The 72,089-nt window shown below is 37.6% G+C and overlaps 2 protein-coding genes across 5 annotated transcripts; both read right to left on the reverse strand.

The window, feature by feature from the left end:
* Nucleotides 1-3,125: 3,125 nt before the first annotated feature.
* On the reverse strand, nucleotides 3,126-10,486 carry ARL14EP (ARF like GTPase 14 effector protein). Of its 4 annotated transcripts, none has more exons than XM_088058258.1 (4): nucleotides 10,383-10,486; nucleotides 6,408-6,914; nucleotides 5,418-5,548; nucleotides 3,126-4,626 (listed from the first exon to the last, which is right to left on the reverse strand). In XM_088058258.1, the coding sequence occupies exons 2-4, from the start codon at nucleotides 6,828-6,830 to the stop codon at nucleotides 4,398-4,400; spliced, it is 783 nt and encodes a 260-aa protein (XP_087914384.1). In that variant the 5' UTR covers nucleotides 6,831-6,914; nucleotides 10,383-10,486; the 3' UTR covers nucleotides 3,126-4,397. The 4 variants fall into 4 exon arrangements, with proteins under 4 accessions (XP_087914384.1, XP_005530334.1, XP_014114494.1 ...); XM_005530277.3 differs by having other exon boundaries at nucleotides 10,192-10,486; XM_014259019.2 differs by having other exon boundaries at nucleotides 10,166-10,486.
* Nucleotides 10,487-35,075: 24,589 nt separating this feature from the next.
* FSHB (follicle stimulating hormone subunit beta) lies at nucleotides 35,076-36,042 on the reverse strand. Its single transcript, XM_005530278.2, has 2 exons — nucleotides 35,884-36,042; nucleotides 35,076-35,312 (listed from the first exon to the last, which is right to left on the reverse strand). Exons 1-2 carry the CDS (start codon nucleotides 36,040-36,042, stop codon nucleotides 35,076-35,078), a joined length of 396 nt encoding a protein of 131 aa, XP_005530335.1.
* Between the last annotated feature and the right edge of the window lie 36,047 nt (nucleotides 36,043-72,089).

The following is a 72,089-nucleotide window of genomic DNA, read 5'->3' on the forward strand; positions in this document are numbered from 1 at the left end:
TGTAAAATGCAAATGTATCTATAAAAATGTGTTGCTCTCCTCTTAAACAACTAGCAATCATTGAGGTGTTGGGGATTGGGTGCAAAGCTCTTATAAAGCCAAAAAGAAAATTGATTTCTCTTAACTCTTGTACCTGAGTCAGCTGTATTGCAACCTCATGGCTGTGGGTAACACTTCTCTTGTCCTGTGCTCCATTTCTGCATGTGTCAATGAATCCCTCATCGAGGAATCCCCCAGGTCTGGGGATGAATCTCTTGGAGCTGCAGCATGGAACTCGTGGACAGGTTTGCAGTAAGCTGATGCCCTCTGCTGGGTATGAGGGACTCGAGACACGTAAATTCCCTGTTTCAGAGCAGGATAATGGCACAAAACTCCTCCAGAGAGTGAACTGGACAGTTTAATGGCAAGGGCTTACACACACTTCCCTACAGTATTTTTTAATGCATGTTGGAGGACAGCTGATGATTTGAAATCTAATTGCAGTGAATGAGAAACAGTGGTTCTGGTTCTGGCTTCCACATTGGTGAATATTAGATTTATATTATTATTTATATTTATAGTAACAATAACAACAACAATAACAATAATAATAATAATAATAATAAAAATATACCTAAATAAATTAATAAATGTATTTATATTATATATATTTATATATATTTAAATATATATTTATATATTTAAATATATATTTATATATTTAATATATATTTATATTTATATATTTGTATATTTATATTATATAAAATATATTTGTATTATATAATAAATATATAAATAAATATATTTATAGTAATATTAAAATATTATTTCTATTTAAATAATATTATTTATATTATTTATATTGGATTTTATTAATTGTAATTAATGATCTTTGAACATGTTAATTTCAATAAACTGTTCCTCTACTATCAGCTGGATTTAAAACAATGTATAATTTGAAGCCGGAGAGAAGTGTCTGAAATTTAAATATAAAGGGGCCTTGAAATAAAGTCGGATTAGTGTGGTTAGAAACCAGTATAAAGAGGAACAAATCTTTCAGAATGTTTGCTGAAGAGTTACTGGGGAAAAAGACCTGGATCATGAGGGACAAGCTACCTTATGTCAGCACATCCTAAATTCCACTGAGAGATCAGTCGAGAAATGCTGCATTTATTGAGACACAAATATGACAAAAGTAATTCTGATTTTAGGGGAAAACTGGAAATTGTGTGTTTGTGTTTTGTGGAGACTGAGAACTCTTAAGGCCTTGATGCTGACTGCAGCTCACTGTAGCTGTTTCTGTCACACACCAAGTGACAAATGTCCACTTAACCTCTCTGGAGCTCTGTCACTCCATGAGAGCGTTTGTGCAGTGTCTATTGCTCCATTCTGGCTAATATGAGTAATGCCTATGAGAAAAAGGCTAAAAGGAACATTAAAACAGAACTAAAATAGGTACAAATTTGTCACCTTAACTGTTTTTCTTTTCCCTTAGAAGTTCTAATTCTGACTTCTGGGTTTACAAAACTACAATTTTTGTGTAGGTCTGCCCACCTCCAGTTCTTTCGGATGTCTTGAATGGTAAGAGATTCAGAAGTTAGAAGTTGTCTTATGATATTTACTGAAGTAATGAATGCAATTTATCAAAAAATCCCAAATTCATACTATGTCTAAAGATAAGGTCATAACATATTTCCAAAGATAAATGTCTTTTTGTAACTTAATGCTGAAAAAAATAATGCAAACCTTCTCTGAGTTAATTACCTGACTGCACTATCCTGTTATTTGAGTATTTAACACAAATAATCCCAAGGGATACTTAAATAGTTTTAAACTTTCAGCTTCAGAAAAGGGCATATCCTGTCTCTGGTTTGACCACAGGGTTGTGTGGCAGTATCCACAGGGTAAACAGAAGAACCCTCACTGACTTTTGAAAATGTTAAATTTGACCATGTTCTAAACTTGAAGTGAAGTCTGCTCTGTGTGAGAAAGAGTGTAAAGGACTGGCTTGGTTTCTTACAAGACCAAGGAGCTTCTGTTCAATAAACTCAACATGATTCATGGGATATGTATTCTTCATAAACCAGAGTCTTTTATTGCCATTGATTTTTGTCTCTTGAATATGTAAACTTTGCCAAGGCATAAATTTTTGCAATTAATGCCAAAAGGGAAGTTTTAATACAGCCACTGAGGTACACCTGCAGTTGGCTTCAATGCATGCAGAGCTTAAAAGTGGTTATGAATTTAATTATGTATTTTGGATTTAATGGGAAGTAGTTGTTTCCTTTGGCTCTAAAATAATGTCCTGTTTAACAGGCTTAGCTGGAAGTACCTGTGTGGCTGGGAGTCACATGCACTCAGTTTAGATGACAGCAAAATAGATAGTGTGGTGTTTATAAAAACAGAGAAATTCATGCTGTAAGGGTAAAGTTTGACTGGTAGCAATGTCTTCTAAGAGAAAAATTATTGTGGAACAAATGGAACTGTATAAAAACGTGCTACTGAACTTAGCAACACACTACAGCCTAGGCATGTTAAGGAAATGCAGCTAAATGGAAATGTCCTAAATATGTTAGGAGGACATTGTGAACAGCCAACACCAAAACATATTTTACCAGAGAAAAACCTACACCCTAAGAGTCCTTAGGGACAGTACCCACTACTTGATGCAGGATTTTAGTCAAACAGCAGTCCTGTGCATTGTTAGGAAACAAATGTTTTATTTGGGAAAGTAATCACCTGCTAATGCATCTGTAAAATGAGAGGCTGAATGTACTAAATTTGCAAAGATTTAATGGAGATAGACAAATACAGTTCTAATAATGAGATGCTCCAGGCAACTTAAGTTACTGGTAGTTACTGAATACAAAATCTGGCTGTGGACCTGAAGTGGTTACACTCATCACACACATGGAAGCCTGTTAAGTTTATTAACAGTGGGTACTACCAACTCTGGTCTAATTAAAACAAATAATAAACACACATAAATGGTTACTCAACCAGATTTTCCCCTCTCACTCTCATGGAAGTTACCTGCTTGTATTTTCACCTAACTCAAAAGACTGCTTAAGAGATGAAACAGTGAGACACATCCACTGCAACTGCCAATGCTCTGACCAAAAAACACAAGAGTCTCATTATTTTTTATAACAGATTTAATAAAAATGTAGCATCTCCGTGCTTATACTCCAGGAGGACCAGCAGATGTCAGCATAAACTCAAAGCATAACTTTGGATTTTGGCAATGCAACATTCATGACACTTACCAGAACAGAAAAAAAGCACAAAGAAAGATTATACAACTTTACCAAGTAAGTCTGCAAGAAGTTAACAGAATTATTGAAAAAGTGTGATCCAACAAACATGCAGATCTTCCGAGTCATCAAACAGGAAATTTATACAAAACACAACAAAAACACAAAGACTAAAAATGTTACTAAGACTTTGTTTATAAAATACTTTCAATAAGCTTTGTTATAGTGTAGAAGTTTAGTATTATGAGGAAAGATAATGTACCAACCAAAGAAACCCCATTCATCTGGGGTTTTTGGTAACAGTCTAGACAACCTTGGTTTGGAAACAGACACACAAGTTCATTTTAGCTGCATATAAACCTTTAAAATCAGTAAAAAGAGGAAAAAGCAGGGAAAGGGCTGCTGAAGTACTGGTTCAGCCCAATTACAGACTGGTAACAGAGCAAAATTATTTTAATTTTGTTCTACAGAAACCAACAAAGTAATGAACAATACTTTAACCTGTCAATGCCTTGACAGGTTAATTTCAGTATTTTAATATGAATTAATATTAAATTAATTAATATGAATTAATATAAATTCATATCCTTAAGAAGTTATAAGGATAACTTGATCTCAAATCCCAGCAACTGGGATGCGATCTCAACAACTAAATGCTTTTGACTCCCTTTTAAGTGAATAGGATTGGATTTGTCAGATGTAGCTTCAATACTCTATAGAAGATGCAGTATTCACTATTAATATTAAAAAGAGAACTTCATTAATACTGCATGTAAATTCCTTGAGAACTTTCACAGCATTTCACACAAATGGTGTGAAATGGTACATTCTATAAATGGTACATTCTATGAAATAATGTATGAAAGAATAGTGAGTGACTCAGGATAGATCACATTAGAATTTAGCACCTTATGTTACTGAATATTGTGTGTTGAATTCAACACACCTGAATACAAGTGAGATCTTACCTGGATGACTAAGAAGCCTGAGTACAATGCAGACTCAAGTGATCATAATCACACTGAAAATCACTGTGAAAGTGAGCGCATTCATCACGTGGATCGTGACAAATCCCAACAGCTTCCATTAAACAGCTAAAAGCTGAATGTGCTGTGTTTAACCAACACAGGGGCAGTCAGGATTCAACAATTCACACACACACTACCCAACGTGCTTGTTTCTAATGATCTCTCCTCCCTCGATCTCGATCTGCTCGTAGAGCCACTTGCGGTCACAGCGACATTCCGTGCCGCACTTGTTGGAGCCGCACTTGGGGCAGGCGTAGAAGCAGCCCAGGCAATCCTCATCCAGGCAGTCACACAGGTCCATCCCACTGTACAGCAGCAGGCCCTGGCTGTCGTACACTTTACTCTTGGCTGGTATAACTTGCCTGTGCAATGAAAAACAATTAAGTTATTTCCTGTGTTAAAATCCGTTTGGTATTTTGCTGTCAAGTTGCTGATATTTGTGGGGGGAGGTTTGCTTTCTTCAGGTGTTCACGTTAACACTGTTAATTTCCAAGATAAACATATCTCACTGTATTTGATAACATTTTTCAGTCCTAATTGTATCTCCACTCTGTGCCCAAACTAAGCAAAAGAAACGGAGGGAGAGGGAAGGATGTGTAGCTGGTGAGCAGTACATTCAGTTTCTGTCTCTGTCTGATACAGTTTAGGTGGAGAGCAGAGGCAATGCATTAATGCGACATCAGTCACATTAGAAGGTTGTAACTTGTTATCCAGTAATATCCAGTTTGGATATTAACTTTATCAAAAGGAAGGGAAGGTTCTAACTTGCACACTTTTGTTTACCAAGTGTAAAACTACTTAGTTTACAGAAAGATGATAAGCAATATTTGAAGTGTAGCCTACTAGATCTTACTGTATTAAAATTTGTCTTATTATCAGAATTTTAGTTTATGCATGTATTCATAGCTACATCTATGGTCTGTGTAGCATTGTGCCCCACAAATACCTTTTTCTGTTTGCCTGAAATATGAACTGTAAGCTAATGTATTATCTTCTCTTTTATTTATCTCAGTTATAAGAGTGATCTTCAACATCCCTAAAAACCAGGAACCGAATCCATACACACACAAACGTCCACACAGATAATGTTACAGGCTGACCATCAAGGCTATTTTATTTTCAAATTAAAGTTTATGTAAATACAACAAATTACCTGTCTGAATTAAACAGTGAGATTTTTGTTTGCAGCCTTCTTTTTTCCCTTTTACTGGTCTCTGGAGTGAATTCTGTCTGTCGTCCTGGGTTAGCAAACTGGAGAGACTTTAAAGCCTTAGCTGTACGCCCCTGAAAAAAGAGAAAATGTCAATTATAAATACAACTCTTAATTCTTTAATTTCCCAGGAGAAACAAGTCTTAAAATCTTTATGCTGGAGAACTATACCTGTCTCTGACCCCAGCAACACAATGTTTGTGGTAGCAGTTTAACCAATGCTTTCAAATCATCCTGCTATCAGCCTGCTAATCATACTGACATAGAACTGAAAAATACAGATGGGGAGCAGCCCCTAGAACGCAACTCCTCTTTGCACAGGGTGCATACAGACAAGCTCTTGCACAGATTCCCTTGTTCACAGCCTGAACAATGCACCCAACAAAGCACCAGCCACATTCCAAGCTCAGCACGTGGAAAACTGTCCTCCCACACCAGTTCATCACTGCCCCTGACCAAATGCCACGGCCTTCACAGCCCAGACACCACAACAAGAGTACACTTAATTCACCTCAGTGAAGGCTCATTTCATAATGAACTGCAAGAACTCTTTTTTTTCTTTTTGTTTTTAACTGAAGAGACATCTTTAGAAGCAACTTCTGCAGTGTTAAGTTTCGAGCACAGGAGTTTGCTGTTTTCAAGGCTTGAATAACATCTTAAAATACCAACAGCAGTCTGGTATTTACATGAATTTGTGAGTCAGTCACCCTAGTAGACACAACTTTCAAAACTTAGAGGTCATATTACTTGAGAAGAATATTTTTAAGGTTCTCCAAATAAAGGTTTAAATACAGTAAACTCTTGCCCATCTAAAAGACTACATCCTTTCTTGTTTCTAGGAGAGAAAAATTTAATTTATTTATTTGGTAGTTATAGGAACTCCAATAGCTTGCAGAGTACAGTGGGGATGAGAAAACTGATCTATATACATACATCTGGATCCAGTTTTCTTCTTTGTCGCTCCTCAGGTTCCACATCCACACTTCCATTTATTATCTGCATGCATTTGGGACAAAGCTTCCAACCAGGAACAAACTGTCTTCCAAACTTGGCACTCAGAAAAGCTGCATCATCTAAGTCAATTGCTCGCAAGTTTTTCTTTGATAGTTTCCTGTGTATGTTAAAGGGATCACAACAGGATTTTTGTAAGTCTTCAAATCTTTCAATGTAAATTTTTGCATGGTGGAAGCAGATTGTGTTGTTCTCTGAGAGGGTTATTCCAGTCCTAAGCTGAAGCAGCAGGAGGTCTGATGAAGATACATCTTGTTTAGTCTTGAAGCCAGTGTGACGGGTGTAATAGGTCTTGTGGCATTCATTGGTAGCTTGAAGCTGGACTCCAACTGAACAAGGATCCATTTCACTTTATCAGAACAATTTTTTTCATTTATTTTGCCTAGTATGAATTCTTTGAAGCCTTTAGGAGCTTCTGTAAAGATCACTCTAGAGAAAGCATTAAAATCAATCAGATTTGCAGTGCAAACTTTTATCCGTAAGACATATTGGACTTAAGTAAATAAATTATAGCCTTCTAGTCCAGGTAAAACTAAAAAGATACTAAATTTATTCTGGAATAAACCATGCATCTTTGATTCCTTTCAGAGGCTTTGTTTTTTCCCTAAAGCAAGTATCTATTCAAAATATTTAATAGCATTACTTTCCCAAAAGCAATCTGGGAGCAAGGTAGGAGGTGGATGAATTGTTCACAAAGCAGCCTGCTCTGGTCATTGGTTTTCCTGGGAACCTCTCTTGGGACAATCCCTTCTAGTCAAGACCCAACTGCCCACAGCAATGGAGTGCTGATGCCTAAACAATTCACCTGTCCTGCTTCCAAGGAGATTCTAAGGGGGAAAAAAAAGCTGCAGAAGGCAGGCTGCACAGGCTGGCTGATGTCAGTCTGCAACTCTCATCCAGCAGCACTCTTTGCACATTTCTCCCATGTACATCAGGTGCAGGTCAACACCCTGGATCAACCTGAGCCTTTCCAAGAACCAGTCTGGTGTATGCAGGAAGGCTGGCAGTTCCAGATAGGTGCAGTTTTGGGGTCACACGCCCTTTGTGTGCAGCCCCCTGTTGGGCAGATATCAAAGTTATATACTAATGCCAAATTAAATTACCAAATGCCAAGTGAGCCACTGCACACTGGTCTCACACCCTGGCTGAAGTTTGTTGCTAGCCCAGTGCTGGTCCAAACACACCAGAGCCTGAGCCCATCTTGTTCTACTTTCCACTGCAACATAAAAAACAAACTTCTACCAAAAGAAAGGAATCACTTCCTCTCAAATCCTCCAAGAACCTTAATTACAATGACTGTAGCTTAACTGGGATGTTTATGTTCACCTACACCCTGTTCTGCAAGGGCAAACCCCAGAAAACTGGAAAAGGAGTGTATGGTTGTGTCTGGGATAGAGTTAAACTCTGCACAGTAGCTGGTGTGGGGCTGTGTTTTGGGTTTGTGACCAAAACAGTGATGCTGATGTTTCAGTAGGGCTCACACAGCATCCCAGCCTGTTCTGCCTCTCACCCTGCCAGAGTGGGGCTGGGAGTACACAAGAAGTTGGGAAGGGAAGGAGCCAGGACAGCTGACCCCAAGGGACCCAAAAGATATTCTAGAGCACAGGGCCTCATGCTGGGCAGTGAAGTGGAGGCTGGTGGGGAGGGGTTGCTGGGAATGGCTGAGCATTGATCAGCTGGTGCTGAGCGATTGTTTTCACTTGCACTGCTTGGTTTTTTCTTGGCTTTTACTTTCTGCTCTTTTTTTTTTTCTTTTTAATTTTCCTTACAATATTTTTAAAAACATTTTTTCATTATTAAGCTGTTTCAGCCCCAGCTTTCTCACCTTTCTCTTTCTGATCCTCCCTGCAGTGAGGGGGATGAGTGAATGACTGTGTGGTGCTTTGCTGCCAGCTGGGGTTAAATTACAACACACATTTATTTGTTCTAACCACTGAACAGGGTAATACAGCCTTTTAATCAATAAAAGTATCTACCACCTGTCCAGTGCTAAAGAGTCTGGGATTCTACTTTCAATAAAATCAAACCAAACAGCACCATACACAATCTAATGACATGAAATGTGTAAGTTTAGCCAATATATAGAAATATGAACATGGCAGTGCAAGAGCTTAAAAGAGAATAATAAGGCAACAGGATTTTTAGAATTAATCTGAAAAGCCACTGATTGGAGCATTTTTGCAGCAGAAATGCTCTGGAGTGCAATACTTCAGTTTTTCCGAAGCAGATGTTTATACCTGAAGCAACTACACATTTCCATACGTTAAACTGTATGCACAGAAAGGTCTTGCATCGGACATGATATTTTCTAGCGATTTAACTGATGCAAATATAAATAACCTGAGAGGGCCAGTAAACTTGTCTGAAAATGTAATTTTGTATCTGATTCCAGACACAACTGGTTCTAACTGAAGGACCATTTTAAACCAAGTTTTCTCAGCCTATTGTTAGGAATGCTACAACCTTCACATTTAAATTAATGTAAGAAAAACAGAAGCACAAAGAGTCCTGAATGTAGAGGCACTACATAAAATGCTTTAAAGCTTCAGTTTGCAGAAAAGAATGTGCGAGTTTCGCTCTGAAAACCATGCAAACTCAGTTCTGTCTTTTTGCAAGTGATCTGAAAATACAAAGACTTAAATATTCTAATACTTAACACTGATTTCTCAGATCAAAACCTAAATCCTGTATTTTTAGGGCTAGACCTAGTTGCTAGGCCAACTGAACTCTTCACTCAAATTTCTGTAGGCTAAGTTAACTCCTGAAGTTTTGTGCTTTTCAGATCTGCACTGAATAATAATAAACATAAGAAGGGTAGATGTCAATGAAATTTAAAAAAATTCTTATTTTCAGTGTCTGCTGAGCACTGACTGTGCTAAGTTCTACTACACAAAAGTTCCACTGCCTTTGCCTATTTTTGCACTTTTACTTCAGTACTGACTTTGAATGATTTTTTAATTTTTTTTAAAAGACCACCTATCAAACTTCACCATCCTAGTGAACCAGCTCTAAATGACAATCTTTTTTTATTAGCTGCACAAAGTTTGTGTTTCAAGCCAAGGTAACTGGAACTGTTAATGATCGAAGTTCACTGCAGCTGAGTTAACATTTTAACAGCAATTTAGGCAATACCAAATAACTTTACCCAAAGAAGTCTGTTACAGGCTCTGCATCAAGCCTGCTTCAGGTGCTAACACGCATTTTTGACCGATTCTTGCTGTGGAAAGTGGGATTTGTGTATGGCTGAAAAACACTAGGGCAATATACAAGTGATGGTCGAAATTTTCAAAATTTGCAGATTGATTTTAAGTCAGGACTCTTCGAAGATGTGCTTATTGAGAAACCAAATTTGTTTTGTATGGAAAAAAACAAAAACAAATAGTTATTACAATGCTATCCCTGTCAGGCATCTGTTTTGACCGCTGACTATGCTATGTGATATTCCCTGTATTAAACTGCAGAAGAGCACAACAGCTCTGTCACCTCAATTTGTTCAATGACACAACTCCTGACGCAACTTAGGGATCTCATCCACTTAATTCGCAGGAATTATTGGTGGAAGCTTCAAGGCGTTTCTTTTCTCCTCTTAGGACGAGCACACGGCTGCTTTTCCTGTGAACTCTCCTTGGTGGAAAGAGGAAAGCGCTTGAAACCCCAAACCCCAAGGTTTGTACGTGCACCTGAGCAATGGTTAAGCAGCGCTCACCGTCCCACACGCCAGAGTCCGGAGGAAAGCCTCGATGAGGGGAGCCCTGGCAGGGAGGAACGCGCCTCACACGGGCAGCGCTGGCCTGAAACGGCCCCGAGAAAGAAAGGCCCGGCTCCTCCGCTGCCGGACGTGGGCCCTCAGGGCCGCCCCGGTACCTCCCCGCGGGCTGTGTCCCGCCGTGCCGGTACCTCCCCGCGGTGTCTGTCCCGCCGTGTGGGCTGTGTCCCGCCGTGCCGAACCCTGGCCCTGAGCTCCGTCCCTGCGCGCTGCCCGGCGGGCGGCGGCCATGAACGGCCCCTCACCACAGAGCCGCGGGGAGCGGGGCGGCGCTTCCGCCCGGCGGCCTGGACAGCGACACCTGGCGGCGCGGAGGCCGCGGCCCGGGCCCGTGGTGCCCGGCGCCTCACAGGGTTTACCGGCGCTTCACAGGGTTTACCGGCGCTTCACAGGGTTTACCGGCGCTTCCCGGTGTTTATCGACACGGGCGGCGGGGCCGGGGCCGGAGCTGAGTGAACACGCCCGGCGGCGGCCGGTGAGCTGAGGGCCGCGGCCCGCTGCAGCCTCCGCCGGGCCGCAGTGCGGCGGGGACGCGGCTGAGGGAGGTGGGCACTGAACGGGCCGGGGCCGCAGCTGGGGCTCGGGAATGCCCTGTGCTATCCCGGGAGTGCCCGGTGGTGTCCTGGGAATGCCCTGTGTTGTCCCGGAAATTCCCTGTGCTGTCCCGGGAGTCACCTGTGATTCCCCCAGGTCCCTCAGACACACGCGCCTCACCCCGGCCCTGTTCCTTGTTTTAAATAAAACCAAGCCCTCCCAAATCTGTCTCTTCATTTAGGGGAAAAACCCAGCACGGCCTTTTGAATGCCTGTCAAAAGTCTGTTACTCTTTTTGGTTGGTTGGGTTTGGGTTTTTTGGTTGGTTGGCTTTTTAAAATAAATTCTGCTATGTCTTCAAGAGGCGCCTGGTGTGGGATGATCTTGAAGGTCTCTTCCAGCTTTGATGCTTCTATGAAAACTTCATGACCTCCTCAGGGAGGAGATAGGAAATTTTGACCAGCCTTTATTTGGTCCACATCTAGGCAGTGACAGCACACCCTAATTATTCTTGGAGTTTTTAGAACAAAGATGGTAATAAACAGAACACAGTTGCCCTAATAAGTACCTTAAATTTAGAATACCGATCCTAGTTTCAAATTATGATGGTGTTTGTGATATCTAAAAGAAAGCCTTAAATTACATCTTAATGTCCATACAAAGTTTTTGTTGGTTTAAATAAATAATTTCTATCTGGCTTTCCAACAGATCTCCAGTGGATGTTAATAGTAAGAAAACTGAATCTTAGGGCAAATATAGAAAGGCATGGCAAGAACCTAGAAAAAGAGTTTTAGTGAGCCACAGAAACTGGTGTAAGTAACAGAACATTGAGTTCCTTGGGGTTTCACACAGCTTTGCTGACACCTAGTTATAAGCAAATCATTTGGGACTGAGATGAGGCAGCAATTTGGGTAATAGAAGCCCAGCTTGATTAGTTATAAATATTTGGGTACAGAGCGAAGTGCTCTCTTGAGATCTAGTGGTAGTTTTTTATGACTTTGGTATATTTTTGCTATGCTTTTATGTATTTGAAAATGAAGTACTGAGTCCAACAGGGCACATGGAGCAGGAGCATCACAAAAGACCCAAAGCAGCAAAGTGGTTTTTATTTGATTTTTTTTGAAGTCTCTTATTTACAGTAGCCTTCATCAGTACTAGGAAAGAGATTAGGGAGAGGATATTTTCATGTAGAAATATGACACTGAAATTGCCTTTAGAATGCAAGACTAAAAATCAAGATATCTTTTCACCTAACTTTTTGAACAGTGCTGAAGAATTGGTGGGATTGTGGTCTGAAAAGAATTAAAAGCCTGTGCAGACATTATTTTATCCTTGCCTCAGGAGATATCCAGGGTTCTAAAGCATGGAAATGTAAAGCTTTAATATGTGGGAGTAACAGCATGTAGCTTGTGCTGTTTGTTGTTTCTCCATCTGACCATTAAAGAAAACCATTATAAATTTCATATATATAGCTTAAGTGATGCAGTGGCTGAGTGATGACAGAGAGACTGGGAAGTGCTATCATTCAATAAAGCTTCAGTAAGGCTGCTTCTGCTGACTTGTGTGGCTTAGGATGAAATATATGGAGTTAATGAAGGGGAATAATTCATGAGAGGAGATATCTGAGATACAGGTTGTGACATCAATTTGTATAACATAAATATAGGAAGAGCAGTGAGGTGTATTCACTTTTTCAGCATTAGTGTCGATATGTGAGGCTGACTGTATAGGGCTGGTTTCAGGTTAGCTGGGAATTAACTTGTAACAAATCTGCCAGCCATGGATTTAGATTGGTTTTGGTTGATCACATTAGCTTTCCTCTGTGGAAATGGAATGGTGCCTTAATGAGGGAGAACTATCTCATTGTTTTGGTTTTTTTTTAAACATTTGTGTCAAATAGAAATAAAATATCCATATTATTATATTTGACATATTTGATAAAGAGAATGAAATCTAATTGTGGTTATATATTTTTGCTACCATGAGGGATCCTATTACTTTTCTTCAAGGCAAACATCTCTCTGTCTAGCTCAAAATGTGCTGGAACATCAAGTAGGCATAGATGTTGTCTGCTTTCAGTTCCTCTATGATTTTCTTATAAAATATTGTCATCTACTCTTTCAAAAACATGAATTCACAGATATAGAGAGCAATTGTTGCAAGGAAAAAGGCAGGAAAAAGCTGATAGTTTTGGTAAGGAGCATTTAGACATAACATGGAAAAAGGAAAATAAGTAGCCTACATGAGCTTTTCCTTGTAGAAAATATGATGCCAAGTGCTGCATTTTATCTAAAAGTCATGAACTAATGTCACAAACAGAATTTACACTTTGGTGTGTGTAAGCCTGGATAACACCATAAAATTCATTTAAAAATTCTTAACAATTACCTTTGCATGTTTTGTAGCATACTAATAAGTTTTATTTTGTTAGATATGGATATAATAGCATGCATGTACTGGCTTAAATTGCTCTCTGGCCTGGTTGTTCTGTTTTTAAATTTTAATTTGGCAATGATATGAAGATTTCTGACTATTTTAAGAGTTTGCATTTAAATTTTGGCACATAACTGTTAGATATTTGGCTTCATATAAAGCTTAAGTTTTTAAGGTATCTGGAAATAATAGAAATTCTGTCATGCTAAAAAAGAATTAAAATCCCCCTCAACACTTTGACTGTTGTGTCATGAAGAGAATCCTCTGCTTTACTGGCATCTGACCTTGGGATGCCTCTTTGGGAATCTTCTGCCCTTTCCAGGCTGATTTCGTGACAGTCCTTATAAATTTATTGCCTGGAACATTCTGTCTCTCTGCTCAGTGAGATCTTTGTGTTGAGGAGGATTTTGGCTGCTGCTTCCAGTCTGCTCCTCTTGCCTGAGCAACTTCACAGATGATATAGCATCACCCTGTTGCTATTCTGTGTTCTTTGCTTTGGGGCTGAAGAGAACGTGCTCAGAAACTTGGATATCTGTCCTTTGGAATTAGTGCAGCGACTCTGCCAGTCTGGATCTCATTTGGGATACAAACCCAATGTTTGGGAATTTCCTTTACCCATCTCTAAAGGTATTGAATTTATTTCTGATTCAAAAAGCAGGGACATTACTAACAGAAATCTCATTCAGTCTCTTTCTAGTCACTTCCAGAGCAACTAATCCTTGCACAGACCTAAGGCAGTCACTGCTTACTGACTGGTAACACGTTGGGGTGTTCAAGGAATTTAGGGTTTGTCCTTTCCTAAGAAAAACGTCCTCTCCGTGCTTGGCTTGATGGAAAATGAAGGTTGTTAATCTGACAACTGGTGAAGAATCAAATAGGGAAAACTACTTTTTTTTTGAATTGGTGCATGCTGAATCATTTGTCTGGGTGCTACTTCTCTCCCCAGCGCACCCTGATGTCCCAGAGCAAAGAGAACAGATCATGAATAAATGTTGTGAGTGGGCTTTGTGTCAGAGTGTAACTGTGGATTTATGGATCATACACCAGGAAGCCTTCCACGATTTTTGCCTATTTAATAGTAGGGTTTGATTCATGGTTACTCTGCATTTCTTTGATGCTGTTTGCCACAGAGAACAAGCTCTAAGGCTGCCTTAACTGAACACAAAGCTGAGGAGAAGAAACTAACAGGTCGGCATTTAGGTCACGAATTGTTGGTTCTGTAGCTGCCACCAGCCAGTGAAAAGCACTCTAGTTAAAGTCCTAATTTTGGGAAACCTATCCAGAAAAATAGCTAGCAGTGATTATTAGCCATTTTATGGAATCCCTTGTGTATGATATTGTCTGTAAAGGGAGAAATTTTCCTGTGATATTTTTATTCAAGGAAAACATTTACTCTGTTGACATGGCTATACAGGCATAACACTGCTACTATGTATGGGGAACTGATGCATACTATATTTAAAAAGGATATTTTCCAGGGCAAATCACATCTATCTTAACGATCACCAGTTTGTTACCTCATTGAGAAAGTCCTTAGCAATATTACTTAGAGAAGTTGGCTTGCTGAAATCCTCAATGGCTTGCTGAAATCCCGAAGCACACCGGTAGCAAAGTAAGAACAGCACCTCACAAGCCTCAGTGTAGACTACGGTTTGAGATTTCCTGTGCAAGGTACTGTTGTTGCAAGTGTGCTGGTGTAATTCACATGGGACACATGTTTTAGAATAGCTTGTGGTTTAGTGAGGCCCTACTGCAAGAGGATCTTTGCTTGATAAGTTTTCTATTCCTAACGCATCGGTCCTTCCATGCTTCCCCAGTTCCACTCATGGAACAGCGAGTCCTGAAGTGTTTGTGACAGGGAATGTCAGGAACTTCCATTTGACTATGAACTGAGTTGCACATATTCTTGTCAAACATAAAGTCTTGGTATTAAAATGGTCACTGCAGCTGGGTGTATGCACAAACCAAAAAAGAAATGTTTCTGTGAACTTACGTTTTTTTTTCAGTCGGCTTCTGCTGCAGGGGTTGGGCTCTGCACGAAATTGAGTAACTATTCTTCAGTTGTGCAGTGCTCTGCTCCATGACTCACTGTACATCAAAATTTTCTGTCAGCTGTAGCTATGGGAATTACCATGGTTCCTTGAAATCCTTTAAGAAATAAGACAGTTATCCCATGAAACCTCTACTGAAATCAAGATTATTTATATCTTTTCTATTTTTACATTCAAGAGTGATTTTTTTTTTTTTCTTGAAGCATTGGAGAGTTACATTGTCCATCAGTTTTATGGTCTTCTGACAAATCACTGACCTAAAACCACACTGTTTGCCCCCTGATTTCATGCCTCATTATGTATTTGGAGAGAAAATGGTCCATTTGTCTCCAATTGATAGGCCTGTTAGCAGGTACCAGCAACTACTGTGAATAGCCCAGTCTAAACATAGCAGTTTTTGACTTGCAGAAACAAATGTAAACCCATTACATATTGCATTAGGCTTTTTAAAAGTGCTCAAACAATCAGATTTGTGGATGCTTTAGCCTCTGTCTGTCTTTGGGACAGACTGACAAATGATGGAAGGAAAGTCAAGTGTTTCCCATCCCCCCATAAAAACCACAGTAAAACGTGTTCAACAACATTTTGTGGATGTACTTTGAAATATCAAAGCCAAAGCTAGGTTAGTTCTTATTATGCTTGCAATGTATGAGCCAGTCTATCCTTTGTTTAGTGTTGTACAGTATAGTAGAAGTTACAGCAACAGTTTCCTTTATAGATTTTATTGAATCCAAGTAACATAAGAGGACACCTCAGCTCCCAGAGGAAATGAATGTAAGTTATTACTAGCAGGTGTGCAGACAAAAGAAAATGTAACTAATCCTAAAGACAACCTAGAAGAAGTTTCTTAGTTTTGACAGTAATTATAAGCTTTGGTTTTTCAAATTAAAAATTTTCATTTTATGCTTTTGTTGAAAGCGAAAAGCCAGGAAAGGTGATACCATGCAACACGCAATTAAAATTTCTTTGTGGAGGCAGTGACATTGTATACTTCACTGAGACTTTCTCTGGTGTCATTCCAGTGCCAACATGGTAGCTGAGGAGAAGGAGAATGTCCTGTGTGTCCTCTGAGTGTGTCCCCATGTGCTCACAAAGGATTGAGGGAAGGCTCCATGTGTGTATCCAGTCCCAGGTTCCCAGGAACAGCTCCAGGCCTGCAGTGTAGCCTCAGCAGTGAGTTGCTTGAGATCCCAGGGTCTTTTTTATACTATATGTGAACACCTTCTAGAATATCTTCAGATAGCTTGTTGAGGCAGCTCATACCATCAGCTGGGTTTACTCATTCATGTCATAACATTCTTTGCTTTCCACTGCCAACTTCAAATGTTCTTTTTAAGTTTTTTCCCTGGGTAAGTTGAGTACCAGCTTCACAATAATGACATGTTGTCATTTTATCTGTAATGGTTTTCTTGCAGCATGTCAGTCTGCTGGTTTGCTTCTGACAAAATTCTGCATTTCCCCAGTAATATTTCTGATATAAGCATTCAGTGTCCTCTAAGAAATCTTTGTTGCTATTGTATGTCAAAGGTTTTATTTCTTGTGCCAGTAATGTGAATTTGCAATGAACTATAACCACTGTTACTGTGAAAAAATAAATTATTCACCATTTAAATAAATTTTTGTTTGGAAAGTCCATGGTTTTCCTGAAATTTATAGTTAGAAAATTGTTAGGATTTTTGCTTCTATTTCTTACTTTGGATCAGCTTAGTATAATTCTCAGATAATTGATTTGCTTTGTATATCCTTGTCAGTACCAATATTTTATTGTCAGGCCACTGTGTTAATTCTCTGTTTATGCAGGACAATAAGTGTTGCTGTGTGACTGAGAATAGATAAAATTAAAATAAATAAAATACTTTTATTTCTTTTAGTCAGTAGCAACATATTTATCCTCTTCTTTTTTTTTACAGTCAAGACTTTTTAAAAATTCACTGAGATGTTTTTATGGTTGCTGAGCAATCCAGCCTCCTCCAAATCTGGTTATATTAGAAGGTATCACATGCTTTTGCATAGCTGATAAAAATGTGCTCAGTGGTGACTGAAATCCTAGAGAAATCACGATTTCACGATGCCGTGGGGTTCATTTTGATTCTGAAATTTTCTTCAAGTGATTCTGAAGTGCAAGGAACAGTTCTGTTATTGGGAATGATAGCATTTTATTGAGACTCCAGGCTTTCATTCTTTAGCAGGAACAGAAAGATTCCCATTATCTGCTTGTCCAGTTGATGTCTAATCATCTGGACATCATTTCAGGCTTCCAGCTGTAAGACAGTTGCTAATTGCTTTGAACACATCTCCTTGTACTTTTTCAGTTTTTATTTTCAAAAGAGAAACTGCCTTTTTCTCTTTACAATTTAAGTATTTTAATTGGTGTTTTAAAATATTCATAATTGTGTAGTGACACTTATCTTTCAGATATTTGAAATTCATATAATCCTTTCAGAACATGTTTTGTTTTGCTTTGTTTTTATGACTTTATTGCACTCCAGCTGTAGGAGACAAACATTTGGGCCATTTTTTATGTTGAATTCATGTTATTTTAAATACATAAACATACCACTGGAAGAGTTCCTTAATTATTCACTTTAATAGACTGTGACCAAAATGTTGTTTTGCTTTTGTGTAATTTCCTTTTCTATTCTGTAATCTCAGTGTTTATGGTGGTTTTTATTGCTTTTTTTCTCCTTTGTTTTGAAGCCTATGCATATTATCCAGCCTCTTTGCAGTACAATGCTAAAATGAGTGGCAGAATTTTAAAAGTCTCCAGGACTCTTAGTCTTGATGATAAACATTCATTCACTATCTATCTATGGATTTTGGAATATTTGGAAGTCCTTGGAGAAGTCCTTAGTGTCTCAAAATTCATTAGCTTTGTATAAGTGTCCAACTGTCCTATTTTGGAAGCCAGGAGCCATGTTTATGTTCTACAACTTGCATGTGTCAAGTGCTGCATAAAAAAAATAGAGCAAACAAAAGAATTGAATTCTTCTATTGTTGCAAGGAAATGGGTGCTAGGAAACCTGTCCAGAAAATGGTTCAGCAAATAAATTCTGTGTGATGTAGGCTGAGAAAATTTCTGCCTCAAAGGGCTACTTCATATTGTTGGTATTTTATAGCCTCTTAGAAATTCTCAGCTGGAATCATTACAATTTTGTTATGTATTGATCTGACTGGAGAGATGTTTTAAATCTGGATTTTTACCTGGGTCTTGTCAAAATCCAGAGACACTTGAAAGATCCTGGTGTGCAGGCTCATCCTAAGATTAGTGGTTTCTCAAGTAAGGGACATGAAAAAGAACTTTCAGAATTTTCAGTCTCAGGAGAAGTGTTCTCATAAATTAATGTTTTGTGTATTTATCAGGTTTCTCAGATTGTAAATGCTTTTTTGTTTTTCACTCTCTGGAGTGGTACAACACAGTGAAGTACACAGAAGCATCTGCTTTGTTCTGGGTTTGTTCCCATGAGGTAACTTGTACTCTGCACAGTGGTACATTCTTCTGCTGCAGGAGGGGGAAGCTAATTTTGTGAAGTGAAATATGGTCACTGTGTACTGTGCTTGGATCAGGGTGAGTGCTCTGGAGTTAGGTCAGACTTGGATTCAATGGTTTGTGTTCAGTGTGGGTTTTGTGCCTTAGCACTGGTAGTTTTTTATTTGTTTGTCTGCTTGTTTTGTAACAATGGAAAGCACCAGAAAATAATGGTGGACATATAAAAAAAGTAGAATAAAGTTTTTGTGTTTGGGAATGGATTATTTATGATGCCAAAGAGGATGGGTACTAATTGTTTTGACTTGTCTTTACTCTCCAGATAGTACCATGACTAACAGAAAAGAGGCAATATGCTCTGTTACAGTCATTTGCATGGAAAAACTGTCTAACTATCCAATCCTTTTCAGACTCTTGTCTCCCCTAGCACCAAATGATGTCTGAATTATCATTTTTCAAGCAGGCTGATGCCTGTACAGTGCAACCCGGTGGGAAAAGTTCTTGAGCTTTGCAAAATGTTTAGCTCTGAGAAGCTAAAGCAGATGTTAGTGCAGAAAGAATTTATGCCAGAACTTAGGAGGATGAACAGAAGGTGAAAAGACACCAGAGGAAAACAAAATGAGAGACTAGGCTGGACTGAGGACAGAATATATGGAGGACCATTGAGGATTGACTAAGAACCTAACTTAGAGATGAACTGAGAATGCAGGTTAATAAGACTCAAGGACTGGAAAAGAAAGGATTGAAGTAGAAAGATTAAAAGAACAAAATAAGCAGAAGCCAAATAAATGGAAATAATGGAGGAGTCCAAAGCTCTGAAGTTACTGCAATTTTTCCCCCTCCAGTTAATTTCACTTGATAAAATTATAATGTATGAGAAATCTGGCTTTGATCCTTCTGGCAGTCTAGGTACTCTTGTTTCTCAAAATAGGGAAAATAGCAGGAAGCTCATGTGTTTTAACTTAAGGAACCAAGTATAAGAAATTCCTGTACAATGGTTGCTTTCTCTTTCGTTTATAAAGTAGGAGTTATTTGTCAAGAATACAGAATATACTCTCCTGGTTGCTAGTTTTAGCAACTTAGTATTTTTTTTCTTGTGTTTTTGCTCAATTTTATGAACACTGAGAGCTCAGAATATGGACCCATAAGAGTTAAAATATTAGATAAGACCAGTGGTAGTATCAAACTCTAAATACTCATGTTATTTTGTTTAAACAATTACTTTGAGAAAAAAAAAATGTGGCAAGTGGAAAACAGCTTGGAGGTAACTTGCTTGTAGAGACTGTGTTAAGAATAAGCTTGCCAGCTTTTGTTTCCCTCACATACTGAAGCTAACAAGTTTAAAATTATATGTAATAGTAATGCATGCCCAGAGCTGCAGTGGAGGGAATAAATTACACTGCCATTGCATTAGCAAAAACAGAGACTGAGGCTTTTATTGAGCTTTTCACAGAACTTAATGGAATTTGCAAAAAAAAATTATGAAATACCTTATTCATATTAAAATCTTCTACAATCATAAGCTAAGAAATTATATTTCAAGAGTCTATCCACTCTTCTCCCAAAAGATAATGTTTTGGTTATGAAGAAATTAGGATGTGAGGACTCAAGGATAAGGTATGTGCTACTAAAACATGGTAATTCAAACAGAGGAGGAATTTCTGGCTGTTCATTGTACTAACTGCCTCCATCTCAAATGGTTTCAAAATGTGCACATCATGCTTTTAGGTAAGGCTCACTTCAAGGATGTGTTTACCTCTGAGTAGAAAGCAGTGGCTCTTTGTTGCAGTGAAAAGCAATTGACAGCAGTTGTACAGGAGAAGAATTTCTGTGGGAACCTTCGATTGCAGGTGTATTTATTAACACTGAATTATGATTCAGTATGCCAAGCTTTTCTTTATCCCCCACTCTTCTGGTCTTCAGGAATGTCACTAAGGTTCACAAAGGGAAAGGGCCAAGAACACAAGAGAAGTCAACTCAAATGCTCCTGAGGTGCACTATAAAAGACCCATTCCAGGGATGAAAGTGATGGAAGCACTGACTTGATCCTTTGTTTGTAGGCTGACTTCATCCTTAAAGAAACAAATTAGGTGTGTCAGCAATTACATACTGAAGTTCCATCAGTAGATGGCATCTGGTATCCCAGAGCAGCATGCTTAGTCTTAATAATAAGTTGACAAATCATCACAGTTTCCTCTTTGCATGTTTGACACATCTTTTTCCATTCAGCTCTCTTCAGTGGTACTCTAAAATTTCCATGTGGTGTCACATTGCAAAACCAAAGCTTGAGTGGTTACAAAGTAGCTTCTGATTTGAAGCTGATTGTTTAATTTTAAATGAGGCGATGATAAATTTTAAACTGAGCATGTTTAAAATTTGACAGAAGTATTTGGTGTCATCAGACAATTCTGACATTGCACTTTAGATATACAGATAAATTAATGGGAACTACCACAAGTCTCTCTGTAGTAAAAAGAAAAAGAGAAATCATGGAGTTGAATGGGGACATAAAAAGGAAGGATCAGATTAAAAATCGTGTCTACCTGCTGGGGAGTATATTGCAGCTGTATTTAGACTTAGTTTGTCCTTATCTCAAAATTTTACTTCTTCCTTACCAATTGCCCCTTAATATCCTTCTCAGTATTTTTTAATCCAGCAAATATCTTCTGAACAGCAAGTTCATATTGTATCTTGCAGTTCATGAAAATTCTGCAATCTCTTTGTTAAGGGTCCCTCACCTCTGTTCAGTTCAGGAAGTCTTTACAGCTCTTGCTTTTTCACAGTATTTTCTCCTATGTTGTTTTTTTTTTACCACCAGTACTCTTTTGATACTCAGACAGAGGCACACTCTAGATCAGCTATTCAGTTAGAATCAGCTTTTCACCTGCTACAATGACAGCTTGATCCTGAAATGAGATCAGCCTGCAATGAAGTTACTGGGATCTTCTGTAACAGGTAGGCAGTGTGAATGCCCTAGTGAATGCTCCAATTACACAGATTTTCCTAAAACATTGCTTGTACAAGCCTATCTGCTGCCCAGAGAAGCATTCCCATTAGAGTAGCAGGTGGAAGGCTGTTAATCAACTGAGTTTCTTTTCAAAAAGGTAATTGAAAAATCTTCCTCGGGTTAAGCCTTTACCCTGTTGAAATCAGCAGGTGGATCTGAGTTAGACCTGGCTTGCAGTGCTTCAGTGGAACTAACACAGAGGCAGAAACTGCCATGGGTGTTTGTTTTAACAAGATCTCCCATCATTTCATCTCCAGGAAAGAAGTAGAATACATTAATTAGTTCTTCTAGTGCTTTTTTAACTGGGAGATGAGAGACATTCCTGAGACTGGTAGTTTTCTGTTGATCCCATGATTCTGTGTACCACTGAACAGGACAATGACTGAACAAGTGACAGCTTTGATACAAATCTATTTTATCTGGAAGCAGTGCCTGTAGACTCAGAAACCTGGAATAGTTCTAGCTGTCTAGATTATCTTGCTCAGCCTCTGAGATGTTATAGTTCATTTATCTTTCTCCTGCTGTACAATTCTGTCTCATCTTTTCCCTGAATCCTTCAAGACTGCTTTCCTGCCATAGCCTCTGAGAAGATACTGTCCTAATCTTGGTGTTGTGCTGCCTTACCTGAAATAGGCCTCTGGAATTTCATAGTGCCATGTTTTTACTGCAGAGGTAGCATGCATCAGCTGCACTGGCAATGATTGATGAGAAATTTATCTGACTCTCAGGAGAACACCAAATTAAGTGGCTTTTTTTTTTTGGTTTTAGTTTTTTTCTTTTGGCTAACCATATAATTTTTTTAATTGCACAGAGAGTCTGAGTCGCCATTCTGGTCCTATGCAAATTTTCCCTGTAATTAAATGATATCCTTTTTGGGCCAGTCAGCTTGTGTGGAAAGCATTTCTTCAGCTAGAGAATTTGGTAGGAACTGAATAGGCAGCAGTGGTCAGGATGTAATGGAATTAATTCTGTAGTGACAGTGAGCCTAGAGTTAGGAGTATCCCATACATTTCTCATTTGAACTTTCCTTCTCTATAAAATATCACCTATGAAATGAGTACTTTGTGTTTTCTAAAAGGAAAAATTGTAGTTTTTAATGTTCTTCCTTTTTATTGCCTGTATATGTTTTCTCATATTGCTTCCAAGAACAGAGATAAGGATGTCAGTTTTCTGTGTGCTGGCTGTTTACAGAGGATTTGGTGAGGGCTGAATCCTCCCAGACATGAGCAGGCAAGAAAGGGAAGTGTGCCAGTGTCTGTATTCCTCACCTGGGAATATAATGTGTAATGCCACCTTGTGGAGCTGTGTTATATTTATCCAGAGGAAAATGAGTAATAAATTCTACAAGTTTGCTGGGTGCTTTTCTTTTACCTCAGAGAGAGAGCTACATATTTATCTTTAATAAACTACAGAGCTCTAAAGCTTTATTAAGAAGAGCAAATAATTCATGGCTTCAGAATAACACAAAGGTACTTACAGACAGTTTGTGTGAGGGGGACAATTTAGTATTCTTGATCAACATGTTAAGTATGTCTTTTCATACAACACAATATTCTTCTTATTGACATCATAGGAAAGGAGAATTTTAAGGGAAGATATGAATGAGAATCAGAAAGTCCCTTTCTGGAAGCTCTTGACAGAAAGTATAGAGGTGCCTGTCTAAAAGATTAACAAGAAGATGATGGGAGCTGTCACTGTAGCTTGATTGGAGGCCTCTAAATACTTGATGAGAGGTGATGGGTAGGAAGGATCAGTCATAATGAGCTTTAAATGTGATGGCAAATATCTTATGGTTAATGCAATAGAGAAAGGATGGTCAGCAGAAGGTTGCAAAGAGCAAAGAGATGTTTGGATTGGCAAGCAAGGCTGATGATTTGTGCAACAGCATTCCTCATGAATCTATTATCTGTAAAAAGTGAAAAAGATTTTTACTTTCCTATGTTTTTTTCTATTTGATGTTAACATAATATCTGACAAATATTCTTTATCTTCACTTTTTCCTTCTGTCAAATGGGTCACTGTAGCACAGCTTCACATGGGGTATGGCATATTCTTTGTTTTGCAGCTAAAGCATACACAGTGAGACATAGATGCTTGAAGAACTGGTAGCTGCAGCATCTCTCAAACAACAATGCTTAATTTTTCATTAGCTTTCTGTTGCTTTCTTAGCAAACCACAACCGAATCACTCGCTTGAGTGGAAGTAGGTGAAGTGGTTGAAAGTAGGTGAACTCACGTTGTTTCTGTGTGTCTGAAATGCCCTCTTTGCAGAGGTGGTATGGTGTGCCTGGGGTGCCTGGCATGTGTGTTGGTCAGTGTATGCTATTTAGCCATTATTTGATGCTTAGAAAATAGGAGAATCAACTTCTGTGTGTGCATTTAATTTAGTTTTTTGGGTTTTTTTTTCCCCTCATACTTCATGTGTAGCTTCAGCTATGCTCTGCTAGTTTTAGCATCTCTTAAAATACGTTTGAAGTATTATTACTGCCCCTAGTTCAAGGAGACTGAATTTCAGGTTTACATGTGGGAATTATCATACTTGGGAAACTTCATATTTATACCCATGCTTGGTGGTATGCCAAGGATTCTTTGTAAGAGTTGACATTCTTCAGCTGAAAAAAGTATGGTGCTGCTTGGTTTATGTGACTCATCATAACTGCTAAGACTGATAGGATTTCAAATATTGAGTTTTTAGCACTTTGGAAATATTCTGAAACAGTCTGGGGGTAAAAATCACCAGATAAATCAGCTTGCTCCCTAGAATTCTGTGAGCTGAGAAAGAGGTTATATCAATTTATTAATATCCTGTTTTTTTTGTACTGTTCCAGACACTTCTGTAAGATTATTTTCTGAATGCTGTAAGCACTGATCCAGAGAGTAATAATACTTCTAGATAAGGTCTATGGGAATTAAAAATTAAAAGGAAAACTCCCTCCAAAAATCACATGAAATTTCAGTCTTTCTGTATCATTGACAGGATAAAAAAAATCAGTGGTAGATTCCGAAGGTAAGATCCCTATCTACTGAAAGAAAAGGAAATGAACTCCTTATTGCCAGGGTACATTTTACAGTCAAAGAGTACTTCTGCATCATATGAAAGGTGAATCTTGCCATCCTCAATTAAAGAGTAGCTGGCTCCATTTAATCTCTTATCTGTTTCCTGGAAGGGACATAGCCCAGAGGTGTTCTTAAATTATATTAGAGTTGAATACATACTTGAAATGATGGTGGGAAGCCACTCGTAAGGGAGTTTTGAACTTTGGTGTGGATAAGTGGTTTTAGGTCACTTGAAAGAATCTCTCTCAAAGACATTAGCAAAAACAGATTTAATATAAATATACAGAAGCAACACTTAACAAAGTTCAGTGCGAGGCTCACTCCATTACCTCCTACAGAGATGAGGAGCACAAAGGGAAATCTGCTTGGAATCAATTTAGAATGATTTTCATGCAGACTGGAGGCACAAAAGGGTACAAGAGGGTAAGGGAGACCTTCCCACTGAGTTACAAGGTTTGAGTTACAAAGTCCAGCCTGATGGAGCCTTGGTGAAGCTGAGCCCTAACTCAGCCCTACACTTGGTCAACGATTTATTTCTAAAGGATTTAGCAGCACTTAATCATTGACTAATTTAATATTTGCAAAACAATTCAGTAGGATTTATATAAGCTCAAGAGTAGCTTTAACTGTGGATCTGAGAAGGCAACATTTACTCTAGACTTTTTATGTACACACAGATGCCAAGGACCACGTTCAAAGGTGTACCTGTTAAATTCCCCTGGAGTTCAGTGAAATATCTTGGTTGCTTTTGCCACACTGGGAGAAGGGCTCAGCCTTGAGGAGGGAGGTATCAGCCAAAGCCCTGTTGTCACCTTGTGTTGGTGGTCCTCTGAGTATCCCAGGTTTGAGGGCTGGCAAATTCTGGGAGGCTTCCTCTTCACAGGGAGATGCCAGCACAGCCCATGGTGCTCCACGAAAGCTCAGAGGTGGCTGCTTGTGGTTTGCAGGTTGTTTGGATTTAGTCATCTGTCATTCCCATCCTGGCCATAATCTGAGGTGGCAATTACTGGAATTTTCCTCAGAAATCCTGTTACATTAATATTGTTTCACTCTGGCTATGGTTTAGGTAAATAGTGTTTCAAGGCTTCAAGGCCTTGTTCTGTTAGACAACAGAAGTCCCTTAGGCAATAGAACTTTCTGGGAACAGACTGATAAGCTCAAGGGAGCTTAATTGCCCAGAAACCATTAATCAAGGCTGAGACCTAACAAGAATTCCTGAGATTGTTGAGCAGCCTGAAGAAAGGGAAGGTGGGTGGAATGCACCACCAAAAACCTAAGCATAAGACCTTCGGTGTGCATTAATTCATTGCCACTCTTAGTGCTACATAGGCAAATGAGAACAGGTTCTTATGCTGAAAAGACTGTGATTTAGAGTTTGTTTTATAAAAGAATTATGCATTTAGGAAGGACTGTTCAAATGCAGGAAGTCTTACAAGTTAGGTGGAATTTCAGAGCTGAATTCAGGCAACTGTTACTTGGGCTGTGGCTTATTCTGCTGTGCTACCGGGGACACGTTTTTGTATTAAATGCTAAATGAGATTTAGGGAACCTGACTTGTGGAGATTTTAATTTAGATAACTAAAGCTGAGTTCCTGAAAGTATTGCTTACAATGAATTACATGTAATTTGTTTTGGAAACTCAACTGTTCACCGGGAAAATCTGTCTGGCCTTGGTTTCCCAATGAATTTTACCTAAGTGCAAGTACCACACAAAGGGCATTCTCATTCAGGCAAAGAACAACATTATTGGAAATCAAAACACTGAGCTCAATAAATGCTAAAAGCTGGCTGAGCTGAAGAGGTGAAAGGGGAAATAGTCTTTTGTTCTACATTGAAAGCAAACTTTGTGAGTGTCATTACTCACATGTTCAATTATGAGTTCACAATATCAATTTAATTCAATTTGTTTGTGATTTTTGATCAAAGAGTAGTAAAATAGACTCAGTTTTGTGCTCAGCAGAAATGGAAAGCCAGCTAAAGCAACATTTAAAAATACCAGTGATAGCATTTTACAGACTTTACTGTACCTTTTTCTGAGCAGGAGCGACTTACTCCTATAACACAGATTTTTCTAAAGAGAACCAGAGTTGTGAGTTGTTCAGAAGATATTTCTGCCACCTTCTTCACTGCAGAATATGAGCATTTCATAATTATATGGTGTAGCAACTAGCTTTTGGTGTATGTCCTTCAGCTTAGGACTTTTGAAAATGACACATGCTGATGTGCAATTAGGTCCAAGGTATTTTCAAAAACATCCACTTATCATCTTAAGCAGAAGATGACTGATGTTGGTTCCTGGTGCTGAATGTCACTGCCATTTATCAATTACTGAAAACTTGAATTTCAAGTTTATATGTGGCATTATGAGTTCCCAAAAGCGAGAATGTGTCCAATTAATATTAGTGCAAAACTACTGGATATATGCATATATATATATATATATATATATATATATATATATATATATATATATATATGTATAAAAGTTTGCATTTAATCTGCAAACTTGAAAAATGCTATGCATGCAGTTTGGAAAAGCAGGCATGCTTTAGGTGCTTACCATGTGAAAAGAATGAGAACAGAATTAAAAACTGATCAAAATTGTTCTTCAGAAGACTTTATGTGAAGATGAGAGTTGCTAGCAATGTCATGGTAAAAAAGTGCAAGAATGCCTCACTTTCTGCTAGTCAATAGTCAGAAAATGTGATAAGGATAGGAAAAGGTAAATGAAAGCAGATGTTTTATTAGAGGTTATAAATGGAAATTTAAAACCCCATTAAATTTGGTGGTGTTTTTTTTGTTGTTGTTGTTTTTGACCAGAATTCTTAAAGAGAGTTACACAGCCTGAAACCCTGGGCATTAGTTAAGGGAGTTGAAGGGCCGTGAGAGTTGCCTGACTGATGCAGTATAGTAAAATTAACAATTTCATAATATTTCAACTTGTGTTTTCATGTTGCTTTGCTAGAGTGAGAAGCTGGGGGGTCCTGAAGTCTCAGTTATCAATTGCCATATCCTTGGGCAGGTCACTTTTCCTATTTTGAAGGCAATGGGTTGTAAGTCAAAAGCAGAGTTGCTTGTTTCTTTTGTATGACATACTGAGTTATAAAGAGAAGATCCTTTTTTGTGCTATCAGTGTTACCTAGTTAGAGATGTGGCAAATAACCTGAAATAAGATGGCAGAAATTAAGGTAGGAGTGACATTAAAGGGAAATTTTCTAATTTGAGATCTGACACTATTCCAGTCTTCAAAGTGTTTGTGAATATTTAATGGCTCAGATATCTACTGGAAGGATGTAGACTGAATTATTTAAGGGCATCACAGGCCCTTGAATATTTAGCCCCTGAAGCATTGAAATCCTTATTTAGGGGTTACTAATTATGATATAATGTTCATTTCCAGACTTCCTCTTGTGCTATTTTTTAAAAAATTATTTTATTATTAAAGCAACATTGGTCTATACAGTGCAAGCAAAATTAAATGGCTATCCTAATCTTAAAATAAATATCGTGTTAAATAGATGAAAATAAATATTCTTTGAGTAGTTCTCATGAGTCTGTAATACCAATCCAGACAAACATACTTTCCATTAATTACAGTGCTTATTCTTAGAGGCTGTATCTGTGGCTTATGTTGGGGTGAACAGAATCTTTGTCAAAGTACTACAGCTTCATTATCTCCATGAATTTATTGGCTGTGTGTTGGAATTTGACAAGGTAATTTCTACATTCTGCTTAGAGAAATGCTTAATAAAATGGCAGCCCATGTGTTGTGCTTGTTGAATAACAAATACTGGCTAGGGTTTGGCTACAGACTGTGCACAGACAGTGATTTGGTGAAGCTTTTACATTGTCCCTGAACTTAGCATCACAGTGTAAAGTGGTTTTGAGTTCCAGACATAATAATCCAAATATATGATACATCTAGATGCTTGTAGATCAGGATCTACTTGTCTTGAGGCTAGATTGACAAAACCAGTGAGGTAAAGTCTGTGTCTGTTCACACCCACGATGCAAATCAGTCTCCATCTGAAGCATTAGCTCACTTTAGAATTCTCATCAAGATTAAGATATTTCTCCAAAAGGAGAAATCATATAGGAAAGAAATTTAATTTATTGGGCCAGATCCATGCTGGGCAGAGGTGTCTTGGGTACTCTTTGGAACTGGGAGCAGAATTAATTTCAACTGTCTGTGTTATTTCTCGATCACTGGCTTGGATGAAGTGCATATTTGTGTTAACTAGTGCACCTACCTGGTGATTCTAAACTCCTGTTTGGGGCATAGACCTGGTCCATAACACATTGCCTCATTGTGACATAAATTTTGAGTGTCTGAACCAAAAATTTTCTTTCTAACTTCTGAAGATTTTTCTTATCATATCTTTTTGACTGGGGTTTTCCACAGTCTTCACAAAAGCATCAAGGCCTGCCAGTATTGTGTAATGAAAGAAGGATATAATTTTTGAATGAAACTTTAAATGTAAACACATGAAGAAAAACTGGATTGGTTAGGTTTTGTCTGTAGCCATTGGATAATGCAATGTCTTGAATATTGTCATTTTAAGAAGGACATATTTTAGGGCTTAAACTTATATCCTGACTGAATAATACATCACTCTACAGCCTTATTTAATAAATGCAACTACAGCTGAATATAATCCAAACATATTAGATCCATAATTTGCTTTACTTTTTTTCCACACAGAATAATGTTTATATATAATGTCTGTTTCACAGAGAATAACACAGTGCAAGAAATATATCTGACCCACCTCCTATATTTTTTTTCACTCAATTAAGAGGTCTAATGGTTAATGGCTGTGAAGCATAGGTAGTTAATTCTTTGCCTTCCCCGCCTACAGAGAATGAAACACTGACATTTGATTTCTTGAAAGTGTGTCCTTTCTCTAACCCCGCTCCTGTCTCGTTTGCTCTGTTTCCCAGACTGTAGCCTTGTGAGCTGCTGTAATGTCTATCAGCTTAAGTCACACTGACAGACCAAGGCTCTGATAGCTAATGTTAATAACATAAATTGAAGAGAAACATGAGAGACCTAGAAAAATTGTTTAGCTTCCATTGCCTTAGTGGAGGGGAGCCACTAATCTCAAGGCTCCCCTCTCCAAATGATTTTTTCAGATTAGCTGGTTTTTTTCAGGTTTTTTGGTAGTTTCAACGAAGATGCTAGTTGTACTTTTTAAATGAAAATAAAGTATGTGGCTAAATATTGCACACTGACAAAATTAAAATGCCCTTGCTGAGTTGGGAGGGTGAAAGAGGAGCATAGCATGTGAACACCATGCTGAACTGCCTTTCCCCTTGCCATTTAAATATTCCAGGTTAAGTGCAGCCCCAAAGTGACATGTACAAGCCAGAGTGCTGACATTCCTGTTTTCCACCATTTGTAATTACCTCTGTTTCAGGCTGGATTTGTCTGAGAATTTGTGAATGGCTCCTAAGTTCTTATTCATCAGTTGGGTTAATATAAGGAGAGGACGTTTATATTTCTTGCTTATCGTAAAACATAGGGTGAGCCCAATTATATGGAAAATTTAAAAAGCAAGTGCAGGCCTGCTTTAAGTTAGGAGGAATGATTTATTTAAGCTGGGAATAACAGCTGAGCACTGACAAGAGTGCAGTGATGCTAATTATGTTGATGCTTTATTAATGGCCTCAAGGTGAGGAACGTGTGTTTCCTTGTCTGTCTGTAAAATCAGTCTGTGCTTTCCACACAAAAAGGCATTGGGATTAAGTGGTCATTTCCTTGGGAGGACTCTGACTGCTGCTGCTGCACTCCCTGTTCCCATCCTGACATCTGGAGAGCTTCAAGTACGACTGGCACAGACACTCCTAAGATCAAGGTCAGACTGTCTGCAGCATGAATGACAGAGAGTATTAATTTGCCCACAGATGTGGCAGCACAGATGAATAATCTCCCTGCACTTTAACCATACATCTGGCCATTCAAAAGACTTAATTAATTGCAGCACCGAGATTCCTGCATCAAGTGGCCCTCTCAGAGGCCTGCAAGGGACAATCCAACACTGTGTATTGCCTCTGTGCTGTATGCCTTCACCAGGGGGTTATAAATTAAAGTTTTCCAGGTTCGTTTCTTTCAGGCTCATGCCAGAAAAGAGATAGTTTTGTTTAAATGGAAGTAAATAGTTCAGTCCATTTTAATTTTTACCGCTCCTAACATTAGCTTCTGCTGGCTGGTGGCTAAAGACTGGCATATTCTGAGGTCTTTTTGCAGAACCTGACGTTAAAAATAGAATTAATATGCAGTTTTGGAAAAAGTCACTGTTGGCAGACTGGTTCTGTTCAAGTTGGAAAATATTTTACCTATTGATTTCAAAGAAAAATGTTAGGTCCATGGTGGGAGTTCTTAAAAATCTACTTCTGACTATATTAGAAACATTTCTAAAAGCTTATCCACCAATTTAGCTTTCAGAGTAGCATGTCATACCGAGACTTTCACCTTTTGACAGAGTTCCCATTTACTCATCTTGACAGATCTAGACAACAAGCACAAAAATGACCTCTTAAATATTTTCCTTAAGTACTAATAAGCAGATTTGGATGTCAGACTATACAGATACTCACTATTTACCTTCACTAAAACTTTGCAAAAGAAACACTGATGTAAAAGTAAGTTTAATGAAATTATTGGGCATTCGATGGAAATGAAACTTTAAAAAGATAAAGTCTGTCTTACAAACTATCAAATATAACTAAGATATCTTCAAGCCTGGCCAGCCTTCTTTAAGAATTTCTGCATTTCTGTTGCTGAAAGTACTGACAGTGAAATATTTGCCGTCAGACTGTAGAACAAGTAATTGTTGACATGATTTGGAATGGATTTTGCTTGAGAGTAAGGATACAGGAGCCATCTGGTATTTTCAATTATTGCATACAGGCATATTTGTGTGAATGATCTTTTTTCTTATACCTTTTCAGATTAATATTGTTACTGTTAATTTTCTTATCTCATTGCTGTTTCCAGTAAATTGTTCTTATCTCAGTCTGTGACCTTTGCCTTTTGTGCCTCCATTGGGGGTGGCTGATGATTTGGGGAATCTCCAGGAGGGCTCTGAGCTGGGGAGTGCCCATTCCTAAAGCTCCCCCAGCCACACCCAGCCCCACAGAGCTGCTCCTCACTCCCCCACCAGTGGGCTCAGGGAGAGAATGGGAAGAGTGAAAGGTAGAAAACTCATGGGCTGAGATAGGGACAGTTTAGTAGGGAAATCAAAAGCCACAGACACAGAAGGAAAGGAAAAAATGGAATGAATTCCCTGCTTCCCAAGGGCAGGCAGGAGCTCAGCCTTCTCCAGGAGAGCAGGGCCCCATCACAGGTGAGGTTTGGGAAGACAAACACCACCACCCCAAATGTCCCCCTTTTCCTCCTCCTTCCCCACAGTTTCTGTGACATCCCCTGCTCTGGAATGTCCCTTTGGTCACTTGGGGTCACCTGTCCTGGCTGTGTCCCCTCCCACCCTCCCAGGCACCCCCAGCTCCCTCTCCGGCGTGGCTTTACCAAAAGCAGAGAAGGCCTTGGCTCTGTGCAACAACAAAAACATCTCTGTGTTATCAACCCTGTGTCCAGCACAAACACAAACACAGCCCCACAGCAGCCACTGCAAAGAAAATTAACTCTAGCCCAGCCCAAACCAGCACACCACGACACCTCAATACACTTTTGACTCTGTTAGTGACGGTTCCAGATTCCAGGTTCTGAACTGTTTTGTTTGCAAAATGAAAATATGTGATGCATCTGTCTGATGGATGAAATGAGACCTGTATGATTTTTGTTTTCACATGCAATCTAATTTGTGACAGATGTGGACACAAGTCTGGATAGGTTCCAATGTCTATAATTTAAATAAAATATTAATGAAAATCATTATTCTTGTCCACAGTACTCTTATATTGCAACTATTTCATTATCATGGTACTGGACCAGGCTAAAATATTGTCTTATTTGATGGGATTTGGCCATATAATGCATATATGGCTCTGGTGGGTGTACCAGTTACGTGAGAAAAAATTATGAGAGGAAGAAGAAAACATGCAATTTAAAGGATGATAAAGTTGGCAGGTGGACTCTTGACTTTTTAAATTGGCTTATTATGACACATAACAGAAGTGCAATAAAATTGTTTTTATTATTTGAAAATGCACAAGAGACAATACAGATCTGTGTTTGAAAACATTTTTTTACATTCTTTTTTACTACAAGCTACTTTGTCTTGCAATTGTAATCCAAAATTCTCTAATTTAGAATGGAATAATCGCTGATATTAATAATATACTTAGTTTGAACTGAAATTGACTCATCTTTAAAACAGAAATGAGACCAAATGTAATTTATCTATTACTTTACCACTTTGAAAGCTTCACTAGACCAAAGAAAACATCCATGCACATAAATCTTATAAATAAAATCAAGAGAATCAATACCTTTCAGTAAAAAAGCTAAAAACTACATATGTTAAAATATCTATTATCTATTACAAGACAGATTCAGAGTAACAGGCAAATTCTCCTTAAATAATCATGTCTGTATGGGTCTCAAAAGCAGACATGCCAGAAAACAACTACTTCATTCCTCTGCCTCGTGCTGAATTAGTTTTTTCTGTCATTCCTAACAGATTCCACATGTTCTATAAAACCTGTAATCATCACTAATCCACAGACCCCACACCCTTCCTTCATTCCCTCTCTCCTTCTCCAAGCACCCAACAGTTTATTTCAGTGCCCAGCTGTCTGTAGCTTTCAGAAGATTTGCTTGTGACTACTCTGAATCTTGCATGGGTTGTTCTGTTCTCTTTGGACGTGGAGAACTGACCTTTTCTGTGTAACAGTCTTCAAACATGTAAAATGTTCTGCTAATATTCCCCCTAAGTGTACCCTTCCCTAAGCAAAACAACCACATTTATTTAAATATTTTCCTCCTAAGATGTTTTTTAGGCTTCTCTCCATTCTTATTATTCTTCTGTCAATTTTCTCCAGTTTTAAAATGTGCCGAAGTTCTGTCAGAAATAACCACTCAGCCAAGGCCCTACCATGTAGAACTGAGTGGTGGAGGTAGGTTGTGTCTTGCAGGCTCTGCTCCTTGCATTCTCACTTTTCTGCAGCACTGGGATGCTGTTGACTCTTTGCTTGTACACCACCATGCCTGCAGTGCCAAACTGCAGCTGATTCCATTGTTTCCATTCTGTGTCTGTGCAGGTGATTTTTCTGATGAAGAACGGAATATTTTCATTTTTCCCATGGGATTTCATCCTATAGGCTTCACATAATTTCCTCAATAACGTGAGGTAATTTCCCATTCTGACTCAGTCAGTTCTCCAGCTCACTTCCAGACCACTCCAACTTCATAGTGGTATTTGCAGAGTTAGGTTGCTGCAGAGTCCTGTGAAATTCCATTCTCTGAAGGGACTCCTGTGGACGGCTTTCAAGGCACATTATTCACACCATGTTTGCACTACTGGGGTCAGGTGCCCCTACATTCATCCCTAAATCATTTTTGAGACTCCTACGTTAAATGATGCTAAACATTTTACTACATTCTGCACTCAGGTGAAAATAGAGAGCTGATGATTTTTTCAAGTTAGCCAGGTATGAACTAGAGTTCATGTTATTTGTGTTGCTGTGACAATGAGGCTGAACTAACAAGCCTTGCTGAGAAAGTACAAGCATTCAGGTGACATTCAACCTTTGAACATAGATTTTGGCTCTTAAATATACATGCTGTTATTATTTGCAGTGCATAATGACTATATGAAATATTCTGCAAAGAAAAAATCAGTTAGGATCTCAGCTGAGAGAGGTTTACAATCCAGCTAATAGAACCACAACCAGCAGCAAGGCTTTTAAAAATAAGTGTGTTCTTAGGAGAGATGAAAAGCAGGAAATAATAAAGACTTGAAACTTTTTGAAAGCACAGAATAGCATAAAATAATCTATGTGAACCAGGCAGTGGAAATACAGGAATATAAATAATGAAGTTGCACTAAAGAGGAAGAAGGGTGAAGGGCAGAAGAAATTGGAAGCAGCATTTTTTATAGACCTGTGAAAATTATTTTAAGGCAACTGATAGGTTATGTAAGGAAGGCCTGAAGAGGAGTTTAGTCAGTAGCTCTTCATTTTGGCCTAAAAAATACTTGTTTCAACGCTGGCAGTTTCTAAATCTTCCATTTAAACCTGAACAGTATACCTTTACTTATAAGGGAACATTTAAAGCCAAACTGCTGTGTCCAGTAGCCTTCACTGGTTGCTTCCATTCTGACTGAAGGAGCAGTAGGATGGCCCCAGTCCCCTCACAGTGCAGTCAGTGGTGTCAGTGTCACAGCTGTCACAGTGGCACTCTGTAGCCACTGGGTATGAATAAAATGATTCAGGATGGTCACCACAGCCAGGGATCTTCACTGTTTCATACACAACCTCCTTGAAGGTACAGGTTTGCTGAGCAGTTGATACTGGTGGATATTTGTATACTGGATCCTGAAATTACAAGAAGGAAAATGTTTTAAAATTTGTTATGGGATTTCAGTATTTTTATAAAATGGGAAAATCTCACTGAGATCAAAAGCATTTGGGTCTGACTCTTCTAATTTTACTTAGATCTTTAAATTTCCCCTTTCAGGGAGACTGATACGGCAAATTTGTGTCATACCATCATCAGACAATCTTTCAGGTCAATTGATTGATTCTTCAAATTATTTGAAAGAGCAGAGGAGTCTACATAGTAATGGCTGCTTTATTTTATCTGCTTGCAAGCAGAAATTGAGCACAAAGCAGAGATCCAGATTGTAATCCTTCTCACTCTAGCTATACAATACGAACATAATATATGCAGCCAGTTAATTAACTGGATTTTACTACGATATTTCACCCTTCTGTCTGTGCTTCAGATTGGCTGTGTATCTTCTCCTGTGTCAGATAGCACAGCAGTTATTCAGCCTATTCTTTCAAAAGGCTCATCCTGTCTATGTGTTTGCTACGGGCTGCAGGAATGGGTTATCCATAGATCACTTAAATATTGAATTCTGGTGCCTGAAATTAAGAGTCTTACCCTTGTGAAGCAGTATCCTGAGCACCACGTGGCATTCACTGTAATGCAGAATTCACATTCTTCTTTTTCCACGGCTATGGTAATATTGGTGAGCTGGCAGCTGTTGCAGCAAATTGCTTTCCAGCAAAGTAACAGCACGTAACAATTAAGTGTCTTCATCCTGTCTATAAAGCAAAAAATATATCTCTACTGGAGAAACATGTATAGTTATTTTTAACAGAATCATCAGTGAGAACAGAGACATTGGACAGATCTTCCTTATGTTTACTGTTAAAGGAGTTTGATTTTCCTAAGCAACTGAAGTGGCATGTCATCAGTCTTTGCAGAATGATAATAATAGCACAATACCATACTTTCAATGAAATATTTTTATCTAAGTTTCTGTAGAGAGAATGTAACCTGCCTTTAAAGACGAAGAAGAAGCGAGAGAAAGAGCAAGGTATAATTATTTTTCAGAGGCAATTAATTGCTTTAAGTGTTTGCAATATGAAAAAAAAAAAGCTTCTACATCAGGATCTGATGAAAACTTACCTGTATTCTGCTCGCCTTCCTAGAAGTAACAGCTGTAGTGAGAAGAAAGCCTTGTGCTTTCCTTTTATAGTGGATGGTGTGTAATTTATACCTTGAGGATTTGCAGTGTATTAATGCAGCAAGCATTAGTTTGGGACTTGGTGAAAGCGGATTAATGTTCAGCCAGACAGTGAGATTAAGCCTTGTTGAGAGGAAAAAAGAAAAGCTAAACACACTGGGGAAGAGATGGTGAAGGTTACTGTCACAGTGTCTCTCTACACATGTCACTGGATTTGATTCAGTGGCATTTAGAAATAGCTGAGCCGTTTCACAGTTTGAAAAAAAAAATAGGTTGAAAAGCTTATTTTTGGAAATGAAAAGTTCAGGTGTTTTGACTTCTTGGTCAGCCCTCAAAGTGATAGGCTTGGGGTGCAAGCTGGTCCTTGGGCAGTGGAGGACCCTTCACTGCTGTAGTTTTTCTTAGCTAATGACCATTTTCTTGTTTTCTTTTCAGGGCATCAATTTTAATTGGTTTTCTCTGAGTTCTGTCTTACCCAGTGAGCTGCATATGTATTTATTCAGTGATCCAATAAAGCTAGTTATGTGAATTTTGTTAAACCATGAAGAACTCCTCTTTTCTTTGCCATTCTTTTCTAGCCCAGTATATTCAGCCCTGGTTCCTGTCTGTTGCATGGTCACATTTTTTAACTTATGTGAGGGATATTTGTGTTGTGGGAAGGGACTATTAGGATGTCATAATGAGGCTCCAGATTTGTGTTTTTATGCCAGTGATCTCTGATGAAATATTTTAGTGTTTCAGGGAAAATACTAATGTTTTCAGCTGACAGCTATGCAACCTCAACTTGAATATATTCCCTGCATTCACAGGTTAGGGATGTGCGCCTCTTCACCAGAATAATGACAGAGAGAGACCTCTGTAGAGCTTCACATACCAGTTCTGGGGAAAATGACTCACAGCAGCACTGTATTTACTATTATCTGCCCAGAACAGCCAGTCTTGCTTTGTTATGACTGTTCTATTATGGTCAGTCTGACTTTTACAGAAATCCATCCCTGAAAGAAAACTAGACAAGGACATAGAGTTAAAAGCATTTTATCATGAAAAGAAATTCTCACTGGCCTATTAGTTTCCTGCAGACGGGATACTTTTCAAAGAGGCTTTTACAAATGAGCCCTTTAAGTGTGTCATACCTTCCTGTGGTCCTGCAGACTGGCCATCTGTTCCAGTTTCCGTGCACTCTGCAGAACCTTCATTTGTAAATGAATTTTGCATCACGCCAAAGTTAGAAAGTGAGCTGAAATTTTTCCCTGGACATCTCCTGTGTTAAGAATTTTGTTTGAATGAGAAGACAGTTCACTTAAATCTATAAAGAAGTCAAAAAATTAGACATCTTCTTTTTGGACTAATATAAACCCTGTGATTGATAATGTGTCGTTTTGTGTCGTTTAGTGTCAACACAGTCTGTCTTCTCAGAGGAGGTTCTCGGTTGCTGTAAATCTCTAATTCCAGAGATGCCAGACAAAAGCTGATTACTTTTCTTATATCCCTACTGAGGATCTGATCTTTTCTAAGTACTAATTTATGTAAATTAAAAAAGACTAAATAAGTTTCATTTGCCGAGGACAATTCAGAAAATATCTGATCTCTCTGTTGCAACGACCTGTTTCATTTTTGAAGAAATTACACACATTCACTAAAACGTAGTTCACAAGCAGACAGTGCAAGTTTAGCTCCTGCCATGTCCTTCCTTCCCTGCCCTAGCTCCTTGCACTGTCCCACCCAGCCTTCCCACTTGTGGAGACACAAATTAGGGAAATAATTCTATTAAAAGAGCTGTACGAGCTCATGAAGCCACATTGTAAACACAATACAAACACTAAAGTGGGAAGATTTGTCCTGAGCTGATTTCAAGGGTCTCAAGGGAGCACTGAATGATGAGGACCTCTGTTCTACTGGAGTTTGTGCAGGAATCTGGCAAATGCTGTCAAGGAGGATCTTCAACGTGAGCAAGGGGTTGGTGCATCAAAGTACAGGTGGTGCTGTAGATGAGGACTCACCAACAGAGGACATCAGAAATCAGATTTACATGGCTGTGTTAATGTCTTAGTGGTTTCTTGAGGAAATAAAAGGCTTCTTGTGTTGCTATCTTTTTGGTGTTCTTGGAGTCCCTCGGACTGCTTACTGTTGTAACCTAGCAAGCCACTGTCATCACTACTGTCACAAGGGAGATTTTGTTTTGCTTTTTTAATCACTTCAAATAGAAATGCTATCACATACTTTGCTCTTATTTCCCTTCTAGCAGCAAATGCTCTTTTTCTTCTGCTTGTGCTCTGGTGATTGGTGTTTTTGCTTGTTTTGGGGGTTTTGTGTGTGTGTGTGATACTGTTTTTTTGGTTTTGCTTGGGTTTTTTTTCCTTGCAAAAGCATCTAATACAGAACTGGTAGCTTTTATGTTCCTTATATGTTCTAAACAAATGGGATTGTTTTCTTCAAGTGTGGTGCTAAGACTAATGATCCTGTTTCTACAAGTTTTAACTCGTCTTGCTTAAAAGAAAGTAGTTTATATATCTAAGAGAACTTCAGCATCTGTCAAAGTGCTATTGGAAGACTTGTGTGCAACACATCCACCATGAGTAATAAATCTGACTCTGTCCTGATAGAAGATGTATTAAACCTTCTGGTGGGAAAAAACATGACTGATATAAAATACCTGGGACTATTCCAGCTGCAGCCTAGCTTTAGCTTCTAATGTATTCTTAAATACTTATGTATTCTTAAAGTTGTCAAGCAACATGGTTTTAAGTTTCTTATGCTCATAGTTGTTGTTACATGTTTTAGATCTTGCTGAATAGATACTGGGAGTAATAGCTTCTGCATATGAAAGCTGTTTTGCACTGAAAGTGTCTCAAAGCATGTCAAAAGTGCCTAAACCTATGGCTTAATTGACTTTTTGTGTGGTTCCACCAAGTGAGGATTTGGAGATTCAGTGCCATCATGCTGAGCATGTGCCTTGGCCAAGTCTCTTGGACACTGCCAGTCTTGACCAAATACTCTTCCTTTGCTCTTTCTGCGCTTGTTCTGCACAGTTCCAAATTGAACCTGAGGTATATTGCTGCTCCCCAGATGGATTAAATTGATATCCTTGAAGCACAAAGCTTGCAAATTGCTTCTGAGTCTGCGCTTCAGTCTGAGCTCCCTGTGTGGGGTTGGTATTTCACAGCACAGCAGCACAGGCCTGTGCTAAGTAAATTGACTGGAGTTTTGTTTTCCCCCTTTTGTTGCTGTTGTTTTTGTTGCTTGCTGCTGTTGGAAGATGACTTTTGTTGCTGCATTACCTCTCCAAGCCTTTGGGGTTTACTGTGATTCTTATTAAAATCAGTGGGGAGGCTCTCACAGGCTTTAGTGGTACCTGCAATGAGTGGTTGGTCACTGTTGGTCAATATAATTTTTACCGCTATTAAGTTGCTAGAATTAATAAAGCAGAACTGTGAAGTAGGTCGGGCCTGCTGAGCACATAGTTTAAACTAATTAGTGTCAGCTAAAGACTTAATCATTAATGACAAATTTGTAGGAAAGCAGAATATTTGATCCTCAGGAGACTAAAGAAACTGTCAGAATGGACTGACTGTGTTTTTAGTAGCACAGGATTTTAGAAATCTCTGGAGATACAATTTTCCATTACTTGGAGCTAAGGTTATATATACCATATTTTCAAATACCAACAGAAGCTGTTAGTCTTTCTGAGTGGAAATCCTGCTTGCAGTCAACAGCAGCAGAAACTAAAGATTCTGGAAAGTGTTTGATAAACACAGAGCAGTGCAAGCAACAATACAGATGTTTATGCTGTCATTCAGTCATCTCTCTTGTAGTTTCTGTCTCACACGACATAAATTCATTCATGGCTGATTCTTATGCCACTTTGCTAAGTATAGAAACCAGCTGCATTTTCTTAGGCTTTTTAGTGATGGCATTCTTATATCCTGTATCTTGCAGAACCACAGTGTGATCTTGGCTCCTTATATAAGATCATTTGGTAACTCCATTGGTATCTGTTAAGAAATATCTGTTAAGATTCTGCTCAAGAGTAAACCAAGGATAAAAATGATATGTTTGATAAAAATGCTGTCTCCCTATTTCTTTCTTTGTCATTCATTCATTTTCACTTGTCATGTAGTTTCTGAATATTTTAATTTTCCGATGAGAAATATTTTTTTTTCCTTTTTTGTGTGTAAGTAGAAGTTTTGATTCTGTGACTGCCCTGGAGTACCACTGTTTTATTTTAAGCTTTCCTGAGTATTATAGTGTTTTTCAACAAGAAAGCATCGTAATGGATTTAAAAGGATTTAAAATAGATTAGTCATATTAGAAAAGTGACAAAACAAAGGAAAGACCTAATGGACAATATATAAAATTATACAATTCATGATCAGCTAGGGTTTCCTTTTTGTTACCTGAGCAGTTCTTGCCTCTGTATGGATTTGTCGTTATGCTATTGAGAACAGCAGACAGATAATCAAAAAGAAAAAAAGCAAATGAACATTTCTAAATATTCACTTGAAAAGTCAAATCCAATTTGAGGGGTTTTTTTATTGTTATTTAACTTTTATGTTAATAATATTTCAAACCCCAAATATAATAGAATGACTGCAGTCCAAAGGGCAAAAGCTGCCATTAGTAGTTTGTAGTACTAGTAGTTTGCATTTATTTTCTAGGTAGGTTGTTCCACTGATATGCCATGTTCATATTTTGTTAAACCTAGAAATTAAAAAAAAAAAAAAAGAAGTTTCAGGCACTTTAATATTTCATCACTATTTCTGTTATGTTCTATAACTATGTTAAGAAGTTGGGCAAGCCCATGTCTATGATACATTTTATGATGCCTTCTTCTTCTAAAACAGTAAATTTGGCAGGACTGAACCTCATTCATACATAAAAAACAGCAGCTGCTAATTGTTTTCAAACTACAGCTATGATATGCAACATAAGGCCTGAATCATGCTGACAGTCTGCATTGATAACACAATAAAGTTGATACAGAACAATTCAGCACACTTGGAGAAAGGATTGAAAGCCCATCTTATTTGGGTTACTAAATAAAGTCCAAGGCTGAAGATGTCTGACCTATATTGGTTTTGCAAGTGCAGTAATTTTAGGTCAAACTGCTTAAGAAAAATAGGTTGGAAAGAATGCATACAGCTATAGCCACCTTCAGCTGCAGTTTTAACATGGTGTCTAACCAAATTTAGCTAAAATACTAACTGCTTTTAGGGACTCTGAACAATTTCTTTTAAATCCTTTTTTTCTAAGCAGTCACATGGACCTTTTATTCTAGGACATGGAGCCATTTTTGAGCAGATTATAGGTTGATGGAATTGCCCTGTGAGCTGCAGGAATTTGATTGTTAGCAGATTGCAAATTCACAAAGAAATTTTATGGAACAGCAGCAGGAATCAGTATTGCAGAGTTTTAATGAGGAAACAGATCTGAAACTTAAAAAATACTTTTAAAGTATCAGCCCAGTAAATAGCTTAATATGGAAACCAAATCTGATTAGTTAGGTTATATCAGCACAATGATGACATAAGAAAACAAATTTGGCTGAATTCCCAATTAATGTGTATTTTAAAAAGTGATTACAATAATTAAACCAGAGGCCTTATTCTTAAACTAGAATATGATAGAATTCAGAAGATCAGTTTCATTTAAATCACAGTGGTGAAAACTTTTTTGCTGTCCGAGGGCCAAATATATTTTGGGGAGTGATGGACTGGCACCATATTTGTTCAGACAAATACATATTTAGAAAGCTCATTTGGAAGTTTGTTTTTTGAGGTATTTTATTAAAGGGTTCTGGACTGGAAGTCTTTCCCTTGGTGATCATTGAAGGCTGAGTAGAGAAGTACACAAAGCAGTTTGTGCCATGCCATAATATCATTCCATGACTTTCCAGTCCACAGAGAAAACCTAGGAATGTTCTTCCTGATAGGAAGCAGGAGGGTGAAAGAGCATTATAGTCTAAGGGATGTGATTGGTAGTGACCAGAGACACTCCAAAATATTTTAAAAAAATACCTGGGAGGTATTTTTATACAGAATTCCATGCTGTGTGACTGAGGGCATGCACTGTGGATGGTGCTGTGGTGGAGCTTTGGGATGCTCAGCCTGCCAGGTAGATCCTGTGTCTGCCACAGTGTCAGCAGGTGGAAAGTGTCCTTATGCAGAAAAGGATAGATATTTGATGGCTGGAACCCTGAGCCAGAGTCTTGGCCAGATTGATGTCAGAAATTACTGGCCATGGTTCTCTTTAGGACCAAGGAGTCCCTCTTATCTTGCCAGTGACCCTAGAAATTAATTTTTTTTCTCTCTTTAGGAGCTTGGGAGTCTGTCTTCCCAGGGTCTGCCTTGGGAGGCAGCTCTGCAAGAGGATGGGGGAGCGTGGGATGCCCAGACATCACTGCAGGACAAGCTCAATGAGCCAGCCCATGAAATGTGCCTTCCTAAATGTGATTAAAATGACCTTGAAATCGGATACTTGTGGGCACCCATCACCTTTTTAAATATTGATTTATGTTGTGTCTGTTTCAGCACAGCATTAAACAGCTGTTTGAAGTGATCAGTCTAAACATTGTCTGCTCAGCTTAGAGGAATAGAAAAGTCACTTAGCAGAGATCAGTTTGTAATCTCTCTAGGACTGCCTGAAAAAGAAACAGCCCTACTCAATTGCTTTATTAATTATATAAACGAGCAAGATCAGAACTGCAGATAACTGAACAGGTTTTATGGCTTGTTGTGGTGCCATCTCGTGGCTCTGGAGTAAAGTTCCCACGTTGCTGAAAGTTCCTCCACAGCTAAAGCAGATTTTACAGCATTGCGGCAAGCAAAACTAAAATTTGGAAGTGAAGCAGCACTTTAACCTCCTGGCTCCAGGCCAGATTCCTGCCAGGCTCAGCCCTTCCTCGCTCTGGTAAAGCCTTTGGGCAAAAATAGGTTTCAGATCTCTCACTGCAAGAGTGGTGATAATGCAGCAGTCTTGAAATGCAATGATAATTAATTATGCCAGGCCATTTTGCTTGTCCTTGTGTATGAGAGGCATGGAGAACTGTTCTCAAGAAAACAGGCCTTTCTTTTTTCTAAGCCCTGGAACATTAGGCATAATTGTTCCTGCTGGTGTCTTAAACATAGAATTGCTCTGAAAGTGCATTGGGAGAGTGCAGTCCTTTTGCTTCTAATGTTTGGAATAAGAACAGAAAACTTACAGAAAATATCTGTCCATCTCATTTCCATGTGTTCATTACAGAGCTTGTACACAGAGGGGCATTCCTCCTAAATTTGAGCAGCTTTTCTGTGGGCTCTCTCATCCTACTGCTCTCCCAGCCTGGAGAAAGGATGCTGTTTGCTCCATCTTGTCCTTCTTATATTCTAATGTCATGTTTTCAGCTAAATGAAAATCTGATTTTTAGAAGTCTTTGCTTTTGCTACAAGTCCTCAAAAAGTAGGAAACTTTCAGTCTCATTGAAGTGGTTATCATTTTGCAGCCTCCTGTTTTCTTGGTGTCGTCCATGTTTTGTCATTTTCTTTTGCTATAATACATTACCACTTTTCATTGCATCCAGAAGATTAGCAAGCACTTTCTGACAAATGTTTGTCATATTTTTCTCTTCCTGTATTCTAATTTCTGTCTGAATGACTTTTATGTTTTCAGAAGGAAACTATCGATATATCCATGTCCCTGATAAAATTTCTGGGTGTCTGTAATACTATGAATCATTGCAGCCCATGGAATCCTGATAGGCAATTTAATCAGCTGTGGTTTAGGTAGACTTGTAAAAAAACTTAAGGCAGATCTCTCAGTGGCTGTGGACAATAGGATCTTTCTAGAGCACTGAGTACAGGAAAGGAGGAATTTGCTCTCAGGCCGTGGTTATCATCAATAGGTTGGAAAAAAAAACCAGAAGTTACTTTTGGAAAGAGCTGAAAAAATTGCTGTCATATGTTCACAACCATTCTTCCTCTATAGAAAACCTTTTTTGGCTTTGGATGAGGTCACAGGGAGCATTCTACCATCCTCCTATGAGCAGAACAAAGCTGCAGTGAAATCAGCTGATTAGTTACCTTCTGCAGACCCAGGAGAAGAAGGTTTTTAATGAATTCCTGGGCTGGCAAATTGGAGTGATCATAATTCATTAGCCAGTGCTGGCTAATGCAAAGTGAGGTCAGAGAAGGGGCTGTTGCCACAGTGAGAGGACTAGCCATTACTTTCAGTACTATTTAAAGGATTCTAAGCAGTATTTAAGCCACTGTATTTGAGTGGCTTAAAATGCAGATATGTTGAGACTGTAGAGACATTCTTCACATTCTCATATATAGTTTTGTATTTGTACAAGTAGTGATGCATTTAGGGATTACCCCATAGAGCATCAGCTGTGCTAGAGACAATCCAGTGTTTGAGACCTATAAGCTCTGTGAAAAATGTCAGTGTTCTGTATTCTTGATTTCTGACTACCAGTGTCATCACCTGCTCCTGGATACTGGAGATTATTATAAGACTTGAATGACCTATTTAGCTGTTCTAAATTTTGAATGATGATTTTTTTCCCCCCCTCCCTTGTCAGCTGAATTTCTTCCCTCCCACCCCCTTTTGGCATAAAACAGAAATTGTGGAAGATTATTAGGTAGTTTTAGAAGACTTGGATCCTGATATAATCTGTGAACCCTTTATAAGAAAAATGAAGTCAAATTTATCATGGCTACTAAAAGACTGGAGAAAGGAGGAGTCCTTGATTTTAAGCCTTATAAATAATAAAAATGTCTACCAGAGATTCTCAAGTCCCAGTCCATGGAGATGGAAACAAACTTGAAGAAATTGTACATCTCCAGCAAGCATCAGTTAAGACTCAAATTTCAATTTCAGAATTTCAAAAGCATACATGAACTTTTATGTGCAAATCACACAATATACATGGTTTCCAGTGGGCATGTGCAGGTCAGAATTTTAATATCAAGGCATAACTCCCAGCCCACACTGAGATCAGGTTAAATTTCTGCAGACATCTACAAGTCTGGCCCTCATGTGATGATCAAGGATCTCTCTGCAACACTTTATTTTATGAAGTACAACTCTTAGATATGCAAATTGTAATATTTATGATGTATAGAGACTGTAGTTTGAGACAAGTACAAGGTTGTAAAACTTCCCCTAATACTCCACCCAAATTTGTTAAGTCATCTTCCAGGAATTAAATCTAGAAGAAATAATTGATGCCATTTCCTGAAAACATAAAGAACTCTTCTTCTTGTTAATGGTGGCAAAAAAGTACTGTACGAGTCTGGATCCCTTCCAGTTAAACAAAGGACATGAATTTTCTTAATTAGAGAGTAATTGGATTCTCCCTCTCAAGTAAATTACAGAATTTATATAGTAAGGAAATAAATTATGGGAGAAAAAATTGCTGCAATCTCTAGGTGAAAACATTTATTATATTCACAGCTCTGCAGTTTGCTGTGATAAACTTCTGCAAAATGGAGTTACTGTCAATGAATCAAATCTTTGTCTTTTTTGCATTTTTCTTTCAGTATTTACACTTATGTGTGAGAGAAAATGTAAATCTTTCCTGTGCTTCAGAAACTTCTCCCATGAGCTCACTGTGTTTCTGTGTAAAATGTCACATTTCAGCAAATTTGAAAGAATGATCTCTCAGCTAACAAAGCAATACCTCGACAATTAACTGAAGAGATCTCCCAGTTCCATAAATGAAAACTGCAATATAACTCTCTTAGGAAAAAGACTTTGTGAAAGAGCTTTGTAACGTATCTTAGAAGTGGTTGTACTCAACATGCTTATGCTTCACTGTGTAACAGTGGGAAAACTGGAATACAACTGGAATAACTGTGAAATTGCTACTAGCAAGGATCTTGTATTTAATCTACTAAAACTGCAGTCATATATGAAAATGGGAGAATACTGTACATAATTATTGAATATTTAAATATTAAATATTAATATTAAACACTATTAAATATATATAATAAATATATATTAAAAAACCAAAAAAAAATAAAAAAAAACCAACCCAAAACAAAGCCTAAAAGCACATGGAACAACTGTTCCATGAGTCTGAATTAATATTTGTGCAAGGATTGTGAATTTATCACCTGAAAAGGTAAATAAAACGTAAGAAATACAATAAAGGAAAACTGATGAGCCAATTAAGACCTATTGGGGTAGATGATCCTGGTAACCTTGTTCATTTTAGCTCTTATCAGCATTGAGATTACAGCATATATGATTTATTAAGTCTATAGGAATGTGTTTGATATGGTGTCATGTGGAGTGTTGTTTAGCTGGAAAGGGTGGCACGCAGCAATATAGCAGATAAATTATGAAGTGCTAAAAAATGTTATGCAATGACAAAAAATTTTAATGAGATAAGACCTAGTGGTCTGAGAGACTCCAGAATAGTGTGAGCATCAATCTCATACATCTATTTTAATTTTTACCCTGTTGTAAATAGTAAGTGAATTCATTGATGCCTTGAAGCTGGAAAACAATTTGATTTCACGGGGTGAAATCTGCTGAGTGAATTTGAAGTGAAATGATAGAAACAGGATGTGATTGCAAGGTCATGTGGTTAGGACCACAACGTGCAAGCATTTCTGCTATCAGTGAGTAAGAAACAGCATGTGAGTAAGAAACAACATGTGAGTGTATTAATCAGCTGCAAGATAATTGTGTTTCAGCATGGATATGGCAGTGAAAATGGTAACCATGGTGCTCAGGTGACAAGGAGCTGCTGTACTGATAAAAGCTCCTCAGCTGGACTGCGTGTGTCCAGCTCAGCTACATCAGATGAAGTGGAACTGGAGCACGTGCAATGCTCAGATGAAATGGAGAACTCCACACACTGGCCAAGGAAACTGCTTTTTAGCAAGATGTTGAAAGAGCCTTGTCTGTAAATCCAGCAGGAAGCACATACCAGGATGGCTAAATGCTTGAATTAAGGTGCAGTGTTGGCAGGGAAAAACAGCTCTAAACCTGCTAATGAGTAAACTTAGCCTGGAAATGATATTGGCCCTTAGGAGGCAGCAGGATACATTTGTTGGCAGGCCTATGTTTTGGCAGAGTGTCTGCTTGTTTCCAGGCTTTGGGTCCTGCTCCTACAGGTGGTTTTCACATAGCAAGAGGAATAATTCTTGGAGCTGGGAGGCTTTCGTAGCCATGCTTGGAGTCTCTCCAGCTTCATGTCTTTAATTGCAGCTGTATATTGGCAGAAGAGTGGCAATCTCCCAATCAGACAAATTTCATTATTTTTTAGTTTTTTTCTTAACCATAATTCTGAGAAATGAAGTAATTTTCTTTGTCTTAAAAACAAGGGTTTAGACAGATTTGTTTTTCTAGTGAGATATTTACTCCTACTAAAAAACAAGCAGCTTGTGAATACCTACTACTTTATCATGTGGGAAGACTAATATTTAAGGAATGTTTGCAGGGGTTTTATGCTCTACAGTCTTTGGATCAGAAATTTATTTATTGTTTCAGAAATTTCAGTGAATACACTTCCTTCACTGAGGCTGTGTGCATAAGACTATAAAAACATAAATCTTTCAGTTGTTTCTGGGATATTATGCTTCTAATGTACTTCTGCTGGTCTTCCTGCATACATTTATTGCTTCTGATTTCCAACAGTGATATCTTGTGCTGTTCTCTTGAATTCCTCTGTGATAAGTCTGCAGACCTCCTGTCATTTTCATTTATTTTTCTTTGCCTCCAGCCTCCTCATCTTGCCCTTTCATCATTAATGCTACCTAAACTTAGTTCTGAGATTTACTTTCTTTTAATTTGGTGTGGGATCTGCCTCCACTGACACAGTTTTCCTCTGAAGAAATTCTGACAAGCTGTTTCTGATAAGAAATTCTGGTAATTCTGGTGTTCATCTTCAGTGATGAACATATCTGGAAATCATGTAATTGATATGCTTTTTTCTTTCCTTCTAAAGCAAGGGATTTGGTTCATGTTGCCTCGTTTTTATGAGTGAAAAATTGAGACAATGAAAAAGAAGTCTTTGATATCAGAAAGTTGTTTTCTTTGTAGGAGATATATTGGGTCGTTAAAACTTGTTTTGAGCAAACAGAGGACGTGGATTTGAAGTTAGCTCAGACCTGCCTTGTTACCAATCACTTGCTTCTCTTTTAATTACAGAGCTAAAACTGCACAAGTTGCTGTCCTGCTCTGTGTACAACGCCATAAAACCTCCTTTAGCTAGGAGCAAAAATTGGTAACTAATTTTCCTTAGAAGTTCTTCACTGTAAATCGAGCATATTTCAATCTTATTGCAGCAGTATTTTTCTGTAGCACAAGAATGTCTTGGGTCTGTGGGTAGTGCACAATTTATGATAACTCACAGTAACCCACTGGGGTTTTGTCTCTATTGAGAAGGCTTGAATTCAAAAGGACCACAAGGGCACAAAATAATTTAGCAAACTTGAAGGCAACAATGTTATTTTCTTGGGGTTTTTTTTAATGATTGTGTTGAAGCTTTCTCATCCTCCACATTTCCTAAGCCTTGGAGTGAGATCATCAGCCATGGAAGCCAGTGTTGAGGTTGGGAATTGTTGACTTTCATTAGCAAACATTCAGTCCTGAAAGCTTGACCTTGATTTTTCTGTGCTTGCTTAAAGGTAAATAGAAGAAAGGGAATTGCTTTATGTTTTTTATGTTTTTATCTTTTATGTTTTGTGGTTCTTAGCAAGTGTTGTTGAGTTTCGAGAGCTTGTGTGTTCCTACTTGAATTCTGCATGAACTGAGGCTTTACTAATATTTTCCAAGGAATATTTAAGCATCTTCTCAGGGAGAAGCAAACAAATAAAGCCCCAAATGATTTGCTCTGTTGTGATTCTGTCTTTACGGCATTATTTAAGATCACTACAAAAATGGTTTAAGCTGCTCTATCTGAAAAGACTGAAAAAGCAGTTATTTCATAGTTATAGCTGGCTTTCATTGCAAACATATCTTATTTCAGAATACAACTGATAATCTGATTAAAATTTGGATGGATTGTGAGTCTGTTTTTTACATGTAATAAAATCATCCATGCCTTAAGAATGAAAACACTCAAAACTGCTTCTCCTCCAGTTGCAGTTTAGTGAAAAGTTGATGGAAAGGTGGACACTTTCAATTCAAAATTCTCAAAAGATGAAGGAAGGTCCTGTTTTGTAAATACATTAAGTGGAGCTTCTGACAGGCCTTTCCCATTTCCAATAGGAATGTAAGCTAGGTGACATATTTATGATTTCTTTTGTTTTTCAGGATTGCTGTTGGGAGTCTTGGAGCCCCAGTGCGATGTGTTTAATTCAATGTACTCTTAAAAGGAAAGGCTGTTTGTGTTGACCTGAATTGATGAACAAAAGCAGGGGAGCACTGGGTGCTGCCATACAACACAAGAAGGATCCCCTGCTGGTGTCTGTGGCCTTGGAGGAGGTTTCCTGGCTTCCTCACAAATAATAATACAATATATTTGTGAGGAGTGGCACCTCACAAATAACACAAAACATCACAAGCACGGCTCTGTGGCTGAGTGAATGTGCTGAAATCTGCTGATGTCTCCACAACATGCACAAATAAAGGTTTATACCCAGGGAGAAGCTGTTCTCAGCCAGTGAACTGAGAAAACACCGGAACACTGAGAAGTTTTTTAGAGACTGGAATTGGGAAGGATCAATTCCCCCTAAGAGCTTTACAGTTCCCATTATTCCTGAAGAGTCGCATGTTCTGGCGTTTGTAAATGCCGTGCTTGCTCCTCTGCTGGCTCATTCCTTACTGAGCCTACAGAGATGCATCAAAATGATCCTCTGTCCTTCCCTCACCAAGGGTAAAATTCACCACTTTCACAGGAGTTTGGCTGCTTTGGGCTGCAGTGCCTAAGAGAAAAGTTGGGCAGATATGAGGTGATAAACCAAGACACACTGTTTCTTCAGCCTCAGTCTATTCCCATTTGATGCAAACAAAGTAGTTTGTTTTATAGTGGGCAAATGTAAAGGAAGATGCATGAAATGGAAATGAACTAAATCCGTAGCATCTAATTTAAAACTAAAGTATTTTCCTTTTTCTTCTTTATTGATGCAATATATTTTCTTTCTCTTCCTCAAAGCAGCCTTAGAACTTTACAATCTGTCCTAAAATGTCACTAGAAATGCATATTGCCCATGATTTATGGTTTTGATGTGAAAATAAGTTATCAAGCGTTGACAAGGGTCATTGGAAACTGCTGCTGCAACCCCTTAATTATTTAATGGCTGCTAAAGGACCACTTGTTTATTAGAGTTCTGATATTTGAAAAATTTCATTCAGGTTTACCTGCAGGCTCACGCATGATTTTCTCTCATTAAAAAAAAGCAGAAAATATTAATGGAGAAATAATTAATAAACGCAAAGAAATTTGCCAAGGGAATGGGAGTGCACTGAATTTTGAAGCACGTAAGCAGTAAAAGATCAGCACTGTGTCCAGTGAGGGCAAATATTACATTGGCCTCCAAAGGAGGCTCCAGAAGCAGCAAATCTCCTGAGAGCAGGAGTTCTCTACAATGCAATGGAAAAAGGAATGTTCCTGGAATGGGAGATGAACCCTCTCCAATAACTGATTGAAAATGCTTGTGAAAGTTCCTTTTGGAAGCCCATCTCCCTGCTCTTTCTCATATAGTTTCTGTCTTTTTGTCTTGCTCATTACAGGGATATTATTTAAGACAAGGTTCTGTCAGAGTCCTGATTTCTGTCCATATTTAAAGATCTATTTGCTTTTTTTCTCACCTCCTGGTGTCATAGTATGAGTAGGAATGCTGACACCAGGTAGGGGAACGTGTGATGGGGAAACTGAAAGAAGTTTAACTCTTAGTCTTTAGTTGTGATCTGTCGCTCAAACAAAATAGTTTAATGCAGTGTAATTTCCCCTATTTGTGGTTATTGACAGTTATTCTGTTGCCATCTGAGCAAATACAAATTTTACATCCATTAACAGACAAAAAAAAAAAAAAATGCCAATACCTAAGAAGTTACCAGGAAAATAAAGCCAGGATCTTAGCTGAGGTGCACAGTGGTGGGAGAAGGAGAGAGTGCTTGTGCATGGAAATGGGAGTGGCTTGGATTATATATATGTGAAAAAAAACCTGGTTATGAGATAATTAATCATTGGAACAGGTTTGCCAGGGAGCTTGTGGAGTTTTGGAGATTTTCAACACCCATCTGGAGATTTTCAAGCCCCAATCAATCTGGCTTGGTTTCACTTAGCTTGGAGCAGGTAGCTACATCAAGTCTTCAGCCTCCTTCCAGTGTCATGATTCTCTGATTAACAAAACCTCCTGTGTTGTCTAATACCTTTTATGTTAGGATTTTCTGCAAGAACCACCTTATGTACTGAGGAATCAAAAGGATTGATCTAATTAACTGTAAGGTATGAGTGAAATTTTCACTGTAATAATTTAACCTGGTTCTCCTCCAAGTTGCAGAATACAAAATCAAACCAAAGGTTGAAAATAAAGAACATGGGCATAGAATAATTTGGTTTAAAAAAAAAAATATCAAATTTTTATTTTGTAGGGTTTTCAGCTTGCCTGTCTGATCTAATAGTTTCTTCCCATTAGGAAGACGAAGAATAAAATCAGTTCTCTTTCTGTGAGTCTACTTTTTCTAGTGAATTTTCCACTAAAAGTGAGGGTTTACCTGACTAAATTTCACTGTGGGTAACAAAACAGTGGAGTTGCATGAAATTTCTTTCAGTTTTGAAATGTGCTCTCTTTAGACCCAGAATGAGTATTTCTTATTGACTTTCTGAGACAATTTATTCTGGTAGATGGCATCCCTTGTCTCAGTTTGTTCTGTTGTGCTGTGAATTAAAGAGGGCACCTTGCAGACAGCTCAGTGCAGCCTCTGATACTGATCTAGAAAAGACAATCAATGGTTGCCCTTGAGGATGTTGTCATATTTTCTTCATAATAGGGTCATATTTATGGGTTATTCTGTGTAATTCACTGTAATGACTGTTATTTTTTTTTTCTTTGCTCACTCCTTGCTACAAGGTGAGAAACTCGTTTTTTCTAGATTATTGAGCCAAGAATCACTCCAGCCCTTTGAGGCATAACTTGTCCAAGAATCTTGGTTAGCTGTTAATTTTTCCTCAAACAATGCAATCATAGTTGACTTTGGGACCTGCCATTTCCAAATTTTGCCATGGAAAATCAGACACATTTTCTTTCACAGAATCATGTACATAGAATATTTTGTGATTCTGAGGTATTAATTAAGAATTATATGCAGAGAACTGTTCGTCAACATTAAAAACAAGAATATCAAGATGAATTTTTGTTCCTAGCAGTTGGAAAGAGCTGGATTTTTCTACCTCTGTGAATAAAATGAGAAACTTTGTATCTGAAAAGCAGTCTATTCTCATGGTTACACAGCCTCCCACAGTTAAAGAAATTGTGTCTAAAGTGACTGCTGGATCTGGGATCCATTACAGCACAACCTGATTTCTTATTTTGCATTGTTTAATAGTCTGCTGATTGTATATCATCTGTGCCACTTGTGAAGCTTTAGACCATGATTTCACACAGTGTGAGACACTTTTTTAAATTTTTTTTATAGTACTAGCAAGAAGAAATGATTAGACATGACCCATATAACTCTCCAACGCTCAGTGTGGATTATTTTTGCGGGGCTCTCAGCATCAAAGGCTATTTTTTCTGGTACTTATTATCTGGAAGAAGAGATTAAATGCATTCTATTTGCTATTGCTTTCTGCATTGCATCCTCTTGCTCCAGTTTTTTTGGCCATGAGTTCTAATGTTGCCAGGCATTGGGAATTTTATGGAAGCATCTGCTCTCAGCAGATTGAGAATTTGGCTCCATAGTCACACAGTTCTAGAGCTCTCTGACTCAATGTTGTTGGTCTGGAGCTAAAATAGCTACATCAATTTGCACAGGATCAGAAATACCTGTGATGGAGCCTGGTGGGATGCCAAGAAACAGATTCACTTTTCATCAATTGCAGGTCATTCCATAGGAAATGTGCTGCTTTGTAAGGGAGAATTACAGCTGGATAAGAAACAGTTGTTTCAGATTATTTTCCAAGATTTCCAAGGCTTTCTTGCTTAAGAAATGTGGTAATAAAAGAATGTGATAAAATAGTCTCTTCCAACAGATTTCCCAATTAATCACTATAAACAAACCTAGCTTGTATGCAAATATTGAAAACTGGTATGTGTCCTTATTCAGATCAGGAGTACGAAATACAAGCTTTACTCTGTTGAAGTAAACATTTAATTTAGTGTTTAAAAAAACTAAAACTTAGTTAGTAAAATTTGAATATAAACAAATATATTTGAGGTCAGGCTGTATGTGTAGGATTCTAGAGTCTAATCTGACTCACACTCTTTCATGATTAATACTGATTAAAACTCAAAACTTCTATCAAAAGAGGTGTAAAGTCTTGAAAGATAGCATGGAGTAACTAAAAACATTTTATTATAAACTTTTTGGCTATTTCTATTAAACTCCCCACATTTAGTTCAGGGATCTAGAAAAGAAAATGTTGTGGTGAGCAACTGCAAGGAATGAGCAAACATAAAAATGCTGTGGTCTGTGTAACTTCCATTCCCATTCCAAGCTGTAGGTCAGGCGACCATCCTTAAAATGCTTAGGAAGAGTTTTGATTGGAGTACTTGAATAGAAACTTTTAGCATGTTTTAACTGGTGCTTAGTCCATTTAAACACGAGGACATATAAAGTGGTCACAGCTTGCTCAGGAAGTGTTTGGCCAATGGTTTTGGGTTCATGGTGACTCTTGGGGTGTCTTGTGCAGAGCCAGGAGCTGGACTACGTGATCCTGATTTGACCCTTCCATCTCAGCATATTCTTTGATTCTGTGAATATTTCCTAGATAGTTTTCTTTTAATGGATATGCTATTAATCTTTATAAATTATGATAACCTCTGCCAGGTGCGTGATTCTGAAACAGACAAGAATTCCAAAGAAGAAACCTAATGACTTGAACATATAGGATTAAAAAATTTACTTCAAAAATGACACCTTTTCATCTTTTCCTCTGAAGGCAACCTTTCCATTACTTCTGATTGTCATTTTTTATTGATAAACCATTACTTGATGTTAGAAGATTTAAAGTCTTATTCTTTAGAGGCATGTGCCCAATGCCAAAACGGAAAAAAATTAGACATATTTACTATCACATTTTGGTTTACCACAAAAATTATAAGACAGGGAGGGCAGAGGAAGCTTTAATTAATGGTAAGAACCTGTAAGCTGAGAATTTATTACGCTGTTACTGAGCATTGCTTTTCAGTTGTGGTGTGTTCCACATAGTGTTGAATAATCCAGGTATAAGAAAAGAATACTGCAAAACTTAAGTGGGAAAAGAGGCACATGTCACAAAAAAAAAAAAAAATCTACCATTTTATGTAATTTCAAAGGTTTCAGTAAGTAAGCAGGAGAGTAAATCAAAAATTTTGCCAATTCAGTAGCTGCTGAGCCAAATTGTAGTAGTTACGGGGGAAGAAGCAGGATTTTCCTTTCCAAGAGCTACAAGATTTCCTAGTTTTGTAAATTCAAATTTTTTGTCTGTCACTGCATATATATCAGTGAAAAGGAATTGTAAATTAAGTGAATAATTAAAGTTGTAAGTCCTTGGGAATTCTGAATCCACATCACTGCTATCCAGCACAAATGGAATTTGAAAATGCTTGGATGTCACAGCCACAGCTGGTCTGGGGCTGTACAGATAATTTTGGCCATAATAAGAAGCCCAATTCGGCTAACCTAGTTTGTTACAGAAAAGAAATAAACAAATCCCTGGGTGAGCAGTGATAGGCTGGACAAAAAAATCTCAGACAGGGTTATGTGTTGTTATGTGGTTGGAGCTCAAAAGGAAGAAGCTTGATTATAAATGACTGAATTAAATATAAACAGACACCCCCAAAACCTATGTGAAATATTTATTTTTATTACAGGATTTCTAATTTAAAGGTATTATTACTGAAATCCAGGGATGTTTTACTAGTGAAGTGGAAAAAGGCTTGATTGACAGAACATAGCTTGAAAATTCATCACTCCATACACAACTTGAAAATTCAATGTACTTTGAGGACAGATTAGGAATTATGGTAATGTAAATTAGATTAGGTATAATTTTTAGATTTTACCAGTTGTTTATAGATCATATACATCCAAGCTATGGATTTCTTTATCTTTAAAAATACATGATTTTTTCAGTTGCTGCTTTAGTCATCTCTTAGGTTGTCTTTCATGTAAAATGAAAATATAGGACAAAAATAGTATTACCTTACATAAGAAATTGTCCTTATATAGGCAGTAGTGGGGTTTAAGAGCTATGTAGGCCTTGTGCTGACATTTATTCTTGGGGTAAATTTCATAATATACAAGTCATCTTTTAACTCTGATTAGCTCACAGGTACCTAACTATGGGAGAAATCACTTCTCTTACAACTTATTTGTGTGAATAAATGCAAATACCTGCAATTACACCCCCCCATGATTTTGAATTTCAATCACCTCAAAGATTCATGTCAGTAAAACTGAAATGCATGAATCTTTGTAGAGAGAAAAGCCAAAAAGAATTTGTGTATCCCCAGAAAACTTCAGTGGATATCAGAGTGAATATACTTGATTCTTAGTAGCATTTTCTTATAACCTGGTTATTTTTGGGTTTTTTTTAAACACTGAGCCACTGTGACAGAAAAAAAAGCTCTAAAATCACGTGAGATATATTTATATATATATATATATATATGTACACACACACATTCTGAGCATCTATCAAAACATAACTCTGCCAAAAAGTAGTTTTGTGAGCTTAAAGAATATGTGACATCTGACAGGCTGAACTGAAAGGATTAAGGTGTAGAGAAACAGGTAGCATGAGAGAGACATCTTTGATTTATTCATCACTTTGTAATGTGACAGTATAAGTAAAGTAAGCAAGCAACTTTTAAGTAATAAGTAAACAATTTCTATTTTAAAAAGAAGATTAAATCCTGGGTTTTATTAAGGATTTACCTACCTCTCCACTGAAATTTTTAATCTTTTTTACATTGGCTTTACTGTGGAAACTAATCAGACTTCAGTTCATCTCAGGAGACAGAGTCAAAAGCTTGAATCCTGTGCCCATTTTTGATGTCTTGTGTGGTAATCCAATTAGATTCCTGCTTCTACTTACTGATTTTAAGCCTTATCAGTGTTACCACTGCTAAAAAGAAATCTTGACATATTTACCAATTTGTATGACCATTTTTACTGGATAGTTCTCAAATAGTTCTGTCTTTATGTGAGAGTTCAAATGGAATGTTTCAGTTTATCCTTTGGAAAAAAGCCTCACTTTGTTAATGGTTTTCAGGTTGATTGAAATGGTCACACATTTTCCTGAATGTACCGTGCTGTTACCTTCGCCTTTACAGGGTCACTTCTTCATTTATTGGCAATATAGACATAATTATTTTCCTTTTTTCACAAAACATGGAGTATGTTATAAAAAACTTCTCAAGTTTGTGTTGCAAAGCTTCTGAAGAAAGACCCAGAGCTCAACAGTAAGCTGCTGTGGCTATAAACAGAAATTGGTGTTCTCTGCAGTGTTTGACTTTGTGCTAACCTAATGTGATGTATAAATCAGATTTTATCTTTACTGAATTGCTGAAGATACAAAATGATCTCACCTTGAAAATAACCTAAGTATTCCACTCATAGAAAAAAAAAAAAAAGTATAGTTTGAATTGCAATCTATATCTTGAACACTTACTTCCTTTTGTATCTTGTGATGATGTGTACTCTACTACCAAAACATATTTTCTAACCCTGATGAAGGAGTAATTAATCTATAGATAGAAAACACAAAAAAATTAACTTGTGAACACCAGGTAATCGCATTCCTTTCATGATACATTTATGAAAGTAGATTCAGCTTCACTGTAATAATATGTAATGAATTCAACACTTTAACAAAATAACTTTACTTAGAATTTGGTATTAGAAATACAGATTTGTACAACTCAGTTCAATAGATCAGCTTTAGCAAATGTTATACACATCTGCAGCCACTATACATTTTCCCAAATTAATTTGTAATATATGGATTTTCTGTGGCTACAAACTGAGTTGTCAAAAAGAAGGGCTCGTTGTTGCCTTTTTTAACATCCTAGAAGGGTTTTACATAATCTTAAACAGATGAAAGGAAATGACATTTAATATGCTTTATTAAAATTTACAATTCTCAGGCTAACAGGGAAAATCTGCTAATGACTGTGCAGCTTGTATACTGTAATGTTTTCTAATGAATTGTTTTCTTATTGTTGTTTGGTACATTCCTTTTCTCTTCCAGATCTGTTCCATCCACCTGGCATTGCTTTTGCAATTATATTGCCCTTTTGAGCCCTTTGTGGTGGGATCCATCATTTTTCATTTCACTTCCAGTGCCTGATAGTCAAAGCAGGTTGGGAGATGGGTGTGTATAATAAATGTTTTTATTTTTTTATTGTTCTTATTGCACAAACAATTCTGAAAACTCCTCGTTTGTTTAAAGCTCGCATGTGTTCTATCATCTGAATTCACCTCTATTGCAGTGGGCCTGGGATCCACTGGTATTATCAGACACTGGTATTAGTCTAGGAACAAATATATCATAAAAACCAGTCCTACATGTGACTTATAGTGTCTAGTGGGCTGTATGAGAACTGTCTGGACTATCACAAGACAGCAGGAAAAGCACATATATATGTGATGAGAGACAGAAAGCTTTATTGGAGAGGGGAACGTTTTCCCATAGCAGGAATGTTCACAAAGTGTTTATGTAGAAATGGAAACATTTCTTAAAGAACAATTGGGCATATTTTTGCTCTCTTAGGACACACATCGTGTTTTGGAATATTCTGAATGTATCTGCCCCTTTTGTATGAGGAGAAAGTTCCCTCTGAACCCAAAGGTTTCTCTGTTTCTCCTAATGCAGTGAAGAGCAATGTTGCTGCTAAGGTGCCATGTGAATTTTGGTTTGAGGTTATTTTACAGCTGCTCCTGGACAAAAACATTTTCCTTCCACTCAAGGTCTGATTCTGTGCTGCCATGGCAGATGATGCATTGTTGTTGCACACACGCTTTCCTCCATGACACACACATTTGTACAATCATTGGTTCCCCTGAGATTTTGCCTCTGAACAGGAATGCAAACCTGTCTTTGATGTTACACAATGTTCACCATGATGAACTCATGTCAGCAAAATCCTGGATACAACAGGTTAAAAATAGTCTTGCTCTTGGATTGTGCAGCATTAGTCACTGATGGTAAGCAGAGTAGTAACTTTGTGACAGAATAAGATCAAGACACAATCAAATGAATACAGAAAAATGCTTAGCCACTCATCAGTAGCAACACATATCATGATAAGCTGCTTTTTTGTGTGTTTTGCTTGGACTGCTACATGAGCCTGTGATTTTACAGTGCAAATTCAGAAAAAGAGCAGGAAGTGAAGCTCGTTCCCAGCATATCGTAGACTTCCAAAAAATCCCACCCTGTACTGCATCAAATGCAGCCATTAGGGAGGTAAAATTGCACTGTGGGCTTCTTCTTGCCCTGTGCAGAAAAAGCTGTTAGTGTTACTACAGAAAGTACATAGATAGTAAGCACTTTTATTTTTACAGTGCAATTTTTGAACTGTATCATAAAACAAGAGCCTCTTTTATGTTCTAAAAATGAAAATACACACGAATAGACAACTTGGTTGACAGGCAGGGTGTTCTGAAAACTCAGGAAACTTGTTTTCCACAGGAATGCTGTCTGTTGGTTTTGGGTTTTGAATAAAAAGCTTAACAACTGCTGAATACAATGCAAAGAAAAAGGTACAATTTGGCTAAAACTGACGTTTGAACCCGACAAATTATTCGCTACTTGAATCATAAACGATGGCATTCCTACAGTCTGCAATTAGTGCCAAATTAATTACTAAACAAGGTTAGGAGAGCATTAAAATGGTTAATCACACACCATCTGCTTGCCTGCCATATCTGATTCATGACATGGAGGAATGGGATTCAGACCACCAGCCTCCAGGTCTCTCTTCACACAAGGAGAGAGAAAATATGACCTTTTGCATGTTTTTAATGCAGATTCTCTTCTTTCTTTCTTGTCTGTAAGGGATTGATTACAGGACCAGAGAGAGTAATTTTGAAAGTCAGTCAGCTTTTCGTCAGAGTTTAATAAATGTTTGAGTAGTGCAATGGTCTGAGAAAATGAATGCAGTGTGCTCATTTTACCCCAGGTGGTTTCTTCATGTTTTTTGATTTGGAGAATGAAAAAAAAAATAGAGGCTATTGTCCTTTAAATAGTTTACACTACATTGCATTATCCCATATGGGGCACATACACAAAAATGGCTTGATCTACAGTCTTTGAAAGTCACCCAGAGGCTGAATTTGTAAGTTTAATTTAAGCTGTAAATGCCCTCACAGTTCAGTTTGGTCTTTCACAGAAACATTTCAGTGCATTCAGACTTTAGTAGCTTACTTTTGCAAGATTAGAGGCTGAGGAGGACTGCTAATCCTGTTTTGCTCTTCACAGTAATAAATTATGACTGGGTTAAAGTCCAAGTGCTGTCTATATTCCTCTTGTACTTCACATTTTGGGCTCCCTACCATCAGGAACTGAATGGGGAACTGCCATATTAACGAGAGAGAAGCATTCTGATTAAGTTTGTGTTCTTACAACTTCTTGTAGGACTGCAGAAATCCACTTTGCTTCGCTGTGGAGTGAATTTCCTCACAACAACTGGACAGGATATTTCTGCCTCAGAGGAATGTTGTAAAGACAAGCATTTGCAGAGTTTTTGGGGTTACAATATATGACAGCAGCAGATGCCATGTGAGTATAAAAGAGTCACCCTATCAGTGCTGTGCCATCAATCTCTTTTGATTCCAAAGAGTTCTTGTGTTCTAAGTGTTCAAATTTAATTAGTGGAAAATGATTACAGCTCATTGTCTCAGTCTCCTATCGGATGTACTTGCCTTGTGAGCATCCTGTGAGGGGCAATGTCTAGTTTTGTACTTCGTGAGCAAACTACACACCCACACATACACAAAGTTATCTCGTGTACCCCAGCTTCTGTTCCACTGCAAGGAGGGTCTTCATCAAAAAACAATGCAAACTGAGGAAGAACAAGGTAGGTGAGAGAAGACTGAGGGGCTAAGACACAACTGAAAGCCTAAAATGAATGGTTTCAGCAAGAACCTAAGGCAAACTTTCAGCCAAATCAAATAAAAAGGAGCAAGTATCAGTATGAGATGTGGTTGCATTCTGAAAGCTGAACTCTTAAGAAATATTGGTAGGAAGTCTTTACTGTGAAAAGCTAAATTGATCATGAAAAATAGCTCTTGCAAGGTGCATTTCATTTTTAGATATTGTATTCTAAATTTTTGTGGGTTTGTATGATCTTATTTTTCATTATAGCACAGTATTCTAGGTAATCAGAAAAACAGTGAAGGATTCCTGTAATCATTTTACAGAATACATATTTTTCTGAAACTGATTAAATCTGAAGTTTGGATTTGTGATTCACTAAAAGTCTTTCAGCCAACAATGGGAGATACAGTGATACAAAGACTTCAGAACTGTAATTTGATTATTTCCTAACTTTTGTAAAATCAGAATGAGGGTCTGGATAGAAATAATATCCCTGATCCTTCTGCCACTACATAAGGAAGTTACAATCTGTCTTTTGAACCCATTTTTATCTATTGACATTATTTATTTATTTATTTATTTATTTATTATATATATATATATATATATATATATATATATAATGTATATAAACAAAATATTTATTGTTTTTCTTATATCTATCTATTATCTTCCTTTGTTTTTATCTTGCAAAGACTAACATAAACAAGAATTCTGGAGATTCCACTATTCACTATTGCACCATAATATTATACAAATTATCCTTAAATGTGTTCATTTGAACCAAGATGTGCTTCTTGTAGCCCCAGCTAAGTCATAATGGTGCCTCATGATTGTGCTTGTGTTGATTATAATTGTGTTGCCAATTGCTGCCAGGTTGCACTAAGTGCATCACTAAAAAACAGATTTCTGTTCATTTACTGTTGTACTTGGCTCAGACTCAAAATTTCTGATGATTTCATTTTTTTTCTCCAGTCATACTTGGCCCAGACATTTCTCATTTAATGCATACAGAGTTGTCCATAGCAAATTCCCTTCTCCAGTTGAATTTCTCAATACATCGTCCTTGGAATAATTGCACTCTCTCCTTTTTGTGCTGGTTCATTCTCAATAGCCAATCTGTATTTTCATTCCTTGTGTTCATGACCACAGTCAGAATTCATTTCTGTGACATCTTGATCAATGTTTTTTTTTTTTTAAAAAGATTCACCACACCATACTTCCACTGTGGCACTCCAGCCCTTTTGGTTTAGTCTGTACAGCTGTATTTTACTTCCTCATGATTTGCTGTTTTGTGCAGTAAATGTATTTTGCCAATATAAGAGATCTCAAGAGCATCCTTAGGGTGAATATGAGCTTAATCAGATAAAGGTTTCCTCTGTGCTCATTTGCTTTTGTATATGGAGATGGCTCTTTATAGTTACTGTTCATTGAGGGCCACTGGAATGTCAGAGAAACATGAAACAGCTCCTTATGACTTATTCCAGATAAATTAACCAAAAAGAGTTTATAAAAAAATGAAAATCAATTTGGTCTTACTCTTTGCTTGAGTCTCATACTTGACTGTTGTACTGCTAAAAGGGTAATAAGATCTTTGGTTTTAATAAAAAAGTTAAGTGTAACCTTGTTCTTATCATGACTTGTGAACACATTGCCAAAATAGTGCAATCAAAGAGGCCACAGGGGTCAAACTTGAGATTTCCAGTGTTTCCCACATATCAAACACAACATTAGTAGAACTCTAGTTACTCTAGTGATATGGGATGAAGAATTACCATTAAAAACACTTTTATTGGGAGGCTGACCTGAGGGGAGGAAAACTTGTAACTGAGGAAGAATTCAAGGATGACAGGTAAGAGTGGAAAGAGTCCAGCCACTACACGACTCATATCCCTAGGGAATTACATTTTCCCAGAGAGATGAACAGAGATTTCAATTATGAAAATTAGGCAGTGGGCAGAACAGTTAAGTGCTGGTCATTTTAGAAAAAAAAGAAAAAGTTTTGACAAAAATAACTCTATAATTATGCAAATCAGGAGCCTCTTTCGCTACTCACAAGGTGAAAATCTCAGCACATGTATTAAGGCAGAATTTCTTCCCAGGACTTTGTGATTCCTGTCATAGAAAAACAGGGAACTTGTGTTTGCATTCAGTACCTCATTTGGAAAACAATGTTTCTAAATCCTGCCCTTTGGGCTGTGTCTGGCATTGTTTTACCATAAAATTCACACAACTTATTTCTAGAGGCTTCATAAGTAGACTTCAGCCTGGGAAACACTTCTTACTTCTGCCAGAATGGTCAGGTACAGAGAATTACACCTAAGAGTTGTTCAGAGATCTCTGAAACATAAATACTGACAATCATTGTTGTGTCTTTTACTGATTTTTGTTGGTGTGGTATATTTAGTATGATATATGACATTTTTCATGTTTTTGTTTCTTTATGCTGTCCCAGAAAAGCATAGGTCCAAAGAGAAATTCCATGAAAATGAGGGAAACTGCTGAAAATCAGATAGTGGTCCTTTCAAAAGGAGTGACAAAGTTCATAGCTTAATTACAGTATAATAAATGTGAGTTTCTTAGCAAAAGCTGCAGAAGACAGAAGACTGTAGCTGACTGATGACATATTTTGATGCTAAATATAAAACAGAAAGTAGGTATCGTTGCCATGTCACATTTCTGAATTTTCAGAGCAATTATATTTTTTTTAAAGATCAACATTTTTCTCATCATCATCATCAAAAACCAGCAAGGTGAAATCAGAGGCAGAGCTCTGGGTTGGATACAAGCCTGGAAGAAACAATCACCTCACCAAATACCATTTTGTGTAGTGTGGCCTGGTGGAATTTGCTGTTTGGGTTATGCTTGTGCAAATAACACAACTATGGAAAAGCACGGTAGGAATGATGTTGGTTGTATCAAATCACATAAGAACAGTTACAGACAAATTCCCATTGTGTGGGAGAGAACAAAAGGAAGATATTAAGATATGTTAAGAGTTTGTTATAGCTCAGCAAGCAGCATCAGGATGTGTTGGAGTACAAAAAAAGTGGTCCTCAAAAGGCAACATAACTAATGACTTCCTTTCAGCAAGATACATTTTGTTTACCTTGTTGAATCAGAGAGTAGAAAGTGCTGAAATGCCACAAACAAAAAGTGTAAATCTCAGTAGAAAGTATTAAAGGGTGGTATAAATATCTCTTAAAGGTTGGCTTTCTTGTCACCTGTAAACAAAAATTCAGCCTTTTATGTGTGTAATAGGTCTTTAGTCTGTTGACATCTTGATTTTTATAGTCAGAATATAATCATTACTCTGTGAACCTTGCAATTATCTGCCTTGTTCATTTGGCTATTTTAAGAAGGAAAGCTGATATGAAAGCCAATTATGAGTTCCCTTGATAATGGACATTCTTTTACCAGAATATTTTTTACACTACTCTGACAGTCTGCATTGTTAATATAAAGAAAGTTCTAGAACTGCACAAACCCCTCTGATCTGTCAGACATTTTCTCAAATGTAAAATAACATACGTTTAGAACTCCTACTCTGCAGAAGCAAGACTTTATAAATAACCCCATAAAGCTGGTAGTTGCTCATTTATCCTCTTCCTAAAGAAGATCCTAAAGATAGGTAATGGACTCTGACATAAATGAGCAATGCAAAAAGTTCTTTTCTTTTTGTGGATAAAACAGGAAATTTGTTTTGACTGTATTCAGAGAAAGCTTTTGTCAGGATTCATTCACCTTCCCATCATTAAAATGCTAATTCCTACCTTTATAATTCTAGGTATATACTGGGCTACTTTAGCCACCTTTAGATTGATATTTCAGTTAAACCTTGTCTTTCACTTTGCCACACTGCCAGCAAAGAAATGTGCAAATTAGGAATTTATGTTTCACAGAAAGAATTTGTACTGTTTTGGTTTTAAATCACAGTTGGAATCCTTTTTCACTTCTTTACGTATGTGTTAAAGAAAGGAATGATAATTTAAGAATGGATTTATTTTTCAGACTTATGTTTTTTTCTTCCATAGATGATTCAGATCCCATTTTCTGTCACTTAATAACCTTGTGGATGCACAAAGAAAACCCTCAGGTAACTGAGAATTGTGTGGAGTGTGTCCCTGCAGTTGTGTGTCCATAGTTCTGCACATGCATGGGCAGTCAAAATGTACCAATTCCACTTTGCAGAAAAGACATTGGTAGAAATTTCTTGAAATAAACTTTTTTTTTTTTTTAATGTAAATCACTTTGTACCAACAAGGTGTGAATCTAGAATTCAGCTCCAGCTTAATGCACACACATCTACATTGTTCAGATGCCTTAGATGAACCAGCATTGTTTAATATAAACCACCCATTTTGTCAGAACAAACATTGTAGGTCACCCTCAACACCTTCCACTGGAAGATTCAAATTACAGTAACTGAAGAAGTAAAAAAAGAAGTAAACCTTGTGGTTGTAATAATAGTTTATATTGATAAATAATGAATATCTGTATGTTGAAATTGTAATTATGACGAGACCCTGAAGACTGAGCTGAGCTTTGTGTTGGATAGATTCACTTGGGTCCTTCTTAACCTGGTAAAGAAATTTTGTTTAAAATGGGGCTTGAACTTATTGAAGTGGATGAATCTGGGCAGATTTTGAGCTCCTGATGTTAATGACTCACAAGAAAATCAGCTTATAAATAAAGTAGCTTCATTTTCTTTACTTAGTTTCAGTACTATCAACAATGGCAGCGTTTGTGAAAGCAGTTCTCTTACTGAAGGGCTAACAGAGTTGTACAAGCACATTGTTGTTCACCCAAGGGTACAGAAAATAGCTACAGAGACATAAAAGTGCCCAGAAATATAACTTAATGCTTTGTACATTGTTTGATTATGGCTAAAGAGAGAACCTTGGTCTCTGGAGCATCCTCATCTGCGCTACACACACTCTCAAATTTTCCTTTTCTGGGTTAGGGTAAGTGTCTGGAAAAACTTAGCATTCCTTATTTTTCTTCAGGAAAGGAAAAAATGAGAGATATTACTTTCTAAAATTTCCCCAAGAATACCTGAAGCTGACTTCCTGAAGTGTGTATGGCAGAAAGGATGAAAAGCCTGTCCAGGTAAAAAGACATGCTGGATTTTTATACATTAGTTCCCTTGGCTTTTGCCTTATTAAAGCTCCCAATGAACATTCCTGAACATGAGTTAGCCTTGTAAAGATAATTTTAATCAGAAGGGGGTCTATTCCTGTAGCAAGTATTTATTTATTTATTTTATAACTATAATGACCTAAAATCATTTTACCTAAAACTGGTTGTTCAACAGATTAGAAGGACCATGGCACGATACAACAGCCTGTGAGTGTGGTGGGGTTTTGTTGTTGTTGTTTAGGGAATGGTTTCACTTTTATTATTCCTACTTGTGGGTGGAAAGTGCTGTGTTCTCAGTGTGGTGGCTGTGTGCAATACTCACTGATTAATGCATTTCAGGGTGCCTTGAGATGGTGGTGGAGAGAAGAGGGGTGAATGTTCAGCTCACAGTCGGTGCACAGGAGGCTTACACAGCTGACACATCAACAATCCCCTGTGTGAAGCTCTGTATTCATAAGGAGAGCATTGTTTGGTGCTGGGAGCTGGGTAAGGGGATCTAAGAGCCCAGCACAGTGGGATTTAGTGCTCGAGCTCATCAGAAACCTCACCAAATTCTTTGGATTAGGCTCTTTTAGTTAATGGGGATAGAGAAGCATATTGACAAAAATGAAAGTTCATTTCAACTCTGTTCCTATTGGATTTAGGTGGGAGGTGGATGGCTGATTGTTTTATGTGCCTTTTATAGAGATCCACATGGGGAATGTGATGAGCCATTCCTAAGCACAGGGCAAGCTATATGCTGGCTACTGAAGGTTCCAGCTCCAACTAATTAGCTACACAGGCCTAATCTTGAACAATTCATTGAATCTTTTGACTTGAATAGAGGAAAAGAATTAATCCATGTCAGACTGAAAGATCTGAAGCACCTGGACCATTAGGTCCACTTAACTCTCTGAGTTTAGCAACACACTTCAGTAAGACTTTCAACCTTGGGCTTTCATGCCAAGATTAACTCTTGGGCTGTAATTTCCACATTCTAATTTCTGACACGGGGTTTTGACATAGGTATAATGCCCAATTTTTTAAAGTAGCTAAGTTTAATTCAGTTCTCAAAAATCTCATAAAAATGATAATTGTATTCATAAACTGCAAATGGTTTGGCTTTTGATCTCTATATGAAAACTCCTGCCCCTGCTTATGTTCAACAATAGTTAAGCAATGCCCAGAGGCACATATTAATACAGTGAGACTTCCCACTCTAATAGATGTGAGGAAATTTGCTATAGTACACTGCAGCTGAGAACCACAAGGTTTCTCTAAACTTAGAAGTTGATCTGGAGGTTTTATTGACCTGGGATAGGAACAGGGTAGAACTGAGCTAATATTAACTAAGGGTTTTTTCAGGAGTTACTCTGCCCCCAGTGTACCAAATAACACCACCTCTCTACAGATTATTTCTGATCTGCACATGCAAATTATTTACTTGGATGACTTTTGGGCTGTCTCTTTTGGGATGTGTGATTTGATGTCACAGCCTAATGAGGCTATGACAACAAAGATCTCACAGCTTTACCTGCCTTGTGCACAGACAGACCAAGGGTGCTTCTGGCTGCAAATCCTCCCCTCCCCTGCATGTGGAAGCTCTGTGTGAACATGAGGGAAGGCAGCATGTGATTTCCAGATCACTATTTCCTGTTCCCTCTGGAGAAAAGGTTTCAGTCAACGTACAGAATTTAATATTTTCTTGTGTTAACTGCACCTTAGCCCTCCCAAGCATTACTGTAAATGATTCTCGATGTTCTGAAGTGCAGGTCTTCTTCAAAAGGGTAATTTTAAAAGTATTTTTAGTAGCTCCATTTGTGCATCAATATTAAAGCAATTTTTATATTGCCTTTGTGCTACCTATTTTAACTTCTTGTTTCCTAGATAGCCCTTGGACCCCAGACCAATGACAATACTCTAAAAAGGACACTTCCATTCTGGAAAGGTTTTCCTCAGTAAATGTGCCACTGAAAAGAACCATAACTATTATTTTTACCTCACACCAAAATAAAGCCTATTATGGGGCTCTTTCTACACTGTTTTCTAGTTCAAAATTGGCCACAGGAATATTAATTTCATTTAATAATCTAAATAATTCATTTTTTCTCAAACTTTGTATAGTAGTAAGTGTTGCACCCTGCTAAAGTTGGTTAATTCTATGTATTTATTCAAGCTGGGAACATTTTTTTTTCTGTGTTAACTCTGTGCTTAATACACCCCTGAGATCATACAACAATATCTCCAAAATAAAGAGGTTTAAGAAACTAGATGAAAGTATAATTTATTTGAGAACAGTTTGTTGGATGAATATACGTAGCACTTGAAACTTCCAGACTTCCAGCTCCCATGTGAGTCTCATTTTGAAGCCATTAGGAGGAGTGAATAAATCCTCATTTTTGTCAACATCATCCTCCTTATCAAAAATTTCTTATATTTTCTCAGATATGCAAGATTGGTTAAAGATCCACACACATTCCCCCAGAATTTGTGTTTGCATGTTTTGGAAAAAAAGTGGAATCAAATTTTTGCCTTGTAATATCCATTCTGACGTAGTTCTGGTCATTAACTCAGTTCTAGCAGAATGAGTTTCTTCTTAAAACATGGAACAATTTTCTGCATTCTTATTACAGCAGGAGAAGAATGATCCTTTAGTGGCATGAAAGCATCACCTCACATACACCTTTAAACATCAAAAGGAAATGCCTGTGGTCCTTCCTCTGCTGATTTACTTAACAGGAACGAGATCTGGTGGCTGCTTTTCTCTTCACCAGCCTCATTTGCTGTCTCTCCTGGCTGTTTTGGATTTGTTAGCAGGGTGACAAAATGATGCCAGAGCAGACTGTGTTGCTTTCGACCCAGAGATTCATCTGGAAGCTACATATGATTACCATCAAATTATGAACTAAAACACCCCTGAAACGTGTACCTACTGCAGTCACAGGCACAAATCTTTAGCAGGAAATGTTCTAGTCCAGTAAATTTATGTTTTTCACCTAATTTAGGTGTAACAATCAGTGTAAGTAGAGCCTTCTAATATGATTTTCAGTGATACAACTGCAATGGGGTAGCCCTACTTTTAGGCTGATCCTACAGTTCCCTCATCCATGCCTTCCATTTATACTCATTTCTTAAATAGGAATCATAAAAACATATTTACTAGAAATTTTTCATCATCTATCTTCTAGAAGTTCATAGAAATATCCTTTTTTATCTACAAATATATAAGTGAGCTATGTTTGATGCCATATTTATCGTCTAAATTTCCTTTCCAATCTTCTTCACATGACAGCTTGCTACTGCATGCTTGTGGAGCATGAGATACCTGAACTTCCAGCTAACAACTATTATGTATTTTAACATGAATGGGTTTGAGCTCTTGTCTTACAGATGTTTTTTTCCAGCTGTTCCTCAAGTCATGGTTAACTTAATAGTGCAAATTTACATTAATTACTAGCCTACTACCTGATTTTTCTCCAGAATGTTCCTTATAAAATCCCAGGGAGAAATAAGTCTACTACGCCCTCATAATGTTTTCTGATTTGGACAAAAATATATGCAAACAGGGATTTGGCATCTGATATTTTCAGGTTTTATAATCATTATGTTTTCTGTCAGCATAGCTGGAAAATTGCGTATTCAGAATAATACATTTATTCTTAAATGCAGAAATAGAGCAAATCCAATGACATGGTAATTTAAGTAATTCTGTGAAACTAATTCATCTCCTTCACGATTTAATTAAAATAACAGTTTCCAGACTGAAGATCCACCCTTCTACTACTTGGCATATCTGTAAGAAGGCACAGTGCGTGATCCAGGTTCTTGCATTCCAACTAAAACCAAATTATTAGGAGAGAGGAAAAAAAAAAAAAAAGGATAAATAACCCTTGTTATACTGGATAGAAAAAGGATGTCAGCATTATGATTGATGTGGCTGTGGATATCTTGGAAATCTGGTTCCTTGTTTAGAAGCTTTCTCTCCAGACTACCGTTATTATTATTATTATTATTATTTTCCCCTTCTATTGTAGTTTTTCAGAATAGACTTGATATGAGTCCCTGTCTGCTCATGAGAATGAATGGAGAAATATTTAAGTCCAAAAATAGAACACACATGGTATTTTTATCCTGCTTTCTGAGTGAACCCATACCCTGGTACCAGAAATCATTCCCCAAGTAAAAATTTCATCAGTTTTTAACTGCTATTCATCCTAAACTCAGTGGTAAATGACCATGGTTTTGTGAACTTTCCCAAGAAAATATGAAAGGGAAGCATCAACTTCCTTGGATTATCCTGTTGAAGCACAAGTAATGAACAGATGTGCTATTCATACAGGTTGTGTAGAAGAACTGACTGAGGATAGGCTGTATTTTAGTCTGCTAAGTGTCTCATTAAAATACTGCCAGTCATATTCAAAAGAAGAGTACTTGAGCCAGATTCTTTGACAGGAGAGTCTTGCAGAGCCTATTTAGTAAAATATGAATAAAATATGAACTTCCTGAAGTGACACAACCGCTGGGAGAGAAAACTTGTTTGTGGAGGCAAGAATTCATTGCTCCTTTGGTACCTAAGGGTCTCTAGCACAACCAGAGTCGTGCAGTGAACATCTGGGAAGAAAGAGGGGGAAGTGCAAGTTCTGGATCATGTTCCAGCACCTCTGAAATGCTGTAGTGACCACAGTCTTTTCACTTGTTTATCCTGAGTTCCCACAGCATTTTGCTTGTTTTGAAAGGAGCCCCTGATTTTACAGGACTTTGTTGCCTTGAGAGGTTAATAGAAATAGTAGTGAAGCAGGCAAAGGAAAGTGCAGACGAGCAAAAAGAGAAGGTTCCAAGGGAAGTAGAATAACTCATGGTCTAGAAATGCAGTGAGTACTGAGCTGTAGCTCAGTCTTATTCTCTGCACAGATTACTGCAAGAAGGTGAGTGTTGGACTGAGGCCAGACCCTGCCAGTGTGAATTGAAACAACTGGGGGAAAGCATAAATTAATAATGGGCATAAAAAAACAAATGAAGCTCTGTAAATCTCATGTTCCCTTTGCATGAAAATGTGTTAAATTGCTGTGCATTTTTTCTGGCACTGTATACATAGCTAAGCAGTAATGTATATTTCTCATCTACCTCACTGTAAAACAGGACAAATCTGTGTGACAGGATACCTTAGAGATCCTTTAATATGATACAACATTACTATCAAAGATATTTTATATATACTTGTAGGCATTCTATTTTATATATATATAAGTATTTTATAATACTTGAAGGTATTCTTTGTTCTACCAATAATATTATCCCTTATCAATATGAAGGAACAGAAGAAATGTAATAGCTCTTAAATAAAAAATGCTCTTTGAATACTACGAAAATACAAAGCTGAATGAAATGAGTCACAGTACTCATCTGCAAATGCTTAAAGCTTGTTTTTTGCTTTTAAATCAGTTAAAATTGGATCAAGTAAGACCTCTGAGCTAGATTGAAGTGCATGTTGTTATGTGATCCCTATTACATTAGAATGGAATTAAAAAGGCACAAAAAAGCTATTCTGCTTCTCCCATTCAGTTATGTGTGTATTATGTGTGCATAGCATCATACACCACAGTTTACTTATCTTTGCTCAAGAACATGCTTTAGCTATTAAAAATAAAAAGAACAATGCTCAAAAAGACCAAAGTGACTGGTCTGTTTCTACAGGTCTTTTTTACTCAGATGTCCGCTAAATTTTTCATTTTTATGAGATAATGACAAGACAGTGCATCTGAAATTCTGAAAGCAAAAGCTAAATAAGCCTTTATCTTTTGCCCCAAGTCCTTGGAATGTCTCAAAAAAGAAATAAAAGGGTGTTCAAATCCTACTGATAAAAAGCAACATAAGACTTGTTAGAGAATGAAGTGACTGAAGTCTGGAAAATGCCCCTAGAATTGAACTTTACTGATGCAGGAGTAAGTCTAGGTGCTCCTAAAGATTTGACAAGTTTACCTACGATAACTCTGGTATTTTTATGGTTTCATACGTGTCCTTGTGCTTAAGTGATGGTAGGGGTTTGGTCCATGACTTTGGTATGCTCCTGTGCCAGATTATAGAAGAATCTGGGTTTTGTCCTGAAAATGAATTTATAGAATGTTTTAACTGCATGCAAGAGCACCCAAATTTTGGACTGCTTTTGTGCTGACAGGAGGCATCATATTTTAATGGCATTTGGCGTGACATTAGGGATTTATCTATGTTTTTCACTTTACATATTAACTATGGAACTTGAAGTATTGTGATTATCAAAAAACCAGTTAGCTCTAAGTGCCATTTACATGTTTCACAGTACTG

This window comes from Pseudopodoces humilis, chromosome 7 (genome assembly GCF_049639895.1).
Source record: "Pseudopodoces humilis isolate 2021_Gansu_Grassland_sample_001 chromosome 7, ASM4963989v1, whole genome shotgun sequence".
Classification (NCBI taxonomy): domain Eukaryota; kingdom Metazoa; phylum Chordata; class Aves; order Passeriformes; family Paridae; genus Pseudopodoces; species Pseudopodoces humilis.

Bases quoted from the DNA above. Each gene is read 5' to 3' on its own strand.
- FSHB (XM_005530278.2), bottom strand. From the start codon at position 36,042: ATGAAGACACTTAATTGTTACGTGCTGTTACTTTGCTGGAAAGCAATT. The intron at 35,313-35,883 runs GTAAGACTCTTA...TTGTAATTTCAG, and splicing joins CAGGATACTGCTTCACAAGG to GATCCAGTATACAAATATCC.
- ARL14EP (XM_088058258.1), bottom strand. From the start codon at position 6,830: ATGGATCCTTGTTCAGTTGGAGTCCAGCTTCAAGCTACCAATGAATGC. The intron at 5,549-6,407 runs GTATGTATATAG...CTCTTTTTTCAG, and splicing joins GAAGAAAACTGGATCCAGAT to GGGCGTACAGCTAAGGCTTT. The intron at 4,627-5,417 runs GTAATTTGTTGT...TTCATTGCACAG, and splicing joins TCACTGTTTAATTCAGACAG to GCAAGTTATACCAGCCAAGA.